Source organism: Conger conger, chromosome 16, assembly GCF_963514075.1.
Source record: "Conger conger chromosome 16, fConCon1.1, whole genome shotgun sequence".
In the NCBI taxonomy this organism is placed as follows: domain Eukaryota; kingdom Metazoa; phylum Chordata; class Actinopteri; order Anguilliformes; family Congridae; genus Conger; species Conger conger.
The window spans coordinates 39,820,283-39,892,039 of record NC_083775.1 but is presented as its reverse complement, the minus strand read 5'-3'; the positions used below and the strand labels follow the sequence as shown (position 1 = coordinate 39,892,039).

General features: G+C 45.7%; 3 protein-coding genes across 6 annotated transcripts; 2 read left to right on the top strand and 1 right to left on the bottom strand.

Annotated features, from left to right (window-relative positions):
- The first annotated feature begins 16,464 nt into the window (after positions 1 to 16,464).
- LOC133115433 (calcium-binding protein 5-like) lies at positions 16,465 to 25,185 on the top strand. Its single transcript, XM_061225346.1, has 6 exons — positions 16,465 to 16,533; positions 17,536 to 17,566; positions 19,190 to 19,333; positions 20,196 to 20,305; positions 21,207 to 21,354; positions 25,097 to 25,185. Exons 1-6 carry the CDS (start codon positions 16,486 to 16,488, stop codon positions 25,123 to 25,125), a joined length of 510 nt encoding a protein of 169 aa, XP_061081330.1. The 5' UTR covers positions 16,465 to 16,485; the 3' UTR covers positions 25,126 to 25,185.
- Positions 25,186 to 34,236: 9,051 nt separating this feature from the next.
- nudt9 (nudix (nucleoside diphosphate linked moiety X)-type motif 9) lies at positions 34,237 to 46,896 on the bottom strand. 4 transcript variants are annotated; one of them, XM_061225317.1, is made up of 9 exons: positions 46,744 to 46,896; positions 45,814 to 46,101; positions 45,652 to 45,741; positions 45,428 to 45,514; positions 44,642 to 44,753; positions 41,906 to 42,052; positions 37,415 to 37,499; positions 36,412 to 36,582; positions 34,237 to 35,413 (listed from the first exon to the last, which is right to left on the bottom strand). In XM_061225317.1, the coding sequence occupies exons 1-8, from the start codon at positions 46,830 to 46,832 to the stop codon at positions 36,437 to 36,439; spliced, it is 1,044 nt and encodes a 347-aa protein (XP_061081301.1). In that variant the 5' UTR covers positions 46,833 to 46,896; the 3' UTR covers positions 34,237 to 35,413; positions 36,412 to 36,436. The 4 variants fall into 4 exon arrangements, with proteins under 4 accessions (XP_061081301.1, XP_061081303.1, XP_061081300.1 ...); XM_061225319.1 differs by having other exon boundaries at positions 34,238 to 35,294; positions 45,814 to 46,055; positions 46,745 to 46,861; XM_061225316.1 differs by having other exon boundaries at positions 34,245 to 35,294.
- Positions 46,897 to 51,373: 4,477 nt separating this feature from the next.
- Positions 51,374 to 68,920, top strand: LOC133115408 (mitogen-activated protein kinase 1). Its single transcript, XM_061225308.1, has 9 exons — positions 51,374 to 51,785; positions 52,939 to 53,121; positions 54,737 to 54,926; positions 57,809 to 57,925; positions 58,785 to 58,899; positions 59,563 to 59,694; positions 61,668 to 61,777; positions 65,290 to 65,435; positions 66,262 to 68,920. Exons 1-8 carry the CDS (start codon positions 51,574 to 51,576, stop codon positions 65,407 to 65,409), a joined length of 1,179 nt encoding a protein of 392 aa, XP_061081292.1. The 5' UTR covers positions 51,374 to 51,573; the 3' UTR covers positions 65,410 to 65,435; positions 66,262 to 68,920.
- The last annotated feature ends 2,837 nt before the right edge of the window (positions 68,921 to 71,757 follow it).

Sequence of the window (71,757 nt, the reverse complement as noted above, 5' to 3'; positions counted from 1 at the left end):
AAATCAAAGCAGAATGTCAAAAACCAGAAAAGTAGAAAGGCAAACAAAACAAAAGGGCAAGGCAGGCTCGGAAATCAAAAGGCAAAGGGGTGTCTATCAAGAATCTCAAGAGTTAGGCTTACGAGGCATTCAGCACTAAAACTGATCAACGTTCTGACAAAGAACAATGCAGAGACTGAGGTTTAAATACATGAGGGAAGGTGACAATCTAGGCGGGGCTGGGAAAAAGGTGGGCTAAACAAATAGACAACAGGTGGGGAAACATAATAGGGTAATAACATAATAACGGGAGGGAGACAAAAACGCGGACTGGATGCACGTAACAAAACATGTAAAACATACGGCTCCGGATTAGGGAGTAGACATTTGCATAGTTTGAAGACGTAGTGATAGTTAGAGACAGGTGCGAACACTTCGCTGAAACTAAACGAGTAATCAGGGATAGCATAGGGAGGCGGAGTTACAGAACAGTGCAGAAATAGAAGAGATTGCGTTAGTGAGTTAGTTACGTGAATATTTCTAAACTACCCAATAAAAGTGATTGTTAGTTAGTTAGTTAGACAGACAGTAAGTGTATTAATCAGATTAGTACTGTACAAAACCTAGATTAGTAGTAGTTAGTAGTTAGTAGTTACAACATTTAACTACCAAGAAAAAGCAGGAAGTAAGAATCGCGAGTTTTAGAAGGAATGTTGAAAACCCGAAAACTACCGTAACCACCCGAATAGTGGGACACGCAGACAGGGGAGTGACTAGACTGGTAAACATTCAGACGCAGACATAACAGGGGATGACAAATGAGAACTGTAATGGAAAATACTAACCAATTTCAAAAATAAATAAATAACAAGAATAAACATAAATACACACAGGACAAATACAGGAACATTACAGTAACACAATGGTGTCAAAGCTGCTGAAACATATTGCTGCACACAGTAATGCATCACATAGAAACCTGATACATCACAATAGTGGAAAAGCAGAGGCTTAGTGCAGAGTTGGGAGTGCAATTGTCCTGAAGTTTGTAGTTTCAAAAAAACAACAAGGCTAAAGAGACATTATAAATGCCTTTCACAGATAATTATCAAATAATCTGATTTAAGCAGTCTACCTTTCCTGCTATGGGGAGATTTGTAACTGCATCACAAACCAAGCCACATGAATTCAGTTGAATAAAACCAGCTGTATTTACAAGAGGAAATTATGCAAGAGGAAATACCAAGCATCAAACACCTTGTTAAACTAAAAATCATAATTACCTTGATCACAAATAGAAGTTCAAAATGTGTAGGCGGCATACCCAAACAGGTAGCTGGGTAAACCTCAGTCAATTCAACACACTTTTGAATTAGAATTTTTGAATTGACCATCCATCCATCCATCCATTTTCACCCGCTTATCCGGAGTCGGGTCGCGGTGGCAGTAGGCTAAGCTGGGTATTCCAGGCGTCCCTCTCCCCAGTAACGCAGTCCAGCTCCAAGGCATTCCCAGGCCAAGAGAGATATATAATCTCTCCAGCGGGTTCTGGGTCTACCTCGGGGTCTCCGCCCAGTTGGACGAGCCCGGAAAACCTCCAAAGGGAGGCGCCCGGGAGGCATCCTGATCAGATGCCCGAACCACCTCAATTGGCTCCTTTCGACACGAAGGAGCAGCGGCTCTACTCCGAGCTCCCTCCGGATGTCCGAGCTCCTCACCCTATCTCTAAGGCTGATCTCGATCTCGTTCTTTCGGTCACTACCCAAAGCTTGTGACCATAGGTGAGGGTTGGGACGTAGATCGACCCTCTTCACCACGACGCCCGCATTACTGCTGATGCTGCACTGATCTGCCTGTTGATCTCACGCTCCCTTCTACCCTCACTCATGAACAAGACCCCAAGATACTTGAACTCCTTCACTTGGGGCAATGAATCATTCCCAACCCGGAGGGAGCAATCCACCGTTTTCCGGCAGAGAACCATGGCCTCGGACTGACTCTCATCCCGGCCGCTTCACACTCGGCTGCAAACCGCTCCAGTGCATGCTGAAGGTCATGGTCCGATGAAGCCAGCAGAAGCACGTCATCTGCAAAAAGCAGAGATGCAATTCTGATGTCACCAAACCGGACACTCTCCTCACCTCAGCTGCGCCTTGAGATCCTGTCCATGAATATCACAAACAGGACCGGTGACAAGGGGCAAACTTGGCACCCACTGGAAACGTGCTTGACTTTGTGCCGAGGATGCGGACACAGCTCTCACTTTGGTTATACAGGGACCGTAACAACGGCCCCAGTACCCCATACTCCCGCAGTACCCCCCACAGGGTTCCCCGGGGGACACGGTCGGGGTTATGGGAGTTTGCCCATCCAGTCCACATTTGCTTTGTGGACTGGATGGGCAAACTCCCATAACCCCGCCAGCAACCCCGCCAAGGTAAAGAGCTGGTCCACTGTTCCACGACCAGGACGGAAGCCACATTGCTCCTCCTGAATCCGAGGTTCAACCGTCGGTCGGAGCCTCCTTTCCAGCACCCTAGAGTAAGCTTTCCCGGGGAGGCTGTATTCAATACAGTAAACAGAAAACCAACAGATGGATGGACAAATTCATCTCAATAGGCACCTAGCGAAGCTGCTTCACGTGCCCTTGGCTTTGATGGAGAATACGGGCCAATGTGGACAGGCTGACTTGCCAGATGTTGCTGAAAATTGTGTTGTCCTTTATAATGTGGCTTTGAATCTCTTGGAGTCTAATTGCATTATTTGCCAAAACCAAGTTGATTATTGATGCTCAAAACTATACAGATGGGATAAGCTAAAAACGGAAGTCAAAGACAAAACTTGTCATAATGGGTATCAATCAGAAATAAATGCTGGAGAGTATGGTAAAAACACATAACAATCTGGCAACAAACTAGACAAACAAAGAGGTTTTGTTTGAAGTGAATGAATAAATGAACTGACAGAGTGACTACAATGTGCACAGAGGGTACCGGAGATCATGTGCCAAACGACATCGTTGCTCTAGTTCTAGAAGACGGCTAGAGTGTTGGGGAGCCCGAATGGCATCACAAGGTACTCACAGTAGCTGCTTGGGGTATTGAAAGCCGTCTTCCACTCATCACCCTCGTGGATGCGGACCAAGTGGTAGGAGTTGCGGAGATCAAGCTAAGTGAAGTACTAGTGTCGTGTCTAGGAAACGACAGAGTCCAAATCTCCAATTTGTCGAAAAACATCTTCAAGAGGGAAAAGACACCACGGCAGCAAGCTCTTTAGGAAAATCAGACTTTATTTAGCACAAGTGCATAAAGCCAGAACAGTTGTGCAAAAACATGGACCCGGACTGTCATTTTTACACCCATTTTATACATTACATTACATTATTGGCATTTGGCAGATGCTCTTATCCAGAGCGACGTACAGTTGATTAGACTAAGCAGGAAACAATCCTCCCCTGGAGCAGTGTAGGGTTAAGGGCCTTGCTCAAGGGCCCAACGGCTGTGCGGATCTTATTGTGGCTACACCGGGATTAGAACCAGCGACCTTACGTGTCCCAGTCATTTACCTTAACCACTACGCTACAGGCACAGCTGAGCAATACACAGTTACTCCTCCTACAACTCCTCCTCAAACCTCATTGTGGCAAATCACCCACACTGTTCTTATCTTAACTCCTCCCACAACTCCTCCCCCCAACAGGTGCAAACATCCATCCATCCATCCATTATCTTAACCCACTTATCCTGAACAGGGTTGCAGGGGGGCCGGAGCCTATCCCAGCATACTTTGGGCGAAAGGCAGGAATACACCCTGGACAGGTCGCCAGTCCATCGCAGGGCACACACACCATTCACTCACACACTCACACACTCATACACTCATACACTCATACCTATGGGCAATTTAGACTCTCCTATCAGCCTAACCTGCATGTCTTTGGACTGTGGGAGGAAACCGGAGTACCCGGAGGAGACCCACGCAGACACGGGGAGAACATGCAAACTCCACACAGAGAGGCCCCGGCCGACGGGGATTCGAACCCAGGACCTCCTTGCTGTGAGGCGGCAGTGCTACCCACTGCACCATCCGTGCCGCCAGTGCAAACATCATTGTGGTAAATCGCCCAAAGTCCTCATGCTCTGTGTACAAAGTTCAATCATGCTCTGCCAAATCTCTATTAGGTTCAGGGCGCCCCCTGCCCTCGCGAACTGCCTGCTAACACACACGTCATCCATGGTTTTTTCTGAGCATACACGTCACTCTGTATTTATCCACATATGGGTGACTTTTCTATCATCATCTTATGAGCAGTAAATCATTGAAAATATACAGACATACTAAACATTTGATTAATATTCACTTCTAATATTCTTTTCTAGTATACAGACATACTAAACATTTGATTAATATTCTCTTCTAAGTGAGTAAATGTACGTTGCATTCTTTGCTCTCATTTCAACAGTTTTCACTGTGGTTTCTTGCGTTTTCATAAGCTGAGCTATAATTAATGTTCTAGGTTCATTTGATTTTATAACAAGCAGCGTACATGTGATATATTGATTCCAAGTTACTTGCATATAGATACACTTCTGGCATAAATCATCGAGAGTCCCGGAGAAACCAGCTGTACAGGCATATCTCGCTCTGCCCACTGTCCTGTCCTTGACCGTCTATACAGTTCGAGACGCCAGCCCCCCCCCCCCAGCTGGCTGGGTCCTCCAAAACTCTCGATGATGTATGCTAAAAGTGTATCAATATATCCATATTAAAGTATGATATGTACCCTGTATAGTTTCAAACTGATTAACTGCTAAATTGTGCTAGAATTACACAGTGTGAGACGGGTGCGTGGGGGTTGGACCCAAAATGCACGACTCAGAAACAATAGTAATATAAAGACCCCTCAGGGCTTTATTCGGACGAATCCCAGGAGCGTAGTCAAAACAAGCGAAGTCCATACACGTAGATCCAGCCAAACAAATAGTAAACAAACAAAAAGCACGGTGCCGAGGGAAGAGGCAAACTCGTAGTCGGAAGACGTGCAGGGAGGTCCGGTAGCAGGAGAGCTGTCAGCGGGGCAGGGAGGGTTTGGGAGTCTGTGCTAGAGCTGGCACTCCCTCTGCTGGTGGTGGGGCGGAACGCAAGCAGGACAGATGGCACTTAGGATCCCATGCTTGCACTTGGTTAGAACTCCAGTTGGTCGTGGGGTTGTGTTTCTGGAGCCAGGGTAATCCCAAGATGAGTTGGTCATTAGGGGACTGGATGACGCGGAACTGGATCATCTCCCGATGGTTCCCAGAAATGATCAGTTGTAAGGGAATAGTGATGTGCGTCATGCGGCAGAAAGTCCTTCCATCCAGCGACGGCGCGTTCTCAGGGTGGGGTAGAGGGAGGGTGGGGATGTTCAGTTCAGACACCAACACTTCGTCAATGAGATTGGCGTCCGCTCCAGAATCCACCAACGCGTTAATCCGGGTTGTTCTGTCGGGCAGAATTAACAGAGTCGTGAGCGTGGGACGATGGTTGTCTCTGTCAGACCCCTCATGTCTGTCAACAGCTCTTACTTCCACAGGTCTCCTGGTCTTGAAGGAGCACCGAGCCTGGGTGTGACCCGGCCTCCCACAGTAGAAGCACGAACCGGTGGTTCTGCGGCGTGCTCGTTCCTCGGTAGAGATCCTCGTACCGGCCCGGGACAGGTCCATGGGTTCGGATCCCTCAGACTGCTGCTCCTCCAGGCGAGGACTTGGCCCCTGCCTGGGGTAATGGTTGCCAGAAAGGATCGGTCTCTCCGACCGACGTTGTCTGGCACGGTTGTCCAGGCGGATCGTGGTGCGTACGAGCTGGTCGAACTGGGTGATGGGGTCCAGTCGCGCCAACTCGTCCTGGAGCGTCTCCCTCAGGCTGGCCAGGAAGAGATTCGCCAAAGCCGCATCGTTCCAGCTAGTAGCCGCCGCGAGGGTGCAGAAGTCAATGGAGTGGTCTGCCGCGGTCTTCTGTCCCTGGCGCAGAGCAATCAGTCTCTGGGATGGCTCCTGGTCACTGGATGCGTGTTGGAAGACCTTCCGAATCTCATCGGCGAAGACTGGGTAAAGAGGAGGGAATGAATCCCCGGACCACACCGCCGTAGCCCAGTCCAACGCCCTCCCCTTGAGTAGCCCCATCACATAGCCAATCCGACGGTCGTCGCTGTTGTAGGTCTGGGGCTGTTGCTTGAAAACAAACTTGCATTGGAGTAGGAACGCCTTGCACCTCTCAGGTTCTCCACCGAACCTCTCCGGAGGGGGTTGTTGGGGCTCCCGGAATTGCCAGGCTCCCGAGGGGTTGACCGCCGGGGAAGTTGGTGGGTGGGTGGGTTCCTCCCGTGGTTGTGGCAGGACCGCGACGGCGAGCCTCCTCATCTCTGCACACAGTTCACGAATCTCCAGGTGAAGCTCGGAGATTCCTTGTGAATGCTGCCGGACGATGGCTCCTTGTTCCTGGAGGGCGTGGAACATGGCAGTTGAGTCAGCAGGGTCCATAGTGGCGAAATTGTTCTGAGACGGGTGCGTGGGGGTTGGACCCAAAATGCACGACTCAGAAACAATAGTAATATAAAGACCCCTCAGGGCTTTATTCGGGACGAATCCCAGGAGCGTAGTCAAAACAAGCAAAGTCCATACACGTAGATCCAGCCAAACAAATAGTAAACAAACAAAAAGCACGGTGCCGAGGGAAGAGGCAAACTCGTAGTCGGTAGACGTGCAGGGAGGTCCGGTAGCAGGAGAGCTGTCAGCGGGGCAGATGAACAGACGGACGGCAGGCAGAGGCGTAGTCGTGGGCGAAGCGGGAGTCGAAACCATGAAACAAACAACGAAGCAAAAGTACAAAGACGGTAGGCGAGGGCGTGGTCAAAAAACAAACGATGGTCAAAAAACAGAAATCAATAATCAATGGTCGGTAACAGGCTTGGATCGTAACGTGTAATCAAAACAGTAAATGCTCAAGAGTTGCGTGGTAAACAGAGGCAGGCAATTTCGCAGTGAACAGTAGCGCGACTGGGCTATAAATGCGGGTGTAGACAGGTGCAGACAATTAGTTAGAGCGTAGCAAGGAAATGGAAAACTGGTGCGATGGATGACAAGTTTAACAAGGAGATTAGTAATTGTTAGTAATAAACCTATCCTGCCCTAGCATTAGTAAATTAGTAAATGACATGCACGAGAAACGTAAGGTAACATGAACACATGATTAGTTTGTTAGTTTCTACCCAATCCTGATCTAGCGTTAGTAGTTTTAGTAAATAGACAAATGGAAACAATTAGGGAGTGAATGACAGAAAGAGAGAGAGAGAGAGAGAGAGAGAAAAGGCGGAACGCAAGGTTTGCGGAAAAACATGTAAAAGTGTATGTATAAACAACGACCAGTAACGTAACAATAAACATGCATCAAAACATAACACAAAGCGAAACTAAGACGATAACCACTAAACATAACAAGGTAATATAATCGTACGAAAACATAACTAGACATGACAAGAAAATAAATCGTAACGAGACATAACTAAACATGACAAGAAAATAAATCGTAACGAAACATAACTAAACAACATGACGAACCTAGACTAACATAATACATGATAAGACACTACGTGACTAAGACAACATGAATAAACATAAAACATGGCAAGACAGACCTGAAACGTGACACAGTGACCCATATGTAACCAGAGTTTAATAAACCAGAGTTTAATGGTTACATATGGGTCACTGTGTAATTCTAGCACAATTTAGCAGTTAATCAGTTTGAAACTATACAGGGTACATATCATACTTTAATATGGATATATTGATACACTTTTAGCATACATCATCGAGAGTTTTGGAGGACCCAGCCCGCTCATCAAGGTGGAGTCTGATTTTGACTTGTGATTGTTTATCATGCTTTTAGGAGGGAGATCTTTTGTTCTGTGAATTTTCCCCTACACTGGCGAGATGAGTGGGATCGGGTAGCAATTCTTGATGGTGATGTCATTGAGCCCATGGTAGTCGATGCAGGGGCATAGGGACCTGTCTTTCTTCTCCACAAAGAAGAACCGGCTGGACATGATGAGGGACAGATGAGTCCAGCAGCCAGGGAGTCACCAATGTACTTCTCCATGGACAGGGTCTCGAGGGCAGACAGGGAGAAGAGACGACCTCTAGGGTGAGTGGTGCCAGGACGCAGCTTGAAGGCACAATTATAGGAGCAGTGAGGAGGCAGGGAGCAGGGTCTGGATCTGCTGAAGACCTGTCCAATGTTGTGGTAGACAGGTGGGATGGAGGACAGGTCAGGAGGAATTTCGGGAGCAGCAGGACAGGAATCAGGCTGGTTGGAGGCAGGGCTGGTGGCAGTTGGGGCTCCGGCCTGTGATGGTTCCCCAGACCCAGTCCACTTGGGGGTTATGCTGGAGAAGCCAGGGTCTGCCCAAGACCACAGGGATGAGAGCAGACTTCATCACGTAGAAGGTGATCCTGGTGGTTGCCGGAGATCTGCAGTCAAGCTGGGTGTCGACTGCAGCCAAGGGGACGCCAATGAGCGTGTTGGTGCAGAGGGCTTGGGAAAGTGTGGATGTGGGGACTCCCAGTCGATGGACCAGAGTAGGGCAGATCAGGTTGGCGTCGGCTCCAGAGTCGATCAGAACTCACACTTGACGACAAACCACCTCCCAGGAGATGTAGGCCATAATGATGGATCTTGAGGTTGAGGGGGATTGAGCCATTGTGGCACCCGTCAGGATCCCCTCCTTCACTGATGGGCATTGTCTTTTAATGGACAGGTTCGGACGCGGTGGCCAGGTTCACCGCAGTACAAACAGATGCTCCTGCACCCGCTTCGCCTTCTCCAATGCTGAGAGTTGAGCTCTTCCCACCTGCATGAGTTCTGGTTCGTGAACGTGAACACTAAGTTCCTGGGAGGAGGCAGGACCAGAAATGGCTCGGTCGAACCCCCTCTTCTTGGCATTACATTACAGGCATTTGGCAGGCGCTCTTATCCAGAGCGACGTACAGTTGATTAGACTAAGCAGGAGACAATCCTCTCCTGGAGCAATGCCGGGTTAAGAGCCTTGCTCAAAGGCCCAACGGCTGTGCGGATCTTATTGTGGCTACACCGGGATTAGAACCACCAACCTTGCGTGTCCCAGTCATTTAACTTAACCACTACGCTACAGGCCGCCCTTGGCAGAGGAGAAGAGAGCAAAGTTGTACCATTAGGAGTCCCAGAAGGCAGTTCCCCAGACAGGTGGGTACAAACTCCAATTTTAAGGGTAAAATTGACAATATGTGTTAACATAAAGACAATCACGTTATTACAAATAACCTTTTAGTGATAATCCTTATTACTATTAGACCACTTTCTGAATTAAGTGGTTACTAGGAGTCGTTCTCTGTCTCTCTCCCAGCAGACAGACAGTCTTTGACCTTAATGACGCTGCTTCTCCTGGAAGGGGGCAGCTAGCACATTACATAAGGTCATACAGCAAGGTCAGCAAGGGGTATTCAGAAGTCAAAATACTGATAAATGTTTGTGGCCAGCTTCATGTCTTATTGTTTTGGTAAAGCCCCCCCTTCTGGAAAAGTGTGTATAAGAGTCTTATTATGTCTGATTCAAATCAGAAGCCGGTAAGCTTTCTCAGTTTCTATTATTTCTTTGCAAATAAATACGAAAGTTAAACTCAAGCATATTTTACTGGGATCTGTTTCATCAGACGATGCTCACCTGTGAAATGTTAAAAAGGGCATTTTTCCCAAACAAGTTCAGCAAACCCAGTGACAGGAAGGAGGTGCAGTCGTGTGGTTCGCCACCGTAGCGCTCTGGAGGTGCCAGACAAGGCTCTGGAGGTGCCAGGCAAGGCTCTGGAGGTGCCAGGCAAGGCTCTGGAGGTGCCAGGCAAGGCTCTGGAGGTGCCAGATGAGGCTCTGGGGGGGACCTGACAGGTTTGGGAGCAGGCACGGGGGGAGGCTGAGGGACCCGGGTGCTGGTCAGGGTGCCCACCAAGGTAGCCGCCTGATGGATGAGGGTAGCCACATCTTGGTTCAGGATGCAGAGTTTGGTCTCATGAACCCTGATACATTGTCCTTACAGCCGTATAGCCTCCAGGGATGGGGTCGGATCTGCTGGGTCCATACTGGCCAGATTGTTCTGTCAGGTATTTAGAACAACAGGACCCAGTCGCAGAAATTCAGCAGGCAAAGTTCAGTTCAGAATCTTTATAACAATAAAGGCAGGTCGGACAGGCGGGGTTCAGTAGCCAGCAGGCAAAGAAGACAAAACAGAATCCAAAGGCAGAGGTTGAAAAACAAAAAACAGGTTGATAAACTATGGATCAAAACTATACAGACAGGATAAGATAAAGATTGAAGTCGAAAAGAAAACAAGTCGTAACAGGTTTCAATCAGAAATAAACTAGACAAACAAAGGGTTTTTTAAAGCACAGGTAACAAGAGGGAATGGCAGTCAAATGTGGGAAACAATCAGGAAGTGAAACACAGGTTAAACAAATAACAGTGAATGAATTAACAAAATCTGTGTTTTTAATTGTCTAGTACTTGGACAAAAGAGAGTCCATCCTGTTAGCTAAACCTCCTAGGTTTGTATAATCTGCAAATTTAACTAAATGACTTTCAATGCCCATGTCAAGGTCATGTATGTAAATGAGGAAGAGCAGTGGCCCCAGCATCGATTCCTGTGGGAACCCACTTCGAAATGGCTCCTCATTTTGATTATGAGTTTGTCATTTCGTACCTTATCAAATGCTTTTTGGAAATCTAGATATACAATATCATATGCCCTGCGATCATCAAAATACTCGGTAGCTTCCTCCAAGAATGCCAAAAGGTTTGTCAGACATGACTAACTTCATCTAAAACTTCCTCCTTGCTTTTTCCCTGTCTGGTCACCAAATTCCAGTCAATATTTGGGTAATTGAAGTCTCCCATGATAATAGTCTCGCCTCCCTGGCAAGCTTGTTTTATATTTTAAAAGAGCATTGTATTCACACTACTGTCTGAGGCTGGTGGTTGGTAACACACTCCAATGTTAAGACCCTCATCTTTCTCCCCAATAAGCTTAATTCAAATATCCTCACTAGGCACGTGTTGGTCAATTTCTGGAATCTCTTACAGAAAGATTATGTAATATTACAAACAGCCACACCCCCACCACTAAGATTTTCTCTTACATAAACAACCCCCCCCACCTCTCTTACTGGATCTGTTCATCTTCATCCCCAAGCCATGCCTCTGTAATCCCTACAATGTCATAGCCCCCACTAATAATAACTGTCTCAAGTTCCAAAAACCTTTTTTATGCTTCTTGCATTTAAACAAAGACATTTCGGTTTATCGCTATTACACATCCTCTCCTGTTCCATCACTCCCTGCTGTTCCAAGCCACCATTCCTTGATTTGTGCCCTGAAAAGATTTTTTTATTGCTCTCACCATTATATGTAACCTTTACGGTTTCTGTCTGGCAGTCTGTACGTCCCTGCCGATTATCCTCCCTGCCCCCCAAGCAGCATACGCTGACCAAGCGCAAAGGTTCCCCTCCGGTTCAGGTGCAGTCTGTTAAACCTCCAGATAAAGTTCTTCTTCCCTCTGCTTGCACGTGGTACAGGTAGAATTCCAGAGAAGACTACCGTGGAGGTTCTGCTCCTAATCTTTTCTGCTAATTCCACAAATTTGTCCTGCAGAACCTCAAACCTGCCCTTACCTATGTCATTGGTCCCGACATGGACCATGACCATTGGATCCCTCCCTCCTCTGGCCAGGAGCTGGTCTGTGTGCTCCAGGATATCTCCTACCTGCTCTGGCCAGGAGCTGGTCTGTGCGCTGCAGGATATCTCCTACCTGGGCACCAGGCAGGCAACACACCGTGCAAGACTTTTCGCGAGCACAGACTATGCTGTCTATACCTCTAATAATTCCGTCCCCCACTATCACTAACTCCCTTTTCCTGGAGCATGGGGCCATCGGGGTGCCCTGAGGCTCATCAATCCTCCCACTCTCAGAGACAGGGGCTGGGTCCAGTTCCTGCAAGGACTGGAATCGGTTGGACACCACCACCTCTGGAGATCCCGCCCCTGAGTAGTGTGCTACTGTCACCCAACTCTCTGGTCCTGCCTGGTCTGAAGTCTGCCCCCTCCCAAATTCTAACAAAAGGAAAAGGGCCCTTTTCACCCAGGTCCAGGCTCGTTAGGGCTTCAATGAGTCAGGTGACTATAATTCCAGGGCTGAACTTTTTATTCTGAAGTAACTCTATGCCTTCAAAAGTATCCAACTGCAGTCACTGTTCTGTCGGGTGTTAACAACTATAGGTTCCTCTTAACAGTTGCCCAAGGATTTCAGAATGAAGATGGTGGCACCAAGAAGGAGAAGGCTACAAAAACTCTCTCAATGTTTCAAACTACCTACTTCCACTGTCAGAAACATTAGAAAATGGAAGTTAAATGGAACAGCTGAAGTCAAGGTAATGTCAGGAAGACCATGAAAGATTTTAAATGGCCTGAGACTTGGGGGGAAATGCTCAGAAGAACCCACACGTCACTGCAAAAGAGCAGCAAAAAAAGAGCAGCAAAGACAGTGTAGTCTAGCTGTTCACAGGACAACATCTGCATCTTCCTGTTCCACCAGTCTGTATCTGCCTGCTGCACCCGTCTGTCTGCCTGCTCGACCCATCTGTCTGCCTGCTCCACCCATCTGTGTCTGCCTGCTCCACCCATCTGTCTGCCTGCTCCACCCATCTGTGTCTGCCTGCTCCACCCGTCAGTCTGCCTGCTCCACCCATCTGTCTGCCTGCTCCACCCGTCTGTCTGCCTGCTCCACCCATCTGTGTCTGCCTGCTCCACCCGTCTGTCTGCCTGCTCCACCCATCTGTGTCTGCCCGCACCCGTCAGTCTCGTTCTCTCTCTTTCTCTTTTCCTCACCTTCCCTTCCCTCCCCCTCTGCTCTCCTTCATCTCCTCTGCTTCATGTCTTCCTGTCCTGCTCTCTTCTTTTCAATCTGTCTCTATTCTCTGCCTCTCTTTCCTATTCTGCGTAGTTTCCTTTAATCAGTCTACGTACCCTCCCTATCACGTCCTTCCCTTCAATAACCCCACGCTGACAGGAATAACGATTAAACCCGTATTAATTCCCCCAGAGCTACAACTGCATTAAATCTCTTATGCAAACAGATTTGAGATTTGTGTGTAGAGAGGGGTCATTTTAAATTATGTAACTGCAAGAGGGTGAAAACAAGTGGTTTATATCTTAGGGGCCTCTGGGGGAGACCAGAGTATTAATGAATACGCAGCATATCAATGTGCTGTGCTTGTGCTAATGCTGCGTTGTGCTGAGGTAACGCTATGTTGTGTTAACGCTACACTGTGTTAACGCTACACTGTGCTGTGCTAATGCTGCGTTGTGCTGAGGTAACGCTATGTTGTGTTAACGCTACACTGTGTTAACGCTACACTGTGCTGTGCTAATGCTGCGTTGTGCTGAGGTAACGCTATGTTGTGTTAACGCTACACTGTGCTGTGCTAATGCTGCGTTGTGCTGAGGTAACGCTATGTTGTGTTAACGCTACACTGTGTTAACGCTACACTGTGCTGTGCTAATGCTGCGTTGTGCTGAGGTAACGCTATGTTGTGTTAACGCTACACTGTGCTGTGCTAATGCTGCGTTGTGCTGAGGTAACGCTATGCTGTGCTAAAGCTGCACTATGCTAACACTGTGCTAATGATACACTGTGCTGTGCTAATGCAGCACTATGCTAATTCTAAAATGTGCTAATGCTGTGATGTGCTAACACTACACTATGATAAAGCTGCACTGTGCTAACACTGTGCTAATGACACACTGTGCTGTGCCAATGCTGCACTATGCTAATGCTATGCTGTGCTAATGCTGTGCTGTGCTGTGCTAACACTACATTGTTCTGTGCTAATACTGCACTGTGCTAACACTACATTGTTCTGTGCTGCACTGTGCTAATGCTGTGCTGTACAAATGCTGCACTGCACTGTGCTAATTCTGCATTGTGCTAATGTTGTGCTGTGATAACACTGCACTGTGCTAATAATGCACAGAGCTAATGATGTGCTGTTGCTGCACCGCACTAATGCTGTACTGTGCTAATGCTGCACCGCACTAATGCTGTACTGTGCTAATGCTGCACCGCACTCACACTGTGCTAATGCTGTGAGGTGCTAATGCTGCACCGCACTAACACTGTGCTGTGCTAACGCTGTGATGTGCTAATGCTGTGCTGTGCTAATGCTCATCCATGTCCCAGCCTGCTGTACACGGACCCATGTGCAGGCAGTGTCTTACATTACACACCACCATGAGAACTCCTCTCATAAATTATGAACACTTGAGTACTTGATCTCTTAACACAGGGACCAGCAACCCTGGTCCTGGAGAACCGCAGGGTGTGCTGGCTTTTGTTCTTGCCTTAAAATCAGCAATGGATCAGACACAAAAAACAAAGTGAGGTGAGTTGAGTTAACTGCTTCCATTAATCAATTATGTGCTGAGTAACAACGAAAGCCAGCACATGAAATGTCCTCACCAAGAAAAAAGAAATGGAAAAATGACGACGTACTCTTCCAAACAGTCGAGCAGAACATCATTAAAAGGTGAACATCAGTGACAAATCTTCTGTCAGAATTCTTGTTTTACTTTGTGCTTTATTAGTCACTATTTTTTTAAATCAAATGTTCTTCTGTGCATGTGTATGAAACTGAATTTAATTTCAATGTGAAATTCACTTCAGTCTGTAAGTGTGAAATGGTGTCAGTTGACGTGTGTACCTACAAGGGTGCCCCGCCCTCTGTGGCAATCCCTCGTTTCCTCTGTCTACTCCCCTCCTTTCACTCCTCCCACGCTTTTTCTATACCTTCCTCCTCCTCCTCCTCTTATCCACAGTTCTTGCCAGACAGGGAGAGAGAAAGAGAAAGAACAAGGACAGTCACTATCTTTCCTAACAAGAAGGAATTTCGAAAAACTCAACAACAAAAAAAGAATTTAAGAAAAGAGTGGACACAAGAATGAAAAAGGGGTAAAAACAAAAGAAGAGAAGACTTCAAACTTTTCATGAAAATAGTTTTTCATTCAGCTCATCTCAGGGTTAAGGTAAGCTTGGAAGAGACACTACTAACCTAGGGATGTTTAAATCAGTTATCACAGTGACATCCTGATGCAACTCATCATTGTTCCTTTTAAGGATAAATATTACTTTTGATTGGCATGACTTATTGTCTGATTGAGAATAATCATATGATTGAGTAACTGTGAAGGACACAGCTATATAAATAACAACTATCTAAAATAAAAAAATTCACTCAATAGAATCCCTGTGTAAAACAGATTCAGATTCCAGTGATTACCTCAAGTACATCGATAAAAACATATATATATACATGATGTTATAAAATATGTGCAGAATAAATGTAGATATATTTACTTTAAACTTGGAAAACAGACATTTACTGAATATCTTTAAGGGGAGGCACAGCAGGTGAAAAGGGACATTTTGGCTGGATAGCTGCATTTTGAGATATTAGACATATTTAGATTCTAAAACTACTGTAGCTCAATGATCGGAGACAAACATTAAGTAATTCAATTAATGACTTAATTTCCTGGACAAAAACTTTTCTTTCCCAATTTGACTTACAGATACAGCTACCAAATACTAACCAAAATGTCTGCGGAATGACAGAGGGGTTTTTTGATATATTTTGACATTTCTTTTTTATGGGGTATTTAATGTGGAATAACAGCAAAAAATAAATTTCCAGCATGTAATGTACATAGGATAAAAAATTAAAAAATTAACAGTACATAAACAGTAAAAAAAACTAACAAACCTGTAATTCCTCAAGTATAGTGTGTCTCATCACATTGAAATAGAAAGATGAACTCTGACAATTTTGTTTTTTAACTAAAATGCTAATTAGTACTTGTTAATTATTCATGAGTATTTGGATACGATTCTAAAAAATGAATGAATGTCATAATACAAAATACATTTGCATTTGTGTCGACATTCACGATATAGAATATCATTTAATTGAAGGAAAGGATTCCTTTCTCTATTCACTAATTCCCCTTAGTTTCGCATGTAAAACATTCTGAGCTGTACATTTTGGACAAAGATCAGGTTGATAACTAAACTTTTGTCTTTTTTTCAGACAGAGGGGGCTGACATAATCAGACTCCAGCAAAAGACGCACAGCTGAGAAGCAACAGCCACACACACACGTGCGTGCACACACACACACACACACACACACACACACACACACACGTGCGTGCACACACACACACACACACACACACACACACGTGCGTGCACACACACACACACACACACACACACACACACACGTGCGTGCGCACACACACACACACACACACACACACACACACGTGCGTGCGCACACACACACACACACACACACTGTGCGCACTCCCACGCGCACGCAGGCCAGTCTTGCCAGTCATGAGCTTTGGACCGGCCTGCATCTTTCTCAGAGGGGGGAAGAATGTGGTAAGTGCCTGTGTCTGTGTCTGTGCTCTATCATTGATCACCTGTGCACCTGATCACCTGTGCTACCTGTGCACCTGATCACCTGTGCACCTGTGCTACCTGTGCACCTGTGCTACCATTCATCGGACCAGGCTGCAGAGTCTGCAGGTTTTGGGCAGTTAAAGCAGGAGTGTTGATCAGCACAGTTAACACACTGCACCTGGTTTCTCGGGTCAGAAGTAGTTTTTAATTTGAAGATGAAAAGAAAAAAGTATACCATCTGACTCTCCAGCACAAGAACCGCCGATCACTGCCTGAGCAGTGCCAGAGTAGGATGGATAGATTTTATAGTGTGTACAGTCAAGGATTGTATAGAGCTGGCCTGGGCTGTACAGTGTTGGGTTGGGTTATATAGTGCAGGGTTGGGTTATATAGTGCAGGGTTGGGTTATACAGTGTTGGGTCGGTTTGTCCAGTGTAGGGCTGTTTATTTAATACATTTAAAAAAACAGGCCAAGAAATTGTCATTAATATGAAAGAGACAACAATTTTAAAAAATGTGGAGTTTAAATATTTTAAAGTACTCCACGGATTTAAACATACGCTCACTGAGCAATTTATTAGGAACACCTAACTAACACCTGTACACCTACTTATTAATTTAATTATTTAATCAGGCAACTGTGCTGGGCCTTTCATGGACAACAGTCTCTAGAGTTTGCAGAGAATGGTGCGGAAAACAAGAAATATCCAGTGAGCAGCAGTTCCGTGGGCAGAAATGCCTTGTTAATGAGAGAGGTCCGAGGAGAATGGCCAGACTGGTCACAGCTGACAGGGAGGTGACAGTAACACAAATAACCACACATTACAACAGTGGTATGCAGAAGAGCATCTCTGAACACACAACGCATCATAACTCTAAGTGGATAGGCTACAGCAGGAGAAGTCTAAAGTCTAATAAATAGTTAATAAAGTAGTCACTGAATGTACACAGTGAAACTATTTTCTGTGAACTGTGTTGCAGGTACGATCGCTGACAGCTGATGAAATAGAAGGTAATTTATTCCAGTCTGTTGTTTACTGAATTCAACATGTTCTTTCCCTGAACTCATGCTCAGCTTTGACATTTTTATAATTCTCAGATAAACTGCAGAGGATTAGCAGTTTCTCATTGATCTCTTGGTGTCTTTATATTGCATCTCAATTGCACATTATGTAGGCTGCCAGCTGCAAATCTTGGTCAGCTGACTGCTTACTCTTACGTACATACCACAGCCTGTGGTAACACGCATTAACTGTCTGCCATCAAAAGAGATAAAACACAAAATGGGTGTTTAGCAGACACTCCTGTCCAGAGCAACTTACTGTGAAAACACAAGCAGACAGATCAAAATGTGCAAGGAAACAATTAAAGAATCATACAATGGAAAAAGTACAAAATACTGAACATAAACAGTGTATCATACTGTATAAAATAATTCATGAAGAATACATGCAATATATGCCTTCTCATGAAATGGAAAGGGATTGGAAAACATTTGGTAAATTCATGAAATATCTATGGTAAATATATTTTTCATATACAGTTGTGTTCAAATAAATAGCAGTGCATTAAAAAAAGTGAATAAAGTGAAAATATTTTTTAATAGCTTTTAGTTCAATATTTCAAATGTAGAGGAAACATTACACATTCAATTCCAAATCAAAGCATTAGCAAATTTTATCAAGTTAGCATTCTTTTACCAGAAGCAAAGAAAAGGAATATTAATCTGTTAAAAAAAATGGCAGTCAACATTTTTCTCTTCAAACTCTCTTCAAACTGTATAAACTGAATACATTTTTCAAGATTCAACTTCACTTTAAATTGAACTGAACTCATATTTAGTTGCATAACCATTGTTTTTGATGACTGCTGTGCATCTGCATTGCATCGAGTCAAACAACCTCTGGCACCTAGAAACAGGTATTTCAGCCCAGGATGAAAAAACTTCATTCCACAGTTCCTGTGAATTTTAGGGTTTCGCTTCAGAAACTGCATTTTTAATGTCACCCCACAAGTTTTCAATGGAGATTGAGCTGGCCACTCCATTACCTCAATTATTTTTGTCTGGAACCAAGATGTTGCTGACTTACTCGTGTGTTTGGGGTCGTTATCATGTTGAAACACCCATTTCAGGGGCATTTCCTCTTCAGCATACGGCAACATAATCTCCAAGTATTTTGATGTATTCAAACTGATCCAAGATCCCTGGTATATGAACCCAACACCGTTGTATGAAAAACATTCCCATACCATGATTTCTGTGCCACCATGCTTCACTGTCTTCACAGTGTACTGTGGCTTGAATTCAGTACCTGGGGGTCATCTGACATACTGCGTGCATGTCATGACAGTTGGGTCTGTTGTTCTTCTATTACACTACTACATCTACAAGTAAAGTATTTGCCATGCAGAAATATCACTACTACTAATAACAGTGGTTCATCAGGTTACTGATGTTGTACTGCTATTTTCTTGAACACGACTGTATGTACAATACCATATAGGATTGAGTCATTTCTATGTGTCACATGCACTTATCAATTAATAACAATGATACTTGTATATGTTTGTGGTAGATATTATGAAATATGGTATAACTGCATACTGACCTCCCACCCCCCGGTCTGTCCTGTAGAGCTGCGAGAAGCCTTTCAGGAATTTGATAAGGACAAGGATGGGTTGATCACCTGCAAGGACCTGGGCAATCTGATGAGGACCATGGGGTACATGCCCACTGAGATGGAGCTAATTGAGCTGGGTCAGAACATCAACATGAAACGTGAGTGTTTTTCACCCAACACCTACATCAACATGAAGTGGCTTGCTGAAAAAAATAATTATATTATAATCTTTAGCATTAACTCCATAGCTGAACCACAAACAGGAATCTCATTCAGACTTAGTTCAAAGGATTACATGTTCAAGAGTTCTATGTCTGATTGTGCCAGGTCAATCTACAGGGTTGTACAGGATTATGGTGCATTGGTTGGAGAAAAACTTTTCTGCCAACTAGAAAGGGGAAAAACGTAATTCCATGGGTTAAAAAAAACCTGTCTTTACCTGCCTTTGTCATAAAAACCCAGGCTGACCACATCCACAAGGCTTCCCAAAGACTTACATCAACAAATAATCCCTTAACACACCCAAGAAACTCAAATGTAATTGCATCCTAGTTCAGCTAAAATCAAGAGTGAAATTAATCCTTTGCAGCACAGACTGGGTCTCAGGCAGGCCTGTGAGTCCATCCCAGAACATCTGCACACTGTCTGCTCCAGGTCTCAGGCAGGCCTGTGAGTCAAACCCAGAACATCTGCACAGTCTGCTCCAGGTCTCAGGCAGGCCTGTGAGTCAAACCCAGAACATCTGCACACTGTCTGCTCCAGGTCTCAGGCAGGCCTGTGAGTCAAACCCAGAACATCTGCACACTGTCTGCTCCAGGTCTCAGGCAGGCCTGTGAGTCAAACCCAGAACATCTGCACACTGTCTGCTCCAGGTCTCAGGCAGGCCTGTGAGTCAAACCCAGAACATCTGCACACTGTCTGCTCCAGGTCTCAGGCAGGCCTGTGAGTCCAGCCCAGAACATCTGCACACTGTCTGCTCCAGGTCTCAGGCAGGCCTGTTTTGTCCTTTCCATTCTGCAGTGGGGGGCAGAGTGGATTTTGAGGACTTTGTGGATCTGATGGCACCGAAGCTCCTGGCTGAGACTGCTGGCATGATCGGCCTCAAAGAGCTGAAAGACGCCTTCAGGGAGGTGAGCACCAGGGATGCAGCTGGCAGCTTTAGCGCCATTAAAGGACTGATGTGGGAAATTAGTTTTGGCTATATACACACGTACAACACAATTCACGCATATATACACTCAGTGAGTACTTTATTGGGTATTTATTAGACTTATGGCCCTTCTCCTCTGACAATATTAAGGCAACACTCAATTTGGGCTCAATTTGACCCCAAATGTAAAACCGGTCATAAAATCTGAACATAATAGGAGTGTTAATAAGTCTAAAAATAAATAATCTGATGATCAAATAGGCCCTAGTCCTTATCTTTGTTGTGCAGGTAGCAGTTGAAATTGTACTTCCCTCTAGGGTCTTTCAGCGCACTTATCTCTGGTTATGGGTATGCACTTTGCACTTTGTTGTACGTCTCTCTGGAAAAGAACGTCTGCCAAATGCCATTAACGTAATGTAATGTAAAAGTCCCAGCAGCACTGAAAATGTTCTTCCTCCCTGCTCTTCCTCCCTGCTCTTCCTCCCCGCTCTTCCTCCCTGCTCTTCCTCCCTGCCTGTCCCTGCTCTTCCTCCCTGCCTGTCCCTGCTCTTCCTCCCTGCTCTTCCTCCCGCTCTTCCTCCTGCTCTTCCTCCCGCTCTTCCTCCCTGCTCTTCCTCCTGGCTCTTCCTCCCTGCCTGTCCCTGCTCTTCCTCCCGCTCTTCCTCCCTGCTCTTCCTCCCGCTCTTCCTCCCACTCTTCCTCCTGCTCTTCCTCCCGCTCTTCCTCCCTGCTCTTCCTCCCTGCCTGTCCCTGCTCTTCCTCCCTGCTCTTCCTCCTGCTCTTCCTCCTGCTCTTCCTCCCTGCTCTTCCTCCTGCTCTTCCTCCCTGCTCTTCCTCCCGCTCTTCCTCCCTGCCTGTCCCTGCTCTTCCTGGCTCTCCAGTTCGACATGGATGGAGACGGCTCCATCACTACAGAGGAGCTGCGCTGCGCCATGAGCAAGCTGCTGGGTGAGCAGATGAAAAAGGGCGAGATCGACGACGTGATCAGGGAGGCGGACAACAACGGTGACGGCACGGTGGACTTCGAAGGTAAGGCTCCCGATGCCCTCTTCCCCCCCAAGACCCCCCCTTCTGCCCTATAGAACCCCCTTCTCCCCTATAGAACCCCCTTCTGCCCTATAGAACCCCCTTCTCCCCTATGGAACCCCCTTCCCCCCCAAGGCCCCCCCTTCCCCATGGCACGCTCTGCAGGTTGGAAGAGGACATTTGAACCCACTCAGATATTTGAACTTGTGAGCTCACATTTACTGAGTTTCCTGTAACCCTAGCTTTAGGTTCCAAGGGCTTAGCTGACTGGGGTGTGGCTCTCTCTCTCTCTCTCTCTCCCTCTCCCCCTCACTCTCTCTCGCTCCCTCACTCTCTCTCTCTTACTCTCTCTTTCTTTATCTTGTTCTATCTCTCTCAAAATACAGTGCAATACAAATAATGCGGGTGGACATTCTTAAAACAAAAACAACAACACAATAACAATATAATGTTAATACTGAATCAACTAAAGTATAAAAACAATTATTGTGTCTGTTAGGATGGTCAATCAGTGCCCCTCAGGTTATAGCAGGGTGAGATGTATTGTGTTTGTTAGGATGGTCACTGAGTGCCCCTCAGGTTATAGCAGGGAGAGATGTATTGTGTTTGTTAGGATGGTCACTTAGTGCCCCTCAGGTTATAGCAGGGTGAGATGTATTGTGTTTGTTAGGATGGTCACTTAGTGCCCCTCAGGTTATAGCAGGGTGAGATGTATTGTGCCGCAATTGTTTTTTTTTTTTGTGCTTCTAATTTTTTTATAATTTTATAGGGAAGATAAGTTTTTTTAAATAATTTTACATTAATGGCATTTGGCAGACGCTCTTATCCAGAGCGACGTACAACAAAGTGCATACCCATAACCGGGGATAAGTGCGCTGAAAGACCTTAGAGGGAAGTACAATTTCAACTGTTACCTGTACAACAAAGATAAGGACCAGGGCCTATTTGAAAAAAAAAAAATAATATATTTTTTTTAAACAAACAACAAAGCAAAGGTGACCAAACTTAACTATCCAAACACTGCTTACCTAGCCAACTAAAAATACAGATACACAAATTAAATCACAGAAAGATAACAATTAAGGTTCACAGGGAGGTAGGGAGGGAAGGGGAGAGTTGCTGCTTGAAGAGATGCGTCTTCAGTTTGCGCTTGAAGGTGGGGAGAGATTCTACAGTTCGGACCTCAACGGGGAGTTTGTTCCACCACCATGGAGCCAGAACAGACAGTAGTCATGAGTGAGAGGTGGAGGTTCGGAGAGGGGGAGGTGCCAGGCGGCCGGTGGAGGCTGAACGAAGAGGTCTGGCAGGGGTGTAGGGTCTGATGATATTTTGTAGGTAAGCTGGGGAAGACCCCTTAACTGCTTGGAAGGCTAGCACCAATGTTTTGAATTTGATGTGAGCCATGACAGGCAGCCAGTGGAGGGAAGTAAGCAGGGGGGTGACGTGTGAGTATTTGGGAAGGTTGAAGACCAGATGAGCTGCTGCATTCTGGATAAGTTGGAGGGGTCTGATGGCGGACGCTGGGAGGCCAGCCAAGAGGGAATTGCAGTAGTCCAGGCGGGACAGAACTGTCGCTTGGACCAGGAGCTGGGTCGAGTAGGGGGTGAGAAAGGGGCGGATTCTCTGTATGTTGTATAGGAAGAACCTGCATGACCGGGTTACCGCCGCAATGTTCTTGGACAGGGGCAGTCTGCTGTCCATCACCACGCCAAGGTTCCTTGCACTGGGTGATGGCGTGAGTGTGGTATCCCCTAGGGAAATGGAGAGATCCAGATGGGGAGAGGTATTAGCAGGGATGAATATCATTTCAGTCTTACCTGGGTTGAGCTTTAGATGGTGGTTGTCCATCCAGCTCTGGATGTCACTCATAATTATAGAAGATTCTCTACAGTTTAGGAGGAAATGCATCTCTGTCTTCATCGTCTTGCACTGACCACATATTATTTGTTCTTTCTTTGGTAACCATGAGTTTTTCTGTTTTACTTTTTCAATTGCAAGGGTGTTGTCACTGAGTGTGTCAGGATCAATCTCTGCTGTTTATCTCTGACAGAGATAATTGGGCTTCTTTTGAAAGAATTATGATCTTTGTCTTTTTTAAATTTACTGCCGGGGCTTGGTTCTGGAAGTATTGCTCCAGCAGATCCAGGTGTTGATGTACCCTTGTTCCGTGGGCAACAGCAGGACCAGGTCATCTGCATAGAGCAAACATTTTACGTGTTTGTCAAACAGAGCAGGGGCTGCCAACTGTTACAGTAGCACGGCTAACTCATGAATGTATATATTGAACAATGCTGGACTGAGTTTACAGCCCTGCCTCACCCTGCGTCTGTGTCTCTCTCTCTCTCTGCGGTTATAGTCCTACCAACCCCACATCTGTGTCTCTCTCTCTCTGCGGTTATAGTCCTGCCTCACCCCACGTCTGTGTGTGTCTCTCTCTCTCTGCGGTTACAGCCCTGCCTCACCCTGTATCTGTGTGTCTCTCTCTGAGGTTATAGTCCTGCCTCACCCCACGTCTGTGTGTCTTTCTGAGTTTACAGTCCTGTCTCACCCCACGTCTGTGTGTCTCTCTCTGAGGTTATAGTCCTGCCTCACCCCACGTCTCTGTGTCTCTCTCTGAGGTTATAGTCCTGCCTCACCCCACGTCTCTGTGTCTCTCTCTCTCTGCGGTTATAGTCCTGCCTCACCCCACGTCTGTGTCTCTCTCTGAGGTTATAGTCCTGCCTCACCCCACGTCTCTGTGTCTCTCTCTGAGGTTATAGTCCTGCCTCACCCCACGTCTCTGTGTCTCTCTCTCTCTGCGGTTATAGTCCTGCCTCACCCCACGTCTGTGTCTCTCTCTGAGGTTATAGTCCTGCCTCACCCCACGTCTCTGTGTCTCTCTCTGAGGTTATAGTCCTGCCTCACCCCACGTCTGTGTGTCTCTCTCTGAGGTTATAGTCCTGCCTCACCCCACGTCTGTGTGTCTCTCTCTGAGGTTATAGTCCTGCCTCACCCCACGTCTCTGTGTCTCTCTCTGAGGTTATAGTCCTGCCTCACCCCACGTCTGTGTGTCTCTCTCTGAGGTTATAGTCCTGCCTCACCCCACGTCTGTGTCTCTCTCTCTCTGAGGTTATAGTCCTGCCTCACCCCACGTCTGTGTGTCTCTCTCTGAGTTTACAGTCCTGTCTCACCCCATGTCTGTGTGTCTCTTTCTCTCTCTGCGGTTATAGTCCTGCCTCACTTAAGCGATAGTTTCACTCTAGGGGAGATACTATTACCTGCACTCAGCCACGTTCATTAGTGCAGCAGAGCAGGCTGACCTGAGGAACAAGGCTTAGGTCACCGTGACATAGAGCCATCCATTAATTACAGGAAGAGATCACAGGCAGCCTCATTTCCAGCCCGGGGGTCTCATTTCCAGCCCGGGGAGTCTCACTTCCTGCCCGGGGTCTCATTTCCAGCCCGGGGGGTCTCAGACATCTGAACCACTGACTACGTCACTCACCTCCCTCCTTTTTCACTGCAGAGCTCATCCTCCTTTATCTCACACTGCAGAGTTCATCCCTTTATTTCTCCTTTATCTCACACTGCAGAGTTCATCCCTTTATTTCTCCTTTATCTCACACTGCACAGTTCATCCCTGTATTCACACTGCAGAGTTCATCCTTTTATTTCTCCTTTATCTCACACTGCAGAGTTCATCCCTTTATTTCTCCTTTATCTCACACTGCAGAGTTCATCCCTTTATTTCTCCTTTATCTTACAGAATTTGTCAAAATGATGTCAAGCCAGTGACAGAGGGACTGAGGAAGACCACAACAAAATAAAAAGAAAATGGAAAGAAAAAGAGAAGACTGCATCTTAGATCCAGACTGTTACATATGTGTATATTGTTCTGAAAAATCTACATTTGATTTGTATAATACAATAATATTTATTTTATAACTGACCTACTTGAAATTGGTGATGCAGGTCATTCTAATTATTAAAACAACATAGACACAAGAACACTGACCTGTGTTTTTCTACATTTGGGATTCAATGTGCATATGTGAATTAATTCGAAGCATAGCTTGCGTAATTCAGCTAGGAATGTATTCATTTGGGTTTTCTGGGGGGTTTTTGGCAAGTAAAAGTGCTTTTGGCTGTGACTGGCAGGTCACTGCAGACACTGAACACTGACAAAGGAGGGGCCGAGGGAGAGAATCAGAGAAGGGAGAGCAGGAGAAACAGATGGAAGAGAAAGAGGGCAGGGAGGGGATGTTATTGACGTGGAGCACAAGAGGACGGATCAAACACAAATAAGATGAGTGATTTATGAATGGAATCAAAAAAACATGTAAAATACTAAAAACAAACAACATCGCCTCTGATCCACATTTCCACAGAGATTAATCCCCATGATGGGAATTTAAAAGGAGCAGATGGAGGATGACAAATCCTCCTGACAGAATACCTCTCATTTGAGCATTAAAGAGGGAGAATTCTCAGATATGAAATACCCGGAAAGACAGAGGAGAAAGGGAGGGATGCATGGGGTGAGAAAGGGAGAGAGTAATAGCTTCTGGAGATTTTGTGTGTGGACATTTACACATTTTTCCATAATAAATCTGGCAACTATTATGCCATTTCAGTTCATTACTCATCTATATCAACATATTTAGCATTGCATTAGAACCTAGAGAACACCTACCAACACGTGGGGACATGGAGTGGGTGGGTGTCAGGTTTGAGTTAGAAAATTGAGAACCAAATTCACAGCCACTAACCATGACAGGTGGGGGTGGGTGGTTATTATTATTTTGATTTATATGTTTAATCACGGGCGGCACGGATGGTGCAGTGGGTAGCACTGCCGCCTCACAGCAAGGAGGTCCTGGGTTCGAATCCCCGTCGGCCGGGGCCTCTCTGTGCGGAGTTTGCATGTTCTCCCCGTGTCTGCGTGGGTTTCCTCCGGGTACTCCGGTTTCCTCCCACAGTCCAAAGACATGCACGTTAGGCTGATTGGAGAGTCTAAATTGCCCGTAGGTATGAGTGTGTGAGTGAATGGTGTGTGTGCCCTGAGATAGACTGGCGACCTGTCCAGGGTGTATTCCTGCCTTTCGCCCAATGTATGCTGGGATAGGCTCCAGCCCCCTGCGACCCTGATCAGGATAAGCGGGTTCAGATAATGGATGGATGGATGGATGTTTAATCACCCTTTAGCAAAACAAGTGAGACCACTGGGGCTTTGTCACACAGCCATAATCTCCACTAAACTCCATTAATGTGCCGCATAGGGAACCTAAAGGGAGAGGCAGGTCTATACAGTCAAAATGGCTACTCAAACACATTCACAGCCAGCACTACCATATTAACCCCTACTGAAACACATTCACAGCCAGCATTACCATATTAACCCCTACTCAAACACATTCACAGGCAGCATTACCATATTAACCCACTACTCAAACACATTCACAGCCAGCACTACCATATTAACCCCTACTCAAACACATTCACAGCCAGCATTACCATATTAACCCCTACTCAAACACATTCACAGCCAGCATTACCATATTAACCCACTACTCAAACACATTCACAGCCAGCATTACCATATTAACCCCGACTCAAACACATTCACAGCCAGCATTACCATATTAACCCCTACTCAAACACATTCACAGCCAGCATTACCATATTAACCCACTACTCAAACACATTCACAGCCAGCATTACCATATTAACCCACTACTCAAACACATTCACAGCCAGCACTACCATATTAACCCCTACTCAAACACATTCACAGCCAGCATTACCATATTAACCCCTACTCAAACACATTCACAGCCAGCATTACCATATTAACCCCTACTCAAACACATTCACAGCCAGCATTACCATATTAACCCCTACTCAAACACATTCACAGCTAGCATTACCATATTAACCCCTACTCAAACACATTCACAGCCAGCATTACCATATTAACCACTACTCAAACACATTCACAGCCAGCATTACCATATTAACCCCTACTCAAACACATTCACAGCCAGCATTACCATATTAACCCACTACTCAAACACATTCACAGCCAGCATTACCATATTAACCCCGACTCAAACACATTCACAGCCAGCATTACCATATTAACCCCGACTCAAACACATTCACAGCTAGCATTACCATATTAACCACTACTCAAACACATTCACAGCCAGCATTACCATATTAACCACTACTCAAACATATTCACAGGCAGCATTACCATATTAAGCAATTTGCCAGGACTACTTGTGCATTACATAATCTGAACAAAATTAACATGTTGTGAGACACATACACATTAATTAATTACATGTTATTTAGCTGATGCTTTTATCGAAAGTGACTTACAGTCAATTTAGACTAAACAGGAGACAATCCTGGAGCAATGCAGGGTTAAGGGCGTTGCTCAAGGGTCCAACAGCTGTGCGGATCTTATTGTGGCTACACCAGGGATCGACCCACCGACCTTGCGGCTCCCAGTCATGTACCTTAACCACTACGCTACAGTCATGTACCTTAACCACTACGCTACAGTCATGTACCTTAACCACTACGCTACAGTCATGTACCTTAACCGCTACGCTACAGGGTCATGTACCTTAACCACTACACTACAGTCATGTACCTTAACCGCTATGCTACAGTCATGTACCTTAACCACTACACTACAGTCATGTACCTTAACCACTACACTACAGTCATGTACCTTAACCACTACACTACAGACATGTACCTTAACCACTACGCTACAGTCATGTACCTTAACCGCTACGCTACAGTCATGTACCTTAACCACTACACTACAGTCATGTACCTTAACCACTACACTACAGTCATGTACCTTAACCACTACGCTACAGCCATGTACCTTAACCACTACGCTACAGTCATGTACCTTACCCACTACGCTACAGTCATGTACCTTAACCACTACACTACAGTCATGTACCTTAACCACTACGCTACAATCATGTACCTTAACCACTACGCTACAGTCATGTACCTTAACCGCTACGCTACAGGGTCATGTACCTTAACCACTACACTACAGTCATGTACCTTAACCACTACACTACAGTCATGTACCTTAACCACTACACTACAGTCATGTACCTTAACCACTACACTGCAGTCATGTACCTTAACCACTACACTACAGTCATGTACCTTAACCACTATGCTACAGGCCATGCTCTGCAGGTCTGCAGATGCAAACACGCACATGCACACTGCCAGCCCAACAGCAATATTATGGTTACGTATCAGTTGCGTTGTCGCGCTTCACGTGCACCCACACGCAGTCGTGCACACACAAACTCATTAATGCACAAAAAAACACACACACATTCAATCACTCATGCACCTACACACTCACATACATACACACACACACACACACACCTGCCCACGCACACTCATACACGACAACACTAAAATGCTGTTATTTAGTCCAGCTGAAATTTAGCTAATAGTCTTATATTTCATGTTCCATGGGGGTTCAGCAGCTTGCTCACTGAACTAGCCTGAAGAGCTCTACTCATTGGATCAACTTTGTGACCCGTCAGCACAAGCTTTGATGATTTAGGACCTAAATCATAAGTACAGATGTTCTCTAAACCCTCGAACAGCCGGGACACACTGGTGATTATCATGGCAATTTCCAAATATCACTGTTCACTCTAATAACTCTCCAAACAGCCGAAGTAAAGTACACCAGTACTCACCTGACACAAAAACGGACCCATATTTAAATCTGTCAGCACGTGGCTTCCAGCTGATCCGAAGGTTTTTCATGCATTTTCACTCCAAAAAATTCATCTTTTGAAGATTAAATTACATTAAAAACAATTGTTTTTGCATGATTGTTAGAGGCTCATTTGATACCATGGACCCTTGATGACGTAAAGCCATTTAACCAACAAATGTGTTCCATACTGTATCAGCATAATTTAAAGCTGAATCTTGTCTCACCCCCCCATTCCCATAGAGATCCATTCAAATGCAAAGAGTTTCAGTATTGCTTGTAGGACAACCTGAAAATAAGATGTCCCCACTCTGATGATGTTGATTGGTCAAAGACATCAGGAAGTCATGGCAGGCAAAGGACATGTAACCAGATACAAAACATAACTCTATTATCTGACATTATGTTAAATTGTCTCAAACATGGAAATGGGGGACTACATATTAAAAGTGCTGTAATTGCTTCATGGTGAAACCAAAATGTATAAAAATACCCTATAATAAAATATCTGCATGCTTTCACCACGTATGAATTGTTTGATTATAAACAGACAATATTCAATCAGAAAACGATAAGGTGACCCCAAACTTTTGAACGGTAGTGTATATACAGCAGGCCTTTGTACTGTATATTATTATTATTATTATTATTATTATTATTATTATTATTATTATTATTATTATTAACCTTTCTTTGAACAGGGACGTCTCACAGAGACCTACACATTAGCATGCATTTGAATTACATAAGCGTATCAATAATCTGTAGCCCCAGCATACAGCCCAGACTGATAGAGGCAAATGAGGGCCAGGGAAATAAATGATCCTGATCCTCTGTTTGCCCAGAATCCGGAAGAGCGCCTATGTCATTATTTCCATCTTTCAGATTAACTCTCTTTCATCTCTACGTACGCCCATACAGTCGCTAACTGCATTCTATTAGTCCATCTCCAGCTTAGCTACTGCATGGACCATTTCTCCGGTTTTCCACTTTCATTCATTACGTAATGTGTCTGATTTTTCCCCCCCAAAGAATTTGTAGCCTGTTTAATCTTCAATATCTATTTATACCCAACAAACGAACATGCTTTGCGGCAGATGTGATCTCAAGGTACGTACGGTGACGGTGTCTTCGGGTAATCAGATTTGATCTGTTGTTATGGCACGTGCCAAGCTGTGATCCCTTCTCTATATCTATCTGCTTTCTACCTGTCTGAATAAAACACACACACACAAACACAAAAGCAGGACAGATTGTTCGCAGTCCTTAATCACAAATAAAATAAAATGAAATAAAATGTCTGTTAGACCTTGGAAATGAATGGAGCTTGTCAGACCAGCGTTGTTTTTGTACATTGAAAGCAACATTAAAATCACCCCCACAACAACGAGTAAATGACAATTTTGAAAATAAATTTGCAAAGTAAATTTTTCTAAAATCATCAAATGGGAAGCTAGCTAGCTTACTGCCCATGCTGCCAGAGTAGGTAATGTGAATGGCAGTGGCTCGAACGTCACTGCATGCAAACTAGATAACCTGATCGTAACCACACATATTCACATTGCTAAGAAGTAAACAGAATTTACTGTTAATAGCGCAAACTTTTGTCTCCTCCGGGGAAAGGCAATTGCGGCATCTTCCTTGGTGAGAGCGACATGATAGATGTACCATTAATTAAAAAACAGAAAACGGGTTGTTTCCATCCTGGAAGCTGATTGGCTGACACCACGTTCTACAGTGAGTATGGATGCGGGCCTTGTGCGCGTCTCGTGGTTAACCCAGTCTTACGTCTCCAATGTTCTCCAAATACTAAATGTAGGCCTTGTTGTGTGTGTCTTGTGGTTAGGGGTTTGCCCCCAAATTCTCCATTGACTCTTACTTCAACACATCAACCCTGCTGAGTCCCCATTCATTGTCAATGCCGCCCCCTAGAGGCGCAAAGCCAACATTACAGTCAACGTCTCTCTCGCTCTGCGTCACCTCTTTCCCAGGCCGAACCCCAGGCTACTTCTTTCTTTAAACAGGGTGATGATGATCAACGGTCAAACAGGGCCCATCCGTAAACTGGGCCCCACAATCACAAACTGGGCCCCTCAGTCACAAACTGTAAATTAAAAATAAATATGTATCATTATGTATTTGATTAGTATTTTTGTACATGCAGCTCAGATTCAGTCACTCCCTCTGTGAAAGAAACTTTCGGTTTCGGTTCAATGTTCAATCCTCTCACTAAAGGTATTGCATTCACAATGTTTTTCCACTAGAGGTTGAGTCAAACAGTCGCCTGTAATCTTTAGAACTTTTAACCTAAAATGTTGAGAACAGCTGTGTGGTCAGGGTAGGCAGTGTGGTAATTGCTGTCCTCATTGTATCACATGACCTCAATCACCTCAGTACAGGTGGAAAGGAATCCTGTGGATAGAGACAATGCACATAAGGCACATAACTTCACTGCATTCAGGGGTGTGTCCGACCCAGCACCTTCCAGACCACATTCCGGATGTCACTGTTATTTATACGACCAAAAACATTTACGCTTTGCAGAAAGTGTGCTATGAAACCAAAGGCAAACAGACCATGACACACTTTATTTCCAGGAGCACAATTTCACTTTGCTCTCGCTATCACTCTGAAATCTGTCCCGCAAGACCTTTTTCCAGAACTCTGCAGGCTCTTTTAGGTACTTCTGAGGCAAACTGTAACCTCACGCCTGCCTCTCGAAGAGTGTTTCAGATCTGTAGGACAGGTATGTTTTTTTTTTCTTCATTATGCAACTGCAGAGGTCTTCCCTGGCCTGCCAGCCCCTTTGCAGAGCTGTGATTTCTACGTGCTGACTGAAATCCAATGTGCTGGAGTAGAGACAAAACACAGCAAAATGTGTGCTACAGTCCCAATACTTCCCCTAAAGAAAAACAACACAGAGCCAGGTTGAACAGCAAAATGAACCAAGAAAAAGTATGACATTAAAAGTGTTTATTTGGCTGCATTAATGTAGACACAAGAGCATTGGAGCTGCAGGACAATATGACAGCAGCACAGAGACATTAACATTCACAACACTTTAAAGCCTTTAGTTTGTACAGAGAAAGAGACAAATAATAGTATCAACGATAAGAAATGAATAACCATATGATATTCTTCTTATTATTAAATAATAACACAATCTGCACTGTTTTTGTAAACACTAAGGGAACGTCCTTCTGGGAGTTTCAATATACTCTTCAAAGATTATATACTGCAATTTAAACCTTCATGTATTATGCAATAAGCATTAGTGAAAAATTATGAAAAGATCATCCAAATAATGATTATTTATAATTTATTTAATTCATTTATTTATTTATAATAATTTTTTTTAACATGAATTTGGAGGGCAGCGTGGGGCTGAGCATTTCCGATTCCCACCCTAATTTGGAATGTGTAACGACCAACATTCCAGCCTGTTTCTTTTCACACCAAAGACTACAGCTAAGTTTGCATAGGGTGCAGTCAGAGGAAGACCTTTCAAATGGGGCTTTAGCATGCACGCCCAATGAACCAGCGGGGGTTTGGTAGAGAGCGGTGAATGGGACCCCTAACCACTGAACCCTCCCATGCCCTGGGGAACACGATCACTAACAGCATCCGACTAAACCCTGCCATGCCCTGGGGAACACGATCACTAACAGCATCCGACTAAACCCTGCCATGCCCTGGGGAACACGATCACTAACAGCATCTGACTAAACCCTGCCATGCCCTGGGGAACACGATCACTAACAGCGTCCGACTAAACCCTGCCATGCCCTGGGGAACACCATCACTAACAGCATCCGACTAAACCCTGCCATGCCCTGGGGAACACCATCACTAACAGCATCCGACTAAACCCTGCCATGCCCTGGGGAACACGATCACTAACAGCATCCGACTAAACCCTGCCATGCCCTGGGGAACACGATCACTAACAGCATCTGACTAAACCCTGCCATGCCCTGGGGAACACGATCACTAACAGCATCTGACTAAACCCTGCCATGCCCTGGGGAACACGATCACTAACAGCATCCGACTAAACCCTGCCATGCCCTGGGGAACACCATCACTAACAGCATCCGACTAAACCCTGCCATGCCCTGGGGAACACGATCACTAACAGCATCTGACTAAACCCTGCCATGCCCTGGGGAACACGATCACTAACAGCATCCGACTAAACCCTGCCATGCCCTGGGGAACACCATCACTAACAGCATCCGACTAAACCCTGCCATGCCCTGGGGAACACCATCACTAACAGCATCCGACTAAACCCTGCCATGCCCTGGGAACACCATCACTAACAGCATCCGACTAAACCCACCCATGCCCTGGGGAACACGATCACTAACAGCATCTGACTAAACCCTGCCATGCCCTGGGGAACACGATCATTAACAGCATCCGACTAAACCCACCCATGCCCTGGGGAACACGATCACTAACAGCATCCGACTAAACCCACCCATGCCCTGGGGAACAGGATCACTAACAGCATCTGACTAAACCCTGCCATGCCCTGGGGAACACCATCACTAACAGCATCCGACTAAACCCTGCCATGCCCTGGGGAACACCATCACTAACAGCATCTGACTAAACCCTGCCATGCCCTGGGGAACACGATCACTAACAGCATCCGACTAAACCCTGCCATGCCCTGGGGAACACCATCACTAACAGCATCCGACTAAACCCTGCCATGCCCTGGGGAACACCATCACTAACAGCATCCGACTAAACCCTGCCATGCCCTGGGAACACCATCACTAACAGCATCCGACTAAACCCTGCCATGCCCTGGGGAACACCATCACTAACAGCATCCGACTAAACCCTGCCATGCCCTGGGGAACACGATCACTAACAGCATCTGACTAAACCCTGCCATGCCCTGGGGAACACGATCACTAACAGCATCCGACTAAACCCTGCCATGCCCTGGGGAACACCATCACTAACAGCATCCGACTAAACCCTGCCATGCCCTGGGGAACACCATCACTAACAGCATCCGACTAAACCCTGCCATGCCCTGGGAACACCATCACTAACAGCATCCGACTAAACCCACCCATGCCCTGGGGAACACGATCACTAACAGCATCTGACTAAACCCTGCCATGCCCTGGGGAACACGATCATTAACAGCATCCGACTAAACCCACCCATGCCCTGGGGAACACGATCACTAACAGCATCCGACTAAACCCACCCATGCCCTGGGGAACAGGATCACTAACAGCATCTGACTAAACCCTGCCATGCCCTGGGGAACACCATCACTAACAGCATCCGACTAAACCCTGCCATGCCCTGGGGAACACCATCACTAACAGCATCTGACTAAACCCTGCCATGCCCTGGGGAACACCATCACTAACAGCATCCGACTAAACCCTGCCATGCCCAGGGGAACACGATCACTATCAGCATCCGACTAAACCCTGCCATGCCCAGGGGAACACGATCACTATCAGCATCCGACTAAACCCTGCCATGCCCTGGGGAACACCATCACTAAGTGGCTCTGCCGGGATGTGATCCAGCACCATGGGGCTCATCCATGCGCCACAGCCTCGGGCCAAAATGAAACGAGCCATCCAGCAGCCCTCAAATAATTCATCATTTGGAGAAAAAAAAATAAAATACAATTATTAGTTATTCGCAGTTCAAGTCTATATTTGATCACAATACGCAGAAGCTGATCCACAGAGGCACCGACAGCACCCCTCAGAAGGAGACGTAACATCACAGGCTCTTTCAAATCACTTATTTTTATATATAAGTTTCCTTCCCTCGCCTCCTTTCCTTGCTCCTAAGGCCATGAAAAGACACGAGAAAGGAGAAAGAACCAAGGAATCGAGGAAACATTAGGCAAATGGAAGACTTTCAAACGCCAGTTTGAAGGCACATAAATTACAGACACGGCGGATGGGAGGGGGTCGGAAAAAAAAAACTTCCGGAAAAGGATGTGCTTGAGCATCGTTGCTCAGGAATCCTACAAGAGCCTCCTATCTACTCTGATCAGCATTTCATGTGTTGGAATCTCCTCAAAACGGCAGATGTCGCTGGAGTTTCGGGTCAGTCAAGGAAACGAGAGGTGAGGAAGTGTAAAATAAGTGTCTGGAAAGAGCCGGTGGACACCTCAGGGCAGGGGAGGCCGCTGTAACACACAAACCGATGACATCAAATACATGCCTTTCTCATGCAGTCAGCCAGTCCTTCTTCTGAATGGAGCACGGACCAGTTCCCATACACAACTTCTGACGTGGCTGCAGCCCTCTGTGGTCGATAGCATGAACCCAGGCAGGTAACACAAGAGTCTATGAGGAGACACATTACACCGCTACCTGCCCTCACACTTAATGTGAGAATGTGTGTAATGTCAAATGTATGTAGCTGTTATGGTCAGTTAGATTGTATGTACCCGTGGTGTTCAGTTAGGCTGTATGTACCCGTGGTGTTCAGTTAGGCTGTATGTACCCGTGGTGTTCAGTTAGGCTGTATGTACCCGTGGTGTTCAGTTAGGCTGTATGTAGCTGTGGTGTTCAGTTAGGCTGTATGTAGCTGTTATGGTCAGTTAGGCTGTATGTACCCATGGTGTTCAGTTAGGCTGTATGTAGCTGTGGTGTTCAGTTAGGCTGTATGTAGCTGTTATGGTCAGTTAGGCTGTATGTACCCGTGGTGTTCAGTTAGGCTGTATGTAGCTGTGGTGTTCAGTTAGGCTGTATGTAGCTGTTATGGTCAGTTAGGCTGTATGTACCTGTGGTGTTCAGTTAGACTGTATGTACCCGTGGTGTTCAGTTAGGCTGTATGTACCTGTGGTGTTCAGTTAGACTGTATGTAGCTGTGCTGTTCAGTTAGGCTGTATGTAGCTGTGCTGTTCAGTTGGGGTTTAAGCCTTTCAAGCCCAATATGAAGTGGCTCCACCCAAATTACAATGGGTTTTGGCTTTGGTTAACAAAATTGGAAAAAAAACAAAAAACTTTTTTTTCTCAATTTTCTTAACCAAAGCCAAAACCCCTTGTATTTAGGGCCTCAAAACAATAGTAGCGCAGTGATTTGATTGGTTGAAAGGGTATAAGGTTGAGGGTGCCTCATGGCACTCTTGGGACTGAAAGGCTTAAAAAGTTGGATGTTCCTGTTGGCCCTTCAGAGTGTGAACAGCCTGCTCCAGCGTATAAACGTAATTACGAGCGACGCTGAGCGTGTCTGACTGGCAAAACGCTCATTCAGATCATCAACATCTGAACCTTCCGCACAATCTCCAAACCACACACCTCTTTCTCCGCCTCCCGGGCCGGGCTACCAGTGGGCGCGCCTCTCCTGGGCGGCGGTCTTCAGGAACTGCGAGTGGCTGGCGTACAGCGGCTCGGCAGAATCCACATCCACCCAGCGCACCTGCCCGGCGTCATCCCCCGCTCGCAAGGGCAGCGTGCTAACACTATCCCCTGAGCAACAACAATCACATCAACAGTCCCTGAGCAACAACAATCACATCAACAGTCCCTGAGCAACAACAATCACATCAACAGTCATCCCTGAGCAACAACAATCACATCAGCAGTGATCCATGAGCAATAACAATCACATCAGCAGTCCCTGAGCGATAACAATCACATCAGCAGTCATCCCTGAGCAATAACAATCACATCAACAGTTATCCCTGAGCAACAACAATCACATCAACAGTCATCCCTGAGCAATAACAATCACATCAACAGTGATCCCTGAGCAACAACAATCACATCAACAGTCCCTGAGCAACAACAATCACATCAGCAGTCCCTGAGCAATAACAATCACATCAACAGTCATCCCTGAGCAACAACAATCACATCAGCAGTCATCCCTGAGCAATAACAATCACATCAACAGTCATCCCTGAGCAACAACAATCACATCAGCAGTCATCCCTGAGCAACAACAATCACATCAGCAGTTATCCCTGAGCAATAACAATCACATCAACAGTCATCCCTGAGCGATAACAATCACATCAACAGTCATCCCTGAGCAATAACAATCACATCAACAGTTATCCCTGAGCAATAACAATCACATCAACAGTCATCCATGAGCAATAACAATCACATCAACAGTCATCCCTGAGCAATTTCAATCACATCAACAGTCATCCCTGAGCGATAACAATCACATCAACAGTCATCCATGAGCAATAACAATCACATCAACAGTCATGCAGGAGGTTGTATCAATAACGAGGGCAAAAACACACAGTCAGTCATGCTGAAGTCAGCATTATTAGTTATACACAATAACCTGTCTCATCATGGAAGTTCACAGCAACCGTTTCCATCCAGGAATTATCTGTGTTTCGAGGGTCATCCACATAACCTTGGTACACCTGTTTGCGAGAGAGAGAGAGGGGAGGGGGGAGAAAGTGAGGAGAGATTAATTACATTGATGAGATATACCCCAAGGCTGTCATCAACACAAACCTTATCAAAAGTGAGAAACATAAACAGAGGCCTAAAATGAGAAATGGTTTGATATGGAGTATAAAATTATTATAAAAGATCTTGGACAAATTTCCAATCAGAAACATAATCAACCAGAAAATTTTATGAAACACTTACAAATATAACAGGAAAACACCTAAGCAACACTATAAATCAAACTCAAACAAGAAATTGAGGCCTCCATTGAAAGAAACCGTTCTGGGAGACCAATCCCGACAAGGTACAGGTTCAGTGACCACAGTTTAGCCATTGAAAAAGGAAAACCTACAAACATTATGGAAACCCAAGGGCTTCACTATATGACATGCGAGGTTGAGACAGAGAATCAATGAAAAATGAGAAATGTATTTTGAGAAATTAGATTTTAAGATTCCAAACTTCTCTGGATTACCCATCATGCACAAAATTCCAATTATATTGGGAGAGGGACAGACAGCAACAATTGCTGCAAAATATGCGAGTTTGCACCTTGATGAAAATTAAGAAAAATGCTTCATATAATAAACAACACTTGGCATAATCTGTGTTATGTTCAAACATATATACTTTTACTTCAATACATTTACTTTCAGTAATCCAATTATTTCTGAAAACCATATGTGACAAAATTATTGGCACCCCTTAAATAAAATCAAACAAAGTTAAATTGACAATAACATTTTACTTAACTTAGTTAATCTCAGTTTTAAGGAACTACAGTGCAGTCTGTAATTATTTGGACAGTGGTACAATTGATGTTCTTTTGGCTCTGTACTCCAGGACACTGGGTTTGAAATGAAACAATGACTATGAGGTCAGAGTGCACACTATCACCTTTCATTTCAGCATTTACACCTGTATTGGGTGTTCTGTGTAGGAATTACATCCCTTTTTATGTAGCCCCATTTTAGGGGATCATAAGTAATTGGACAGTTGACCTCTCAGCTGTTTCTGATTAGTCATGATTATTTTTTCACCACTTTGTACCTATAATTTTGTTGCTATGATGACAGTTTTTTTGTAACTCACTTTTTCAAAACTCTTCATAGAACTCTCTGCACCAACATGCAGCTTGTCAGTTCATTTCATTCACAAAATGGATCAAAACTACCAAAAACAGCGAACATGTCTCAAAGGAAAAGCACCAGCACTACAATTGTTTGTGTTAATCATAGAACAATGATCTAAAGAACACTAACAACCAGTGGCAACAATGAATGGGTTGCTACGGACGCTTGTCCTCCAACGTGTCATTGTCAAGGAAATTGTCACGTGATTAAGAACAATCCACACCTTTACGAAGTATGGCTCTTATCCAGAGTGACATCAGACGCTCATATCCAGAGTGACATCAGACGCTCTTATCCAGAGTGACATCAGACGCTCATATCCAGAGCGACATCAGACACTCTTATCCAGAGTGACATCAGACGCTCTTATCCAGAGCGACGTACAGTTGATTAGACTAAGCAGGAGACAATCCTCCCCTGGAGCAATGCAGGGTTAAGGGCCTTGCTCAAGGGCCCAACGGCTGTGCGGATCTTATTGTGGCTACACCAGGATTAGAACCGCCGACCTTGTGTGTCCCAGTCATGTACCTTAACTACTACACTACAGGCTGCCCATTTCATCTCTCCTGGTGTAAGATCTTGCCTACTTAAAATGTAAATCCACCTTGCCCTTCTTTCTTTTGACAACCTTCGTGTTTCTTCTCCCTGGTGGGTAATAATCTTTGGCAAACAAAATAATGACTTGTCTCTCTCCCAATCAGCTTGATTTGAGCGTCCAGAAACTGCACAGAAATGAACTATAATGAATCTGTGCAATTGCTGTATCCATATGCTTTGTAGTGTACCTCTTTTTCTTTTTTTTTTTTTTACTAGATTTTTGGTTGAAAAATACACTCAGTTGTATGGACAGGTTGTGCTGTGGTTCTAAATAAAGGGAATTGGGGAAACAGTAGAAGAGAGTGGAATCACTGAAAATCAGAATACTGTAAAACATATATATAATTATTTTTGATACTTTTTATAACATTTTTAGAACTTTTCACATTTAGCACAAGAGCACTGTATGTGGACCAAACGGAATTATTTTTTAATTGCTTTTACAAAAAAAATCAGGCTGAACCACCAAAAACTATACATTTCTACAGTCCAATCTCTAACAGAAAATAGTGCCTCGACTGTAATGCCACTGGTTGTTAGTGTTTTTAGATCATTGTTCTATGATTGACACAAATCATTCTAGTGCTGGTGCTTTTCCATGTTCGCAGTGGTTTGGTAGTTTTGATCCATTTTGTGAATGAAATGAACTGACAAGCTGCATGTTAGTGTAGAGAGTTTTATGAAGAGATTTGAAAAAGTGACACCTGCTCTTACCACTATGTAACATCAATCATCAGTCATTTGAGTCATGAGTCATGTCAAAAAAGGTTGAAAACGCCTGTGACAAAAGATGGTGATGCAATATTACATTCAATGATAATGTGGTAAAATTGATCCGGTTCCAAAGTAATAGGTGTCAATCGATTTATTTCTCCTAAAACATTCATGATCTAAACATGGGAGGTTGTTACAAGTAATCTGTTTCCATAAAACTATGCTTTCGGAGTAATGTTACACTTGTAATTTTTCATCGTTGGATACATTGGTAGTTAGATGCATTGTAATGGATGCAAAGACAATATTTTGTGTTTAATATCTTTGTTTTCAGCGCAAACTCGGCTACAATAACATGGCAACAGTAAGTAGGTCAGAATCATCTGAACCATATGAATCGTATCTGAACAGAACAGGGGAAGCGGCCGCTTATGAAATAAACTAGCGACTCGATGGGATCATTTAGGCCTACTCATTTTTTGAGAGCAAAAATATCAGTTTCATGCACGCTACCTTTTATGGGTTAGAGTGGCTCCACTTTTAGAAAAACCACGACTGGTGGTCGATACATGTCCCCTGTGCGGGCGCTAGCAGGGCGACACCCGACTCGTTTCACACCCGACTCGTTTCACACCCGACTCGTTTCACACCCGACTCGTTTCACACCCGACTCGTTTCACATCCGACTCGTTTCACATCCGACTCGTTTCACATCCGACTCGTTTCACATCCGACTCGTTTCACATCCGACTCGTTTCACATCCGACTCGTTTCACATCCGACCAAAAAAGGAAAAAAGTAGGCAAATGAAAAAAATGACCTCCAGAGGATAACAAGGGCATTCTACATAACCAGTCACAGAGTGTTACCCATATTGTGGACTGGACAGAGTTTGAAGGAGTTTTTGGCAATTGTAAAAAACTGTACTCATAGCAACAAAATTATAGGTACTAAGTGGGTAAAAAAATCCTGAACTGCAGTGAAAGACACTGTCCTCTACCACATAACCCCCCCTACCCTAAGACAAGAAACAAGGCCACCTCTCTGAAGGAGTACTTGTCCTCTGCCATTCCATTGACCACCTCCTCCTCCTCTTCCTCTCACTGCTTGATCTCTATTCTAACATGGACCATCTGACTGCTCCATGTTGTCGCTATGTTGTTGCAGGTGGATACAAATCCTTACTCCTGCTCTTACCACGATGTAACATCAATCATCCGTCATTTGAGTACCCGCTCAAACGTGCATGTCAAAAAAGGTTGAAAACCCCTGTGACAAAAGATGGTGATGCAATATTACATTCAATGATAATGTGGTAAAATTGATCCTGTTCCAAAGTAATAGGTGTCAATCGATTTATTTATCCTAAAACATTCATGATCTCAACATCTGGAACATCTCAACATCTGATCTGGAATGTTGTTACAAGTAATCTGTTTCCATAAAACTATGCTTTAGGAGTAATGTTACAGTTACTTGTCATTTTGCGTAGTTGGACACATTGGTAGTTAGATGCATTGTAATTAATGAAAAGACAGTATTTTCAAATGTAATGTGTGTATTTCATTTTGAAATGCTAATACTTTGAATGTTAAGTTGAGTCATTGTGAACAAGTGATTTGGTTCAGTGATCAAATCATTTTTGGTTTATGTATATTGTATCCAAGCAATTGAAAAAAGTGTTTAGAGTTTTGAAAAGGGCATTTTGATGATCTGTTTTGAGTTTTGTGTCCACAGTTTAGAAAGATTACGTCAAGATTCTGAAATTAGTGTCAAAGTGATTGTAAAAAACTGTAAGAATGATCCATACGTTGTGCCAATAAAGCTCATTTGAATTTGAGAGGGAGAGAGGGAAGAAGAGAGGGAAAGGACAGGCATGAGCACAGAAAAGCCCCGGCCACACGCAGACAGGACTAGCCGAGCACTGAGACCTGAAGCCCTGGCGATCTGAACAGCAGATTGATGCGCTCCTGGAGTCTCCCCTTCTCCTTGGGCGAGGCTTTGAGGGAGTTCAGGGCCTCCTCAGAGAACTCCCGCTGCAGAGTGAGGGTTACCACCTCCCCCGGGTCCACCATGCCCTGTGACACAGGGGGGGAGAGAGGAACAGAGGGAGAGAGAGAGGGGGGAGAGAGGAACAGAGGGAGAGAGAGGGGGGGGAGAGAGGAACAGAGGGAGAGAGAGAGGGGGGAGAGAGGAACAGAGGGAGAGAGAGAGGGGGGAGAGAGGAACAGAGGGAGAGAGAGGGGGGGAGAGAGGAACAGAGGGAGAGAGAGAGGGGGGAGAGAGGAACAGAGGAAGAGAGAGGGGGGGAGAGAGGAACAGAGGGAGAGAGAGGGGGGGAGAGAGGAACAGAGGGAGAGAGAGAGGGGGGAGAGAGGAACAGAGGAAGAGAGAGGGGGGGAGAGAGGAACAGAGGGAGAGAGAGAGGGGGGAGAGAGGAACAGAGGAAGAGAGAGAGGGGGGAGAGAGGAACAGAGGGAGAGAGAGGGGGGGGAGAGAGGAACAGAGGGAGAGAGAGGGGGGGGAGAGAGGAGAGAGAGGGGGGAGAGAGGAGAGAGAGGGAGAGAGAGAGGGGGGAGAGAGGAACAGAGGGAGAGAGAGGGGGGGGAGAGAGAGGGGGGAGAGAGGAACAGAGGGAGAGAGAGGGGGGAGAGAGGAGAGAGAGGGAGAGAGAGAGGGGGGAGAGAGGAGAGAGAGGAAGAGAGAGAGGGGGAAGAGATGAGAGAGAGGGGAGATAGGGGGGAGAGAGGAGAGAGAGGGGAGAGAGAGAGGGGGGAGAGAGGAGAGAGAGGGGGGAGAGAGGAACAGAGGGAGAGAGAGGGGGGAGAGAGGAGAGAGAGGGGGGGAGAGAGGAGAGAGAGGGGGGGAGAGAGGAGAGAGAGGGGGGAGAGAGGAGAGAGAGGGGGGAGAGAGGAACAGAGGGAGAGAGAGGGGGGGAGAGAGGAGAGAGAAGGAGAGAGAGAGGGGGAGAGAGGAGACAGAGGAAGAGAGAGAGGGGAGAGAGAGAGGGGGGAGAGAGGAGAGAGAGGGGGGAGAGAGGGGGGAGAGAGGAACAGAGGGAGAGAGAGAGGGGGGAGAGAGGAGAGAGAGCAAGAGAGAGAGGGGGAAGAGAGGAGAGAGAGGGGGGAGAGAGGAGAGAGAGGGAGAGAGAGAGGGGGAGAGAGGAACAGAGGGAGAGAGAGAGGGGGGAGAGAGGAGAGAGAGGGGGGAGAGAGGAACAGAGAGAGAGAGGGGGGGAGAGAGGGGGGAGAGAGGAACAGAGGGAGAGAGAGAGGGGGGAGAGAGGAGAGAGAGGGGGGAGAGAGGAACAGAGAGAGAGAGGGGGGGGAGAGAGGAACAGAGGAAGAGAGAGAGGGGGGAGAGAGGAACAGAGGAAGAGAGAGAGGGGGGAGAGAGGAGAGAGAGGGAGAGAGGGGAACAGGAAGAGAGAGAGGGGAGAGAGGAGAGAGAGAGAGGAATAGAGGAAGAGAGAGAGGGGGGAGAGAAGGGAGGGGGAGAGTGTGTGCGGTTAGAGACACGCCATAGTGCACTATCACATTACAGGTAAAACATCTCTTCAGAAAGCGCAATGCAGTGCTCACCAGTAAATGACCCAAGCAGTACAGCAAGCTCACAGCTCGGTTAACAAACAGCACATTACAGGCCTTTTTTATGGTGCAAACTATATTGTGTATAGACTACACTGTCCGCAAATACACCTTCAGGCACAAAACCATTATGGACACATCACCAATATATCATTACATTACATTTAAAGCACTTACAAATGCTCTTATCCAGAGTGACATGGCGCACAGTAATGCACAATAAGAGGCAGAAAGTGCGAGAGAACGAGATGGAGGGAGGGAGAAACAGAGACCGCATTTCTGATTCATTGATTTAAAATGAAACCTTTTTATCGTATTTGGCATCAAGTATTAGTACCTCCGCCAACAGTTGATAGGGTTATGTCTTTGGCCCATTCCGCCCTGTTCGTCTGTCTGTATGTCTGTCTGTCTGTCTGTCTGTTAGTAGGCTCCAAAGGTTATGAATAGATTTGCATAAACAATTGTTGAAATGGGGGCAAGGAAGAACTACCCACAGCTGAGATACAAACCCAAAATTATTAGCCGAATCAAACAAAATGGCCATTTATTGGTCATGTGGCATTGCTAAAACAGTCTAATGTGCCCAAGAGTGGCTAGAATTTAAATGGGCATGTCTCATTCCCAATTCTGGATAGGGGTGTTCGTTTTTATTTACATTTTGGGCAATTTAGGCAGTACACTTAAAAAAAGGCGAGCATTGCTGGGTTGAATGGCCAGTTCTCGCCATTACCTTATGTTATGTTATGTTACTGTACAGTTATTCAACTGTGTGCAGCTCCTGATGTGAAGGGAATGGAATCTTCGCGATATGTCACAATTCTCTTAAATTCTTTGTTTTGTCAATACAAGTGCCTGTATCTGCCATCCCAAATCTGCCATCCCAATCACGTACTGAGGGAGGGAGCGAGGGAGGGAGAGAGAGAAAGATAGAAGAGAGAGGGGGAGACAAAGAGGAAAAAGGGACAGAGAAAGCAAAAGGGGGACATGGAGTGATAAACAGAGAGAGAGAGAGAGAGAGATGGAGAGATGAACACAGAGAGAGAAGGAGGGAGAGGGAGAGATAAACAGAGAGAAACTGACCCCTGGTATTGCCCATTCCCCACAGTCCTTCCTCTTGATGGAGATGAACTGGAGGACCGGGAGCTTGGAGTGTGTGTTTAAGACCCGCTGACCAGCTGAATCTCGCTTCCACCTTCAGAAACAGAGTAGCAGACTCCTACACTGACTGCCAAACCAGTCTCTCCACACAGTATGTACACACAGGCTTACAGCACACTTACAGTACACTTACTGTAGGGTATAATGCAGGCCTTAAGGTACACTTACAGTAGAGTTTACAGTACACTTACTCTGAAGAGTACAGAAATATCTTAAGATTAAGATAGATTTAGGTATTTGAAGAATCATAGGCCTAGAGGTGAGGATTTCTCTCGAGATCTATTTTGATAGCTGTGTAACTACACAGTCATGGAAACCAGTCCCCAAGATGACGTTTTGTCACAGCAGCACGATACTTCTCACAGGCATCTGTGACCTTACAGAAATCTGCAGGTACGTGACACCTGTCGCTAAGCGTCGGCTTGACGTCACAACTGTTGAATTTGCATCTTTTTTTTTGTCCGTGAACATGTCGCACGACACTTAAGTCACTGAAGCATAAATCACAGTAAGTCTTCCCTGTCCTGGCTGGTTGTCCTTGTTATTGATCATTTATAGCTATCTATCACACATCCCCCTTTCTGGTTGCTTATTTTAAGGTGAAAAGGGAAACCAGCCACACCCTGCGGCTGCAGGATTACACTATCTTACAGAAGAGCAAACAACACAACAAACAGAGTAATTACCAAACCTCATGATGAAAATTACCTGGTCACAATCGGGTCGGCTGCATGATTCGGACCCCACCTGCCCAGTAAGCCTCTCCCAGTCAAACCAGTGCGGCCACAAGGATTGCTGAAAATAACATAATAAACGTATTCTATTGCCACTATATATATTCATTATTCCATAATATAATTCATTAATAATATACCTGCACACAATAAAACATGTATCGGTTATTTAGAATAACATGTTCGGTACAGACGCACAGTGGCTTTCCCTGGTCGACTTTGTATGTTCCCACGAGACTGCGCCGGTCCACAGACCCATCCAGAGAGTTGAACTTTGGGGAAAAGGACCTGTGTGAGAAAATAGGTCGTTCAGTTCTGCGACACACGTCTCAGAAACAAGTCTCCCGTATCCAAACTCACCCAATGTCTGGGTCTGCCCAGGACGGGTTCTTCAGCACAGAGGGAGCTGTATAGCTCACGGGTTTATAGTCTGCCCATCGCGTCTCCCACTTCAGCTTGTCGTCTGGAACAGGGGACCTGCGGATCTCAGAGCTGGGATACAGCGGGCATCTGGCTTTGACGTGCGCAACGGAAGGCATGGTGCACAGGCTGGATATCGACGTGCTGTAGCTATGAGCGGGGTGCCCAACGGTTTCACTGGCGGTTATCGCAGAGAGGCACCGGGTCAGCGAACATGGAAAATTATGACTGTAAGAGTGTAACAGAAAAAAATAACTTCATAAATATTTTCATGCATCCTCGAATGCAGTTGATTTGAGTGTACAGATAGCTGCTTCCTATCAGAGTAACACCTCAATGTAACAGATTTGGCATTTGAAAACCGAAACACCTTAATAACTAGCTAACCTTACCTTGACGTAGGTTTCCTAGCTATCGAAACTAGAAGAGCAGCTCATTAGCCCGAGTATTACTGCAGTAGCTAAAGTTAGTTATCGCAGTCAAATATTCAATCAATCAGTGCATTCTAGCTAATTAAGTTACATTTCGCTGTCCAATGTATAAAATTCATCTGAAATCATTGGTTAGGAAAACTTTGCTCGTTAGCCAGCGAAATTGATTGCCTTTTAAAAAACATAAACCTTATCGACTCGTGGTATCTAAAGCTGGATAAAGTTAACATAATTAGGCTAGCTAACGTTACACCGTGAACGTCTCCTGTAAGGTCCACGTCGGAATCATGTTTAGTAAGATTGCTAGCTAATGACAGTTAGCATGGTAAGTTATCTAGACTGTGAATGGCTACCGTTAGCTAGCTTGCTATTTAAGCAAACTATACAATACGAAAGGAAAAGAAATTAGTAAAACAGATTATTCTGATTGTAACATTACCTAGTCCCAAAAGAATAAACTGAGTGTCGGAATGCTAAGAGAGTTAAAGCTATCCGAATTGGCCCAGCCCAGTTTCGCAGTTCTACCATCCCCAATCCTAGCTACAACTCGCTGTAACTAGGAAGTACAGTGGAGAGACGCAATAGCGCAGTTACACACGTCACACAAGCGCCACCCTGCTGCACTGGTTTGGGAGTATCAATTACTGTCAAACATATAGCCCATTATTTCATTTCATTTAAAATTTGTGTTTGGTTGATTATTTCTCTGTTGTAACAATGCTTCTTGGCAATACATTTTATACCGTTGGGAAGCCTGTTTATTTCCCTATTAAATCGTGCCCCATTTGTAAGGAACATGCATTTGTGGGATGAGCAGCACAGCTGAGTATGTGGGTAGCGCTCATGTAAAATCTGTCAAATCTTCTCTGCCAATGCCAAACAGCTTATTCTGCTGTTGCTATTGACTCTTGTTTGGTGTTGTTTGGTGGATTGGATGATTGAAGTCTATCAGTAACAAGGAAGAAACAAGACATATTGGCAATTTTACAATTTATTAATTTAACAAACAGTCAGGAGCCTCAGTAGTGTGTGGAAGAACCATACACAGCCACAACAGCCTGGCACCTCCTCCTCATGCTGGTCGCCAGCCTGGTCACACACTGCTGTGGGATGGCATTCCACTGGTCACTCTAGCACAAACAGCACGCCCCAGCTGATCCCACAAGTGTTCAATTGAGTCAGGACTGTTGGCAGGCCATTCCATTCTCTCATCTCCCAAATTCTGGAGGTAGTCTCTGATAAACCCCGCTCTGTGGGGGTGAGTGTTGTCATCTTGGAGGATGGAGTTCGGTCCCAGACTGTGGAGATATAGGATTGCCACTGGTTGCAGAATCTCCTCTCGATATCTCTCTGCATTGAGATTGCCTCCAATGATGACAAGCCTGGTTTTTCCAGTGATGGAGATGCCGCCCCACACCATCACACTGCCTCCACCAAAAGGTGTTACTCTATCGGTGCAGCAATCAGCATAACGTTCTCCCATCTTCTCCACACTTTGACCCTACGATCCAACTTCCGTAGGCAGAATCTGGACTCATGGCTGAACATAACGTTCCTCCACACGTTCAGGTTCCAGTGCAGGTGTTGCCGACACCAGGGCAAACGGGCCTGACGGTGAAGGGCAGTCATGGCAGTCAATGGAGTCAATAGCAACAGCAGAATAAGCTGTTTGGCATTGGCAGAGAAGATTTGGCAAATTTTTCATGAGCGCAAACCCACATACTCAGCTGTGCTGCTCATCCCACAAATGCATGTTCCTTACAAATGGGGCACCATTTAAAAGGGAAATAAACAGGCTTTCTAACGGTATAAAATGTGTTGCCAAGAAGCATTGTTACAACAGAGAAATAATCTGCCAAACACAAATGTCTGAACTTTTTGTTCAATGTTTATTTATATTAACTTTAGGCAGAGCGTAGAGATGTGGAATGAGCACACAATCAAGGTTGTGGAAAGGTTAGGTTATAGTACTTAGGAATCTAGTTAACATGCAGCATTACTAAAGTACATTATATTTGTATTATTTTAGCATGTTATTGAGGATGTTCAAGAAAAATCACCGCGTGTTAAGCAAGCAAAAACCTACCTGATTTCACTTTATGGAGAGGGTAGAATGAGCTTAATTTGCATATACTGCACATTGCACATTTATGCAGTGTTTGAATATGCTTCCCATATGAGTTCTTTCAGCATAAAAAAATGCCTCAGTCATATGAGCTTACATTTTACTGCATTGTGATTCAGATGGTAAAGTTTTGTAAAGTTTTTTTAATAGCAATATCGACCCCACAATGTGATTTTTTGCAACAGTGATAGCAAATTGTTGCTGTGATATGGTTGGGGCAAACATACCGTTCAGGACAGTACAGTCAGTGGGAAATAAAATCCCCGCCAAACCTCCATACAGTGTATCTGTCTCTAGTCTAACTGTAGGTATACGCCTGAATTTTTTTTCAGTGGTGACATCCACCCACCAAGGCTAATGATCTCCATCACTAAACTGAAACATAATTGCCTTAGTTACCAAGGTAACTGACCAGATAATGACCCATTGCACCTTGCTGTCCCACTAACTGATAAGAAGCCCTTTGTATAGAAAAGAGCTCTGTCAGCAGACCCTTCACAGCTCTAATTATATTTATACCATTTTGGGAAGCAACAAAACGAGCTGTTATACTCAAGGTTGAATATGCATGACTGTGCGCTGGAAAGGAAGTGAAATAAACAATAGTACAATCTGTTTATCTTCGCCAGTACAACAGCCAGTACAACAGCCAGCACAAAAAGGGAATTTGTATGAACTCATGTTCACTAATACATTCACGTTTAAGTTGTATTTTCCCCCTGTACAGACCTGGGGAAAATATACAGAGCTTTAAATATTTGGACCATAGTAGAATTTCTGTTGTTTTGGCTCTGTATTCCAGCACATTGAGTTTGATATGAAACATCGCTTTTTATGCATAGTGACTCCATTTTAGGGGACCAAAAGTAATTGGACATTTGGCTTCATAGCTGCTTCTGATTAGTCGGGTGTATTCAATCACTTCTTTATTGCAGGGATAAGAAGGCTTTAAATATCTAGCCTTAATTCTTGGCTTTTCCTGTTGGAGTCTGTTATTGATGTTTGTCAACATGAGGAACAGAGTTGTTACAATGACAGTCAAGCAAACTATTGAGCTCAGGAATTGCAAAGGGCCTGGTAGACTAAGGAAGACATCATACAGTTAATGACCCAACAATTCTTGCCATAATGAAGAAAAAACCCCAAACACCTGTCCAACTAATCAGAAACACTCTTCAGGAGGCAGGTGTGGATGTCACAGTGATTACTCTCAGTGTTGTCTGTTTGTTTATTTTGTTATTCTTGTTGTTTATTATTTTTCATTATTCATATCTGGTTTTCTGTTTTCATTCATATTCGTAGCACGTGTCTTCCCCTGAGGCATCTGTGTCTTTCTGTAGTTCTGAGCCTGAGTCACTCCCCTGCCTGCGTGATTCACTGTTCGGGTGATTTCAGAACTTTCCGGTTTCCCACGATTTCTTCTTAGTCTAGTTTTCGCTTGCTTCCTGCTTTCCTCTATTTATGTCTATAGAACACTAATCTACTAATAGCTACTAACATAGATTTTGTACCGTACTAAATTATATTAACACACTAATAGTCTGCCTAACTAATTAACTAACAGTCACTAGATTTAGGTCATTGTAATTTAATCATGTTAACAAACTAACTCTACCTCTATTTCGATACTGCCCTATAACTCCGCCTCTCTGTTCTATCTCTAATTGCTTGCCTTGATTCAGCGAAGTGTTCGCACCTTCTCTACCCTAGCACTACGTTCCTTAACTCTGGGCAATTGTCCACTCCCTAGTCCGGAGCAGTTTGTATTATATGTGTATCTTTGTGAATCCAGTGCGCGTTTTCGTTCCTCCCCCGTCATTGTATTAATTAGCCATTCATGTTTCTCACCTGATGTTTATTTGTTAGATCATCCTCACTCCCGTGCCCCACCTAATTTGTCCCTCTGTGTATGTAAACCCTGGTCTCAGTTATATTCTTTGTCAGAACGATGATCTATATACTCAGTGCCGATTATTTGTAGGCCTGTTTATTTGTGATTCCTGAGACACCCCTTTGCCTGTTTTTCGAATTTGCCTTGCTTTGGGTTTGTTTGCTATTCTGCTTTTTGGTTTTTGATCTACGCTCTGTGTTATCAACAATTCTCTTGCCTTGCCCTTTTGTACCTTTTCATTTCTGATCATATGGATTTTTGACTTTGGACTGTTTACTCTGTTTTAGGGCACATTTATTTATATAAATATTAATATAGAAATTGTCATGTAGTCGTACATATTGGTAAGTAACATTGTGTGCATTTAAAAAAGAAAATTGTTTTACAGATTATTTTTTGAAATACATACTTAGATCTGGTACAGTGCAATACTGAAACTACTAAATTGATGAGCTTATGCAAAACATAGTTCAAAGGTAATACTCCATGCCTCATGCGATTGGAATAATCAATGTACAATGAACAATTAAACACAAGGTTGTCTTTTGTTTTTTGCTCTTGTCTGTGCATATCGCATTCCAGACTGTAGTTTAGCTGCTGGGACTTGCCTTCTACGTGCACTTCTGGCATGTAAGGGCTCAAGCTCGTGTACACATAAATGTTCAAGTCAGAAAATCATAATGACTAGTATCTGGACCATGTGCACTGTGATGGTGCCATGACCTGGGCTAGATACATGGTTTGTAAACGAAAGAGGTAGTTGCAGGACTTATATTAACGTCTGAATTACTGTCATCTGCAATTATTATTTCCGTATTCGATATAACTGGGAGACTGGTATTATGACGTGAGTTATCCAGCCTCCACCCATATTTTGATAAAAGACACTTTTTAGTACCGTTTAGAAAGTCAGTTCTGCGTATGTGCACGAATTATACTTCTGAGTACATCAAAAATGAAAGAGTCGATCGACGCGAATGTAACGCAGAATTGGCCGCGCGTTGGATGTTGTTGGGCACTCGTGCACTTGGTATTGCGGCGAGAACGCGACATAGGCGCGTTCACGCGGAGAATCCGTTTGGTTTACATTTACACACTGCAGCGGCCTTGCTGTGTCCCACTGCATTTTCCAGGCAAACAAGGCGAATAAAAGAAATATTTCCGTACGGAAAATATATTTCCAACTATTTTAGGTGAGCGTCAGGCCCCCTCCCCGAAAAGTGACCAAAGCAGCCGTTTTACACGACACAGCCATGGCAGATTCGAGCAGCAGCGCAGCAGCGACCGGACCCGCAGGCTCGAATAGCGGAGGCGCGGAGCCTGGCAACGCTGCGGCGCCGGGAGGAGCGACCCAGTCGGCGGGATGCAAGTCCGGCCTGGAGTCGGTGAAAGGGCAGATTTTTGACGTCGGTCCCCGCTATACTGACCTGTTGTATATCGGGGAGGGGGCATATGGAATGGTTTGGTAAGAGTAAGTTAAATCTGATTAACGCGAACGATGTCTGATGAATGCCATCCCGTTTTCTGATATTACTTCGATAGATCGCACTAGGTAACAGTGTGTCATTTCTAAGAGAAAATTATCCAACTTTAGCGATTAAACTGCTATCCTGCTATATATATATAACTTGTTCATGGGACAGGGAAGTATCTAACGTTAGTCTAGTCGATTAATTTATCCATGCATGTACAGCACCCTTGCAAGGCAGTCGGCTATACTGTAGGTAGGAAAACTACGTGGTCTTGTTTTGGTTTCAGATGTTGCTCGTGTTTTTTGTGGTTTCGTATTTTATGGCTTGTTAGCCATCTAATGTTGGCAACTACAACAAACACAAAGCGAGACTGCATCACTTTCTATGTTGGCATATTGTATAAGCGTGGCTAGCACAGTCGGTTGGCTAGCTAGTTGGGAAGCTAGCTTTAGGCGTGGTCTTTCTGTTTCCGAATTAGGCCGGCTAGCTTGCTAGCCTTTCGAGGTAAGTTAGCTAGCTGTTATAACCTTACAGTAGATACACCGAGAGCACCTGTGCGGTCCTCTGAAGCTAAAAAAACACGAGTTAAGTACTTAGCCAGTTGCAGTGTGTTTGCTAGGTAGCTTACTAGCGAACTAGTCGTTCATAGTTTCTAGGTAGTTTATTCTATCTTACGTAGAGCAGGTCATTGTGTTCCGTTGCAGTGACTAGGTACGCCACAGGGGTTGTGTTGGCTGTGTACCAATATATCAACTAACCTGCCGCGGTAACCTGTGCGTAATGGAATGATTACTGAAACTGAATGCCATTCTCACCAATCCCTACGTTTGTTGTGTTCTAACTCTACGAAGAATACCTAACCCATCCGACAAGGTGAACGTCACTTATCTGTCAGCATATGTCTCAAGATTCCCAAGGATTGTGTAATTATCTCAGAAAGTGACACACGTTTGAGGAATATTAGTCAGAATGTCTGTCCACATAGAGCACTGCGTTGCATACAGCATTTAAAAAACTATATTATTGATTACTGTTTTTTATTTTTTATTTTATTTTTTAAGGGTGTGTCAGTTTGAAGGGAATATAATAATTTATTATTAGTGTCACGTCACCTGTCCAGTCATGTGACCTAATCTGCCCCCCCAGCTCCGCTTTTGATCATGTGAACAAGGTGCGCGTGGCCATCAAGAAGATCAGCCCGTTTGAGCACCAGACGTACTGCCAGCGCACGCTGCGCGAGATCAAGATCCTGCTGCGCTTCAGGCACGAGAACATCATCGGCATCAACGACATCCTGAGAGCCCGGCACATCGACAACATGAGGGACGTGTATCCTTTCCCAGGGCCCTTTGGGCCACTGTGGAGAATGGCATCATACAGAGTGACGCCCATTGGGAATGTCTAGTGCAGGGGTCTCCGGTCTCCGGTCTTGTTTGAGAAGGGCCATTGTGGTGGCAGGTTTTTTCTCTGGCCGAGCACAACGCTGGTCAGTTTTATTTTACACTGGGGTTTGAACCACCAACGTCCTGGGTGTCAAGCACCTTAGCCACGAGGCTTTAGGCTGCCCACTCATCCAGCAGTACATTGCTTACCGTTGACCACGCCCGCAACACGGGTAGACGTTCTTCTGGCTTTCGGTGGCTGTAGACGGTCTGCTGTTGAGAATTGCGAGATTTGAGTTGTGCGATGAAGTCTGTGGTTGCTGTGGGCTGTGAAAGGAGCCGAGCACACGGTAGAGGTGGGGCGCGGTTGGGGAAACCGGACTGAACAGACAGGACCGTAGAGATGTGTGCCAGCGCTTAATGTCTGCAGCACTTTTGACTGGGATTAAATTAATGCGATTGTAGACATCTGGTCTTTGCCATGCTGCTGGTGCTCGGCTGTGCTCAGAGTGCGCTGAGACGGCCTGCTGTTTCCCCCTCTGCTCCGAGCCCCGCTGCACTGCCCAAAGGCCCAGGGTTTACTTTATAGGTGCTCACCAGCTCTCTCTATCTCTATCTTTCACACATTATATATATATATATATATATATATATATATATATATATACAATTTGATGACAATTTAGAAATCTGAAAATTTTCACCAAAGTTAGGTCAACCAACCTATCATGTCAATGATATTTGAGTCATTGCCGAGATATCAGTACTTATCTGAAGTAGCGTCACACAGTTTTGTATCACAAATTCCTTACAAACTCCGGTCCTGGAGGGCTGGTGTGTCTGCTGGTATTTTTGTGGTTTCCTTTCAGTCAGCAGCCAAGACCTTGAAAACAAGGTGTGTGGCCAATGAAAGACTTTGGAATGAATCTCTCGTGCTGAAACACACCAACAACCAGCATACACTGCGGCCCTCCTGGACTGCAGTTTGACGCCCCTGCCTTACAATGTTGCAATGATGCGGTCCAAAAGTGTGCTGAATTGATATTGACTTGCCCCCTTGCTCTTTGCATGAGTACTGCAAGGTGTGTCTGTGTGTATGTATGTATGTGTATGTATGTGTGTGTGTGTGTGTGTGTGTGTGTGTGTGTGTGTGTGTGTGTGCGTGCGTGCGCGCGCGCGCGCGCGCGTGTGCGCGTGTGTGTGTGTGTGTGTGTGTGCGCGCGTGTGTGTGTGAGTATATTTGTGACTATTGTGCAGCACTAGAGACCGTTGCTTCGAGTTTAAGGTCATTACTCTGCAGTGAAGCCCTGGAGAGTGGACTGCAGTGAGTATTGACCAGCGTATTGTATTTCCTCTCTTCAGCAGTCCTCCGTGGTTCGGAGCACCATTCTGCATATTGGGTCATACGGTGTGCTCTCCGTTCGCCGTTTTACACTGAATCTATTTTCGGCGCTAGCCTTTAGCGGTAGCGGAACCTTGCGAAAGGTCCGTATGACTCACCGGTCGCACCAGCGCTGTACTGTACTGCCCCCTGCTGGTCCTTGACTGCGCGCCCCCCCCAGCTACATCGTGCAGGACCTGATGGAGACCGACCTGTACAAGCTGCTGAAGACGCAGCACCTGAGCAACGACCACATCTGCTACTTCCTGTACCAGATCCTGCGTGGCCTCAAGTACATCCACTCCGCCAACGTGCTGCACAGAGACCTCAAGCCCTCCAACCTGCTCATCAACACCACCTGCGACCTCAAAGTGAGGCTCCCCGCCGTAACCGTGCCGACCGGGGTCTGCAGTGCAGTCCACGACACCGACGGCTTGAACCCATTCTTGAGTTTAGGGTAAAACAAAAGCCCCTATGGCTCTCCAGTGCCCGGGTTGGCCACCTCGGTTCATAAGTGGGGTCACATTTATTTATTAAAACTAAATTAGATTTTAAAGACAAGCCAGGTAGTGCTGTCTCTGAACAAACAGTGTCTGGGTCCTGCTGACCACTAGAGCGGTATTGAACGGTGAAAGGAGACCACAGTTACAAGGCCATGGGAGGGAGGTGATACAAGGTAGAAAATAAATGGCCTTAAAATGGGTAGATTTAAAAAATATATATATTTTTTAAATCATTTCAATCATGGTTTCAGAAAAGACACCGTTAAAAAAATGTCAGTTTAGCGAGGGGCTCTAACAGGAGACTCACTGATATCTCCTGGTCTAGATGTTGCATGAATGCATTTTCCCCCATACAAGTGGTGAAATTGCACAGGTATTTTACTGTGCAAAAATCTTAGGTACCCTAGATTATTAAAAAAATATAAATTTGGTTTTGTTATGTATGATAGTATGGGTATATGTAAATTTTGTCTGATGTTTATTTCTGGCGAGCCAGAAGCAAGCAGGACAGGCAATGTTTGGAGCAACCTACCAGTCTTAAACCTACCATTTTCTTAAACTGCGGGACAGTGTACCTAAGAGAATTTATGCAGTTTTAAAGGCAAAGGGTGGTCACAACAAATATATATTTTTTGACATGGGCCTAAGATTTCACAGTTCTGTATATTTGAATGCGGTTTGGCTTGGTTTCACAAGTACACTCTTGTGTACATCACACACTGATGCCAGATTCCATGCGACAGAAGCTCTCTGGTGCGTCCCGCCCTGCTGGGTGGTGTGTCCCGCGGACTCTGGGTGCGTGCGTGCGTGCGGACTCTGGGTGTGTGCGGACTCTGGGTGCGTGTGTGCGGACTCTGGGTGCGTGTGTGCGGACTCTGGGTGTGTGCGGACTCTGGGTGCGTGCGTGTGTGCGGACTCTGGGTGTGTGCGGACTCTGGGTGCGTGTGTGCGGACTCTGGGTGCGTGCGTGCGGACTCTGGGTGTGTGCGGACTCTGGGTGCGTGTGTGCGGACTCTGGGTGCGTGTGTGCGGACTCTGGGTGCGTGTGTGCGGACTCTGGGTGCGTGTGTGCGGACTCTGGGTGCGTGTGTGCGGACTCTGGGTGCGTGCGTGCGGACTCTGGGTGCGTGCGTGCGGACTCTGGGTGCGTGTGTGCGGACTCTGGGTGCGTGCGTGTGTGCGGACTCTGGGTGCGTGTGTGCGGACTCTGGGTGCGTGTGTGCGGACTCTGGGTGCGTGTGTGCGGACTCTGGGTGCGTGCGTGTGTGCGGACTCTGGGTGCGTGTGTGCGGACTCTGGGTGTGTGCGTGTGTGCGGACTCTGGGTGCGTGCGTGTGTGCGGACTCTGGGTGCGTGTGTGCGGACTCTGCGTGCGTGCGGACTCTGGGTGCGTGCGTATGGACTCTGGGTGCGTGCGTGCGGACTCTGGGTGCGTGTGTGCGGACTCTGGGTGCGTGTGTGCGGACTCTGGGTGCGTGTGTGCGGACTCTGGGTGCGTGTGTGCGGACTCTGGGTGCGTGTGTGCGGACTCTGGGTGCGTGTGTGCGGACTCTGGGTGCGTGCGTGTGTGCGGACTCTGGGTGCGTGTGTGCGGACTCTGGGTGCGTGTGTGCGGACTCTGGGTGCGTGTGTGCGGACTCTGGGTGCGTGTGTGCGGACTCTGGGTGCGTGCGTGTGTGCGGACTCTGGGTGCGTGTGTGCGGACTCTGGGTGCGTGTGTGCGGACTCTGGGTGCGTGTGTGCGGACTCTGGGTGCGTGTGTGCGGACTCTGGGTGCGTGCGTGTGTGCGGACTCTGGGTGCGTGCGTGCGTGCGGACTCTGGGTGTGTGCGGACTCTGGGTGCGTGCGTGCGGACTCTGGGTGCGTGCGTGTGTGCGGACTCTGGGTGCGTGCGTGTGTGCGGACTCTGGGTGCGTGTGTGCGGACTCTGGGTGCGTGCGTGCGTGCGGACTCTGGGTGCGTGTGTGCGGACTCTGGGTGCGTGCGTGCGTGCGGACTCTGGGTGTGTGCGGACTCTGGGTGTGTGCGTGCGGACTCTGGGTGTGTGCGGACTCTGGGTGCGTGTGTGCGGACTCTGGGTGCGTGCGGACTCTGGGTGCGTGCGTGCGTGCGGACTCTGGGTGTGTGCGGACTCTGGGTGCGTGTGTGCGGACTCTGGGTGCGTGTGTGCGGACTCTGGGTGTGTGCGTGCGGACTCTGGGTGCGTGCGTGTGTGCGGACTCTGGGTGCGTGTGTGCGGACTCTGGGTGCGTGCGTGCGGACTCTGGGTGCGTGCGTGTGTGCGGACTCTGGGTGCGTGCGTGTGTGCGGACTCTGGGTGCGTGCGTGTGTGCGGACTCTGGGTGCGTGCGTGTGTGCGGACTCTGGGTGCGTGTGTGCGGACTCTGGGTGCGTGTGTGCGTGCGGACTCTGGGTGCGTGTGTGCGGACTCTGGGTGTGTGCGTGCGGACTCTGGGTGTGTGCGTGCGGACTCTGGGTGCGTGTGTGCGTGCGGACTCTGGGTGCGTGCGTGCGGACTCTGGGTGCGTGCGTGCGGACTCTGGGTGCGTGCGTGCGGACTCTGGGTGCGTGTGTGCGGACTCTGGGTGCGTGTGTGCGGACTCTGGGTGCGTGTGTGCGGACTCTGCGTGCGTGCGGACTCTGGGTGCGTGTGTGCGGACTCTGGGTGCGTGTGTGCGGACTCTGCGTGCGTGTGTGCGGACTCTGGGTGCGTGTGTGCGGACTCTTGATTCCGTTGGTCTCTCCTCAGATCTGTGATTTCGGGCTGGCGCGGATAGCCGACCCAGAGCACGACCACACAGGCTTCCTCACGGAGTACGTGGCCACGCGCTGGTACCGCGCTCCTGAGATCATGCTCAACTCCAAGGTATGGCCGTACAGAGACATTCTGCCTGTCTATATGGGGATATTCTACCTGTCTATAGGGGAATATTCTGCCTGTCTATATGGGGATATTCTGCCTGTCTATACGGGGATATTCTACCTGTCTATAGGGGAATATTCTGCCTGTCTATATGGGGATATTCTGCCTGTCTATACGGGGATATTCTACCTGTCTATAGGGGAATATTCTACCTGTCTATATAGGGATATTATGCCTGTCTATAGGGGAATATTCTACCTGCCTATAGGGGAATATTCTACCTGTCTATAGGGGAATATTCTACGTGTCTATATGAGGATATTCTACCTGTCTATAGGGGAATATTCTACCTGTCTATATGAGGATATTCTACCTGTCTTGGTCTACCTGTTTTTCCTGTAGGACTATTTAAAGTTCACCGTGTATTGCAATGAAAAACACATTGTGGCACGAAATGAGATTATGAGGTCCATATATTTGTAAAGAAAAGCCCTAAATCTTAGAAAATTTGTATCTAGAGGTAATTTTATATGTAAAATTATTATCTGTCACCAGAAAACATTCATCTACTTTTGGACTCTTCTATTTTATATTATAGGTAAAAATGTTCGTCCTGTGAGGGAGACCATTCTTTACTGCAATTAAAATAAATCTGAATGTTATTTGTATATTAGCAAGAAAAATAATTGTTTTTATCCATGGGAGATTTGGGTTAAAAGCGTGGAAGTAAAAGGATGTGATTATTCTTTATAAAAATAAAGCATGCTTCCTGTTAAAAATGCTAGTGAATAGCCGTGTATGGATGGATGCCTTATGGTTTGTGTTGGTGCTGAAGGCTGACTGTGTCTTCCCTATGTCACAGGGCTACACCAAGTCTATTGATATCTGGTCAGTGGGCTGCATCCTGGCGGAGATGCTGTCCAACCGGCCCATCTTCCCTGGGAAACACTACCTGGACCAGCTCAACCTCATCCTGGGTGAGCCATGCCCTCGGCCCGGACCACAGAGCCCAGTGCACCACAACTCTCAATTTCCCTAGCAGCTACAGTGGAGAAACTGCTGAATACAATTTCACCTTCAGTTACGTCTGTTAAAATCTCAGTCCTGTGCTTTCAAAAAGCAAGTTGCTACATTTACCCATTATAGCCTATGGGTAAATGGAGAGTTTTGGTGAACTGGACGTCATATTGGTTTCTGCAACTTCTGGGTTCAGTTCGATTACAAATTGTTTGCATTCTTCGTGATGCTCCTTTCCCTTGTGTCGAGGGGGAATCCACAAAATGGCAGGATGAAATATGGAGGCCGCTCCAATTGGGGTTCGGTTCTGAATTATGAAAGAGGAGGGAGTGGTTATACTGTTTCCATTGAGCGTTACGATAAAGCAGATTAACTGCCCTAATATAGCCTTCATGTCACACATAAAATAAGCCAAATCCATGTTTTAAAAATATATCATTCTTAAAAATAAAAAAATGTTAATTGCAAATTGAATCCTGCATCTTGCCTGGGCATTGCAAGAACAAAATTAGGTTTAATATCTCTGGAGTAATGTTGCAGTGTTTCCTGCTCATCTGTGGTTTAATGGCTCGTCCTGATGACATCATCATTGTGTGACATGAGAATGGCTTTGGTCCCCTCAGGCATCCTGGGTTCCCCCTCTCAGGAGGACCTGAACTGCATCATCAACTTGAAGGCTAGGAACTACCTGTATTCCCTGGTCCAGAAACCCAAAATCCCCTGGAGCAAGCTGTTCCCCAAGGCTGACGGCAAGGGTGTGTACTCTGCTGCTCTATCTCGCGTGCCTGTACACGTACACGCGCACTCACAGACAGGCACGCACGCACGCACGCACACACGCACGCACACACGCACGCACACACACTCACAGACAGGCACGCACACACGCACACACAAACGCGCACGCACGCACGCACGCACGCACGCACGCACACACCCACGCACGCACCCACGCACGCACGCACACACGCACGCACACACTCACACACACACACGCGCTTACTGCCAGCTCTCCTCCAGTTTTATCCAATCAGATGCAGTGTGTCCTGAAACAAAACGCTGCCAGCAAGAGCCCTACAAACACACTGTGTTCTTTCTCTTTATTCTTTCCACAATGGGTGTCTTTTTATCATTAATCTCGTCTCAGTGTTAGAATGACTCAATATCCGCACCTCTGGCCGGTAACCACAGCAACACGGCTGTTCTAGTGGGTCCTGATATCCTAAACGCAGACATGGTATTTCTCTAGGGTTTTCAGCGCTCCTGTTCAGATTACGATTTTGCAGTTTACGGCACCTGCCGCCTGCCAAATGCCTCGTAATGTAATGTAATGTAATGTAGTGTAGTGTAGTGTAGTGTAGTGTAGTGTAGTGTAGTGTAATGTAATGTAGTGGCGGCATTGCAATACTGCAGTGCATTGTGGGATGTCACAATGTGTGTGCGTGTGTGAAGCGGTCCTCTGATAGCCCATCACTGTTCTATACTCATTTTGGGAACAGACATTTAAGAGCAGTTGTATCTGCACGTTTACTACTTACACTGGAATTAAATCCCTAAGTAACCTACTTATCTACTGGACGTAACAGCGTTTCAGTCTGTTTAATGTGTGTATTTTCTGTATTTGCTAAACAATTACAGTAATCTCCTGCGACTCAAATCATGCATCTGCACTGCGTTTGCCTCAGAGCCACATCCTGTGAAAAATCAACTCGACAGATGAGCTCTCAAGATAAAAATCTCAAAACTGGTAGAAACGGAAGACGCGCAGTCGTGTGAAGTTATGACATCATAAGGACACACTCATTTGCTTGTTTGCTTCAGCGCGACCAACCTTGTAGCTGGAACGAATCCTAGCATTCGGCCAATCAGAACCAGTTCACTGATATCAGTGAGTCTTAAAAGAAAACACCAACATTTTGGGAAATATACATGTTTTCTGACTTACCCAGACTTTGACAACGATGTTTGATTTCTGATCTTTGTGCATTCACTGGCTCATTTTCCATGTTAGCATAATGTGTTAGCTTAGCATGAAGACTTGAAGCCTATAGGAGTCAGTAGCATGTTAGCACAGCGTGTTAGCTTAGCATAAAGACTTGAAGCCTATAGGAGTCAGTAGCATGTTAGCACAGCGTGTTAGCTTAGCATAAAGACTTGAAGCCTATAGGAGTCAGTAACCTACATCCTTCAAAGTGAAGAAATACACCTTACAGCAAATTCGAAGCCATCTAATTTATACAAGGTAGAGTGTATTTACACACACATGCGGGGAAAAAAAATTAAATGAGCCAATGTTTTCGGAGAAGTTAGATGGTGCAGAACACGCGCCTCCCTTGCGCTGGGTGAACACGGTGATCCGCGCCCCTTCTGAAGGTAGTTTTAAAAGGTAGAACTTCTTGTCTACATCACTAGTTTCTACAGTTTTTTCCCTGCACGTGTATTTCAAATACACATGATACCTTGTGGTAGCTACAGGCTCCTATAGCCTTCAAGCCTTCAAGCCTGCTAAGCTAACACATTATCCTAACATGGAAATTTAGTCAGTGAATTCACAAATATACATCTTGTCTAAATCTAGGTAAGTTTTATTTCCAAACATGTTGGTGTCATCAAACTGAGCGTGAGTGTGAGGGCCATTCATATCTCGTGCGAAAACCAGCAGACACTGCTGCCCTCCAGGACCCTGCTGTAAACCAACATGCTGTGCTGTAATGGTTCTTCCTCTCAGCTTTGGACCTGCTGGACCGCATGCTGACCTTTAACCCCATCAAGCGCATCACTGTGGAGGAGGCTCTCGCCCACGCGTACCTGGAGCAGTACTACGACCCCACCGATGAGGTGCGTGCCCCGTGTGCTTCTCTACTCATCTGTAACTGTAGGCCTGTTAGGTGCTGCAGAGTGCCATTTTTATTATTATGTTTATGAAGGAGGGTAGACAACCTGCCCTCTTTTTGTGTGTGTGTGTATTTTTCGTGCTAATTTAAGATGAGAGGATGAAATGAACAAAGAGATATTGATGGTCTTACAGTGCATCCGGAAAGTATTCACAGCGCTTCACTTTTCCAACATTTTGTTATGTTACAGCCTTATTCCAAAATGGAATAAATTCTTTTTTTTCCCTCAAAATTCTACACACAACACCCCATAATGACAACATGAAAGAAGTTTTAGCAAATTTATTACAAATAAAAAACTAAGAAATCGCATGTACATAAGTATTCACAGCCTTTGCTCAATACTTTGTTGATGCACCTTTGGCAGCAATTACAGCCTCAAGTCTTTTTGAATATGATGCCACAAGCTTGGCACACCTATCTTTGGGCAGTTTCGCCATTCCTCTTTGCAGCACCTCTCAAGCTCCATCAGGTTGGATGGGGAGTGTCGGTGCACAGCCATTTTCAGATCTCTCCAGAGATGTTCAATCGGATTCAAGTCTGGGCTCTGGCTGGGCCACTCAAGGACATTCACAGAGTTGTCCTGAAGCCACTCCTTTGATATCTTGGCTGTGTGCTCAGGGTCGTTGTCCTGCTGAAAGATGAACCGTCGCCCCAGTCTGAGGTCAAGAGCGCTCTGGAGCAGGTTTTCATCCAGGATCTCTCTGTACATTGCTGCATTCATCTTTCCCTCAATCCTGACTAGTCTCCCAGTTCCTGCCGCTGAAAAACATCCCCACAGCATGATGCTGCCACCACCATGCTTCACTGTAGGGATGGTATTGGCCAGGTGATGAGCGGTGCCTGGTTTCCTCCAAACATGACGCCTGGCATTCACGCCAAAGAGTTCAATCTTTGTCTCATCAGACCAGAGAATTTTGTTTCTCATGGTCTGAGAGTCCTTCAGGTGCCTTTTGGCAAACTCCAGGCGGGCTGCCATGTGCCTTTTACTAAGGAGTGGCTTCCGTCTGGCCACTCTACCATACAGGCCTGATTGGTGGATTGCTGCAGAGATGGTTGTCCTTCTGGAAGGTTCTCCTCTCTCCACAGAGGAATGCTGGAGCTCTGACAGAGTGACCATCGGGTTCTTGGTCACCTCCCTGACTAAAGTCCTTCTCCCCCGATTGCTCAGTTTAGATGGGCGGCCAGCTCTAGGAAGAGTCCTGGTGGTTCCGAACTTCTTCCATTTATGGATGATGGAGGCCACTGTGCTCATTGGGACCTTCAAAGCAGCAGAAATTTTTCTGTACCCTTCCCCAGATTTGTGCCTCGAGACAATCCTGTCTTGGAGGTCTACAGACAATTCCTTTGACTTCATGCTTGGTTTGTGCTTTTCACAACTTTTTTCACGTTGTCATTATGGGGTATTGTGTGTAGATTTTGGAAGGAAAAAATGAATTTAATCAATTTTGGAATAAGGCTGTAACATAACAAAATGTTATGGAAAATGTGAAGCGCTGTGAATACCTTCCGGATGCACTGTATATCTAAGACTACAGATATGGATTATTTAATATCTAACACAAAGACTACAGGTATGGATGAGCTAATGGCTAACACAAAGACTACAGATATGGATTACTTTAGCTAACACAAAGACGACAGGTGTGAATTAATTTATAGCTAACACAAAGACTACAGGTGTGAATGAATTTATAGCTAACACAAAGACTACAGGTGTGAATTAATTTATAGCTAACACAAAGACGACAGGTGTGAATTAATTTATAGCTAACACAAAGACTACAGGTGTGAATTAATTTATAGCTAACACAAAGACTACAGGTGTGAATTAATTTATAGCTAACACAAAGACGACAGGTGTGAATTAATTTATAGCTAACACAAAGACTACAGGTGTGATTTAATTTATAGCTAACGCAAAGACTACAGGTGTGATTTAATTTATAGCTAACGCAAAGACTACAGGTGTGGATTATTTTGTAGCTAATTTGGACGCGGCAGGTGAACGGTACTCGTTGGCCCTGGGCTGTGTGCAGGTGCACTGCGCTGGTGAGGGCCTGGGCTGTGTAGCACTGAGCCCACGCCAGGTCCCTGCGTGTCTCTGGAGCTCTCAGCCCACGCCAGGTCCCTGCGTGTCTCTGGAGCTCTCAGCCCACGCCAGGTCCCTGCGTGTCTCTGGAGGTCTCAGCCCACGCCAGGTCCCTGCGTGTCTCTGGAGCTCTCAGCCCACGCCAGGTCCCTGCGTGTCTCTGGAGCTCTCAGCCCACGCCAGGTCCCTGCGTGTCTCTGGAGCTCTCAGCCCACGCCAGGTCCCTGCGTGTCTCTGGAGCTCTCAGCCCACGCCAGGTCCCTGCGTGTCTCTGGAGCTCTCAGCCCACGCCAGGTCCCTGCGTGTCTCTGGAGCTCTCAGCCCACGCCAGGTCCCTGCGTGTCTCTGGAGCTCTCAGCCCACGCCAGGTCCCTGCGTGTCTCTGGAGCTCTCAGCCCACGCCAGGTCCCTGCGTGTCTCTGGAGCTCTCAGCCCACGCCAGGTCCCTGCGTGTCTCTGGAGCTCTCAGCCCACGCCAGGTCCCTGCGTGTCTCTGGAGCTCTCAGCCCACGCCAGGTCCCTGCGTGTCTCTGGAGCTCTCAGCCCACGCCAGGTCCCTGCGTGTCTCTGGAGCTCTCAGCCCACGCCAGGTCCTTGCGTGTCTCTGGAGCTCTCAGCCCACGCCAGGTCCCTGCGTGTCTCTGGAGCTCTCAGCCCACGCCAGGTCCCTGCGTGTCTCTGGAGCTCTCAGCCCACGCCAGGTCCTTGCGTGTCTCTGGAGCTCTCAGCCCACGCCAGGTCCCTGCGTGTCTCTGGAGCTCTCAGCCCACGCCAGGTCCCTGCGTGTCTCTGGAGCTCTCAGCCCACGCCAGGTCCCTGCGTGTCTCTGGAGCTCTCAGCCCACGCCAGGTCCCTGCGTGTCTCTGGAGCTCTCAGCCCACGCCAGGTCCCTGCGTGTCTCTGGAGCTCTCAGCCCACGCCAGGTCCCTGCGTGTCTCTGGAGCTCTCAGCCCACGCCAGGTCCCTGCGTGTCTCTGGAGCTCTCAGCCCACGCCAGGTCCCTGCGTGTCTCTGGAGCTCTCAGCCCACGCCAGGTCCCTGCGTGTCTCTGTGCAGGAGGCCGCCTGTGTGAGAGTCAAGACCGCCGCCTCGAGTAGAAGCAGGATCTTCCCCCTCCGTTCCCCTCCCTTCCTCCGGGGCAGTTTGGGCTGGGGGCAGATGGGGTGGGGCAGTTTGGGCTGGGGGCAGATGGGGAACAGGTGCAGAACAGTCCCAGGTCTCCCAGCTCTCCTGTGCTGTTCTGCTCTCGGCACTCTGGAGAAGCGATTTATTCCACTTCCTGTCTCTGAGTGCATTTTACTAATCCAGATGTGTCCGTGTGTGTGGCTGTGTGTGTCTGTACATGTGCACATTCATGTGTGTAGCCAGTTGCAGAGGAGCCGTTTACCTTTGACATGGAGCTGGATGATCTGCCCAAGGAGAAGTTAAAGGAGCTGATCTATGAGGAGACTGCCCGATTCCAGGCCAACTACCAGGGTTCCTGAGTCACTGGACCTGGGCAGGGAGAGAGGTGAGACAATGCTAACAACCTCAACACTCACCTGGCTAATGCTAACGCAACCTCAACACTCACCTGGCTAATGCTAACGCAACCTCTACACTCACCTGGCTAATGCTAACGCAACCTCAACACTCACCTGGCTAATGCTAACGCAACCTCAACACTCACCTGGCTAATGCTAACGCAACCTCTACACTCACCTGGCTAATGCTAACGCAACCTCAACACTCACCCGGCTAATGCTAACGCAACCTCAACACTCACCTGGCTAATGCTAACGCAACCTCAACACTCACCTGGCTAATGCTAATGTAACCTCTACACTCACCTGGCTAATGCTAACGCAACCTCAACACTCACCTGGCTAATGCTAACGCAACCTCAACACTCACCCGGCTAATGCTAATGCAACCTCAACACTCACCTGGCTAATGCTAACGCAACCTCAACACTCACCCGGCTAATGCTAACGCAACCTCAACACTCACCTGGCTAATGCTAATGTAACCTCTACACTCATCTGGCTAATGCTAATGTAACCTCTACACTCATCTGGCTAATGCTAATGTAACCTCTACACTCACCTGGCTAATGCTAACGCAACCTCAACACTCACCTGGCTAATGCTAACGCAACCGCTACACTCACCTGGCTAATGCTAACGCAACCGCTACACTCACCTGGCTAACATTCACGCTTGTGCCACTGTGTCCTTTAATGTGTTATGTATGGCTTTACAGAAAAAAAACATTTTGTAGTTTTTCCTTTTGCAAAATAGTGATCAAGTTTTTAGTGTTTACTCAAACATTTATTATTTTTTTTACATGATTTCCAGCGATGAAGACTGATGATAAAGCCACAGAACTATCAGAACAAGAAGACACCAAACTATATACACAAGTACAGTAAATTTACAGTATACAAAAAAATCTTGAAATGTAAATTAAAAAAAACAAAAAACAAAAAAAACAAAAAAAATGCTTATTTTCAATTTCTTATGAGGGGAGCCTGCGTGCTCCTTTGGGGTGTTGTCCGTTTGTCGCAGCTTGAGAAATTCCGCAGTAAGCTGATTGTTGTTGGTATCACAGCTGGATTCATCCCTGCTTGGAATGGGCTTTGTTTTTCTTTATTCTTTCTTCTCAAGTGGAGTAGTTTCCCTGTGGAACCCGCCCCCTCTTCCGGCTTCCCTGCCCCGGCCTCGCGCTCCCTTGAGGTGTTAACGCACTGCTGCGTCTGCCGCGCACACGCGCATATTACTGTATTACAGATTTTTCCCTGGGAGAGAGGGGCGGAGGTCATGGGCCTCTTTCGCTCGGTATATAAATCATTATCAGTCCCGTCTGGACGTCTCATTTAGAGCCAACGGTGAATTATGAACAGACATGAGTCAGTGCTGCAGAACTTCCATTCGCTCTTGAATGCTTTCATTTCAGACGCTGCTTTTATTCTTTGACAAACGCAAACGTGATATTTTATGGGCTTCATTAATGAACGCTGTACCTTTTGGAAATGTGCGAAATGAGCAGTTAATTAGCTGTAGCAGTGCAGGGTGCTAGGAGAGCATTGTCGTTAGCGCGTTGTCGTTAGCGCGTTGTCGTTAGCGCGTTGTCGTTAGCGCATTGTCGTTAGCGCATTGTCGTTAGCGCATTGTCGTTAGCGCACCCGTCACCGTTAGCGCTCGTCGTTACCATTGCCTGAGGGCTGCTATGACGGTTGCCGCTGTCCTTCTGATCGCTTCCGCTTGGCAGCTCGGACTAAAACAGGGCCTTTGCATTTTAGCGTTGAGCCACATGAGGGCGTTTTCCTCATGAGCTCCATCCTGGTAATGATCTGGAAATGGTCAGTCTCTACCTTCCCGGCCTCTCTCTGATTTGACATTCCCTGCCTCCTGTCTCCCTCTTCTCCTTTCTGACTTTAGCCTTTCTTTATGTTCTTCTTTTTTCTTTTTTTTTCCTTTTCAGGGAGGTGTACGTTTTCTGTAAATATTCTTTGCACATCTTAAAGTTCTTTCAGGAAAAAAAAAATCAAGATTTTTCAATGTATGGTTGTAATAATGGTCGCCATGCTTATGGTTAAATTGCTTTTTATCAGTTCACTGTAAACTTTAGTAGTTTTTTTATTTTCTGTTTGAGTTTTTTTTTTTTTTTTCGATGACAATTTGTGCAATGTGTGCAATTTTCAGAAAAAAAATGCTGATTTTTAGATCAAGAAAATTTATTAAAGGTTTTATGGGATTTAAATGCTCACTTCCTGTTCGTCTCATCCCTCCATCTTCCATCTGTCTCTCCTTCCATCCCGCTCTCCTCCCTCACAAGCTTCCTCTACACCAAGCTCTTCTGCATCTACTCACTCGGCTATCTGGGTTTAGTGCACTCTGCGAAGTCTGCTAGGCAAATTAACGAGTGGTGTTCTGTGTGACTACCTACCGTTTCCCGGCAGTGCTCATGGCTGATGCGTTTCCTGCTTCCGTGTTGTTCCTCAAAGGGAGAAAGCCACTCGCAGTCTCTCGCAGCTAGACCCGCCTTCTTCCTGACCAATCGCGGCACTCCTAACACTCCGCCCGACCACCTTATCCACCAATCCGCCTGCTTTGTTTAAGTCACCGGGCAGGGTTTTCACTGCACCCGTTTAGGCAGCTGATGAAACCTTATCCATCGCAACTTTAGCTCCTCTTTGATGGACCCGGCCCTTTAGCTTTAGCGTCTGTGTAAATCAGGCCGCGGGAGACTTCAGTGCAGCTGCAACCGCCCAGTCGGCTGGCTGCTCTTCAGTCATGTAGTTATTTTACATCAGGTCAGTTTTCGAAACGCGTTTAAAATGGCGACACCCGCAGGAGACTTCTAAAGCATATCAGCACTTTGCTTCGCCGCCTCAAGCTTTTTGAGCGGCGGTTGCCATTCTATCAGAGTGGGAAATGGGCATGGGCTGCTTTACCTCCTCCTGATGGGTCAGTGAGTTCCTTTGACAGAAAGTAAGGGTGAACAATGTTTTACAAGGGCGCGAGAGGAGAATAACATTCTGAATGAACGGGACCAGTTTTCCATCTGCGGATGAGTGTGCAGTATATGGGATGGTACTTACTTAGGAATTGAAAAACTCCAATGTAAAGCTTGTCCCGGTTTTGTTGCTATTATTATTATTATTATTGTTGTTGTTGTTAAATTGGTGAGGTGTTATTATTTTTATTTTATTTTTACAGAAAAGGGAGCTTAATGTTTTTTTGTTTTTTGGGTTTTTTGGTCCTTTTATTTCTGGAAACTTTTGGGTGTGGAAAAAAAAAAGCCAAGATTCTTCTTTCTTTCTGAAATCTATTTTCCCTAAATATTATAAGGAATTATTTTAAGAAATTATTATGAAATGAGAATATTGTCAAATTTCAAAGAGATATGAATGGTAATGGTCTGTATACAGTATAGGGGTATTATGAATGAAACATTTAACAAACAGAATTATATACAAATATTAAATAAAATTCCTGTTACTGTGAAACCAAACTGAAGTTGTCATTATTTGTTTCCTGTGCGTCTGCTCTTTAACTGTGTTTTGCCCCAAATCACCAGGGCCCACCATTTCAAAACTTTTCATTTAGATCAGAAGTATCCAGATCTTGAAATCAAATTGGTCGTGTAGGTTTTGTCCCTCCTGGTTTTTCAAATAATTTTCAGATTACCACAAGATCAGGATTACAGAATCTAGATTGACTGTCTTTGGAACTGTCTATCTGTTGGTTACAATAATTTCATCAAGGCAAACAGACATCAGTGAACATGGTGGGGAAAATGTGTAAATCAGTTTGCATATTACTCCTATTCATCTGTATTTGTACACAATACATAGGCCAAAATTAGTCTTATTTTAGGATTATCTGTGGGTCATAAAAATAATTCCAAAAACACAATGTTATGTCAGCCTAAAAAAAAAAACATCTCATTGGCTGTCCAGCTGGTCCATCTGGATTACAAAAATAAAATCATAAATAATTATTTTAGAATAGCTAACATCCCAAGACATTTACAAGATTCTCGGTAGGATTGGATTAAAAATCCTTATCCCAGTTTTTAGGATCAGCAACTTCTACTTAGGAGGATACTTTTGGAGGGGACTGTATGTGTATTTTTTCTACTTATCAGACTTTGAAAAGATTAAAAAATAAATATAAATAAATAGACCTGTTTTGATGTAAACCCTGAATTTCTTAATATAGCAGACTCAAGACTGACGGTGTGTGTCAGTTCTGTCCTCATTATTAATGCCTTCACTGCAGACCCGGCCGCTTACTGTCACTGACCTGGATCAGCACTCCACATAACGTCAGTTGTTAGCTAACGTTAGCTAGTAATATCATACGACCATAATAATGGATAATGAGTACAGCAGTAACAGCTTTAGAAATATTAGCAATAACGTTGGCACATAACATTATTGTTTTTTTGTTTGTTTTTTTTTCTCTCTCCAGAAGTAACGTTTTAACAGTCTGTAGAATAAAGTAACGTTAGACTCGCCAGGTAATATTAGCTATATTCACACAAAATTATCGATAGCCAGACAGCAAGTAAATTGGGGAGATGAGGTTAATGGTAATGTTATATTTTGTAGGCTTGGTTATGACAGCTAACATTATGATTTTTAAAGTTACTTTAACGTTAACTGATCGTATTAAGCTAAGGCGTACTTAGATCATTGATAGCATCAAAGTTATCTAGGGTTAGTCCGTGTCATGGACATTGAGCTAGGTAGCATGCGTAAAACGCCTAAAGTAAAAAGACAAACATCTGGCTTTAGAACTGTTGTCTTGGTAAAAACACAAAGTACAATTTTGTAAGCTTTGATATTTCTAACTTTGCACCGTTTTGCTTTTCTATATAATTGATCCGGATCTTTCGAGGCCTTTGATCTTTTGGCAAGACGTGAAAAGAGCACACACCACATAAATATTCTTACTGGGTGAGTGTTTTGGGCACCGCACATTGGTCAATGCTATTTTTAAACCTTTGGGGACACCATTTCGATCTCAAAACCACCAATACCAAATACTCCACCAGGCGGCAATGTTGAGCATTGTATAGCAGGGCGCAACGTTCTCAGGCATGGTGCCCGGTTTGCGGCGTTCGGATATTTTCTCCAAAAAATAATATTCTCGCAAAATAAAAAATGAAAGGGACACAACAACCACTCCCCGGCCCAGTCAAGATAATACATAACTTTGCTACTTTCCCCCTAAAATTATAGTATATACAGGAGGAGTTTAATCTTGTGTAATATTTCAATATGATAATCCCACGTGTCTTTGTTTTTGTTCTGGATGCGTCCTATCCGGTCATGTTCATTCATAAATTACCTATGGTGTGCGAGTAAAGCTTTTTCCTCAAATGGGTAGGGAACTACCATCAGTCTTTGTGTTGTGCACGAAATTCAAAGTATCCACTGAAACATGGAACTGAGAGGGGAGTGAAATGAATGGAGATGGTGTTGGGTCGAAGAAAATAGTGGGGACGGGCAGCCACTTAACTCTTGGTGCAAGTTGTTAACAGTGCAGTTGTTACTGCATGGTGTGTCACAGGAAACTTATACACGGCAGTAGCAATGTTTTCCTTAAATGCTGATGAGTCTACAAGCCTGAACATGGATAGAATTCTTAATGTTCTAGTTAGCGATTATGATGATGGTCTTGGCAAAGTTATCCCTGAAATAATTTGTGTCTGCCTGTTGTGCTCGGAAATAAGATAATCCATCATGAAATGTGTAGATGTAGTGGCATTGTTTTCATGGGGGTGTGGAAGCAGTGCTCCTATGCTGATCGCATCGCACACAGCAGCAGTGCCTGGCAAATTTTGTTGTTAAAAAAAGTGTTCCCTCATCCGTAAATGTCGAACATGAATATGTATGAACATGAATATGTATGAACATGAATATGTTGAACATGAATATGTATGAACATGAATATGTTGAACATGAATATGTATGAACATGAATATGTTGAACATGAATATGTATCCTTAATTTAGTGATGTGTTGTTACTTCCTTTTCTTTTTTGTATACAGACCAGAAAGGTAGATCCGAAAGGCAAAAGCAGGAGTAAACAAAACCAGCCAGAGTAAACGCTGGAAAGAATGGTTGAATTACGATCTGGCAATGGACTGAACAAATGTGCAGGCTTAAATGCACACACACTGAGTTGAAATGATTAACAGGTGGGTGACTAAGAATCAGGAAACAATGAACAGGTCCAAAGAATAATGAGCAGAAAACTGAACTACGGAAAGCCACGAGGGATACAAAAGATGAACAGACAAAAACTGAAACTGCAGATCATGACACCAGTGCTGTTAG

Coding starts and splice junctions, on each gene's coding strand:
- nudt9 (XM_061225317.1), bottom strand. CDS start 46,832: ATGGTAGAACTGCGAAACTGGGCTGGGCCAATTCGGATAGCTTTAACT. Junction 46,102..46,743: donor GTTTATTCTTTTGGGACTAG/GTAATGTTACAA, acceptor ACACTCTTACAG/TCATAATTTTCCATGTTCGC. Junction 42,053..44,641: donor GGGAATGGGCAATACCAGGG/GTCAGTTTCTCT, acceptor CCTGTGTCACAG/GGCATGGTGGACCCGGGGGA.
- LOC133115433 (XM_061225346.1), top strand. CDS start 16,486: ATGAGCTTTGGACCGGCCTGCATCTTTCTCAGAGGGGGGAAGAATGTG. Junction 16,534..17,535: donor TCAGAGGGGGGAAGAATGTG/GTAAGTGCCTGT, acceptor ACTGTGTTGCAG/GTACGATCGCTGACAGCTGA. Junction 17,567..19,189: donor GACAGCTGATGAAATAGAAG/GTAATTTATTCC, acceptor TCTGTCCTGTAG/AGCTGCGAGAAGCCTTTCAG.
- LOC133115408 (XM_061225308.1), top strand. CDS start 51,574: ATGGCAGATTCGAGCAGCAGCGCAGCAGCGACCGGACCCGCAGGCTCG. Junction 59,695..61,667: donor CCCCAAGGCTGACGGCAAGG/GTGTGTACTCTG, acceptor TCTTCCTCTCAG/CTTTGGACCTGCTGGACCGC. Junction 61,778..65,289: donor ACTACGACCCCACCGATGAG/GTGCGTGCCCCG, acceptor TCATGTGTGTAG/CCAGTTGCAGAGGAGCCGTT.